General features: G+C 45.3%; 3 protein-coding genes and 4 non-coding genes across 9 annotated transcripts; 6 read left to right on the top strand and 1 right to left on the bottom strand.

The window, feature by feature from the left end:
* Nucleotides 1-4,432: 4,432 nt before the first annotated feature.
* Nucleotides 4,433-6,648, top strand: LOC131205039 (40-kDa huntingtin-associated protein-like). The gene has a single exon (XM_058196853.1). The coding sequence runs from the start codon at nucleotides 4,522-4,524 to the stop codon at nucleotides 5,590-5,592; it is 1,071 nt and encodes a 356-aa protein (XP_058052836.1). The 5' UTR covers nucleotides 4,433-4,521; the 3' UTR covers nucleotides 5,593-6,648.
* Nucleotides 6,649-9,501: 2,853 nt separating this feature from the next.
* Nucleotides 9,502-27,309, top strand: DKC1 (dyskerin pseudouridine synthase 1). Of its 2 annotated transcripts, none has more exons than XM_058196734.1 (15): nucleotides 9,502-9,597; nucleotides 11,626-11,684; nucleotides 13,777-13,863; nucleotides 14,199-14,290; nucleotides 15,401-15,585; nucleotides 15,698-15,762; nucleotides 16,140-16,266; nucleotides 16,628-16,758; nucleotides 18,190-18,333; nucleotides 19,679-19,799; nucleotides 22,374-22,492; nucleotides 23,948-24,054; nucleotides 24,643-24,718; nucleotides 25,088-25,246; nucleotides 26,426-27,309. In XM_058196734.1, the coding sequence occupies exons 1-15, from the start codon at nucleotides 9,582-9,584 to the stop codon at nucleotides 26,495-26,497; spliced, it is 1,560 nt and encodes a 519-aa protein (XP_058052717.1). In that variant the 5' UTR covers nucleotides 9,502-9,581; the 3' UTR covers nucleotides 26,498-27,309. The 2 variants fall into 2 exon arrangements, with proteins under 2 accessions (XP_058052717.1, XP_058052716.1); XM_058196733.1 differs by having other exon boundaries at nucleotides 9,582-9,684.
* Nucleotides 16,454-16,529, top strand: LOC131183943 (small nucleolar RNA SNORD83). The gene has a single exon (XR_009151886.1). It is a non-coding gene; the product is annotated as a small nucleolar RNA SNORD83 (small nucleolar RNA).
* Nucleotides 16,801-16,937, top strand: LOC131183938 (small nucleolar RNA SNORA36 family). Its single transcript, XR_009151881.1, has one exon. It is a non-coding gene; the product is annotated as a small nucleolar RNA SNORA36 family (small nucleolar RNA).
* Nucleotides 21,076-21,325, top strand: LOC131183939 (small nucleolar RNA SNORD17). Its single transcript, XR_009151882.1, has one exon. It is a non-coding gene; the product is annotated as a small nucleolar RNA SNORD17 (small nucleolar RNA).
* LOC131183942 (small nucleolar RNA SNORD83) lies at nucleotides 23,527-23,602 on the top strand. Its single transcript, XR_009151885.1, has one exon. It is a non-coding gene; the product is annotated as a small nucleolar RNA SNORD83 (small nucleolar RNA).
* A 1,012-nt stretch (nucleotides 27,310-28,321) lies between the features above and the next one.
* Nucleotides 28,322-67,780, bottom strand: MPP1 (MAGUK p55 scaffold protein 1). Of its 2 annotated transcripts, XM_058196735.1 has the most exons (13): nucleotides 67,531-67,780; nucleotides 53,369-53,407; nucleotides 47,121-47,264; nucleotides 45,432-45,510; nucleotides 44,594-44,679; nucleotides 43,616-43,684; nucleotides 40,150-40,346; nucleotides 38,128-38,234; nucleotides 35,550-35,630; nucleotides 35,014-35,094; nucleotides 32,219-32,421; nucleotides 30,085-30,159; nucleotides 28,322-29,196 (listed from the first exon to the last, which is right to left on the bottom strand). In XM_058196735.1, exons 1-13 carry the CDS (start codon nucleotides 67,636-67,638, stop codon nucleotides 29,020-29,022), a joined length of 1,446 nt encoding a protein of 481 aa, XP_058052718.1. In that variant the 5' UTR covers nucleotides 67,639-67,780; the 3' UTR covers nucleotides 28,322-29,019. The 2 variants fall into 2 exon arrangements, with proteins under 2 accessions (XP_058052718.1, XP_058052719.1); XM_058196736.1 differs by lacking the exon at nucleotides 53,369-53,407 and having other exon boundaries at nucleotides 67,531-67,776.
* Nucleotides 67,781-69,359: the final 1,579 nt, after the last annotated feature.

Here is a 69,359-nt window from a genome sequence, read left to right as displayed (position 1 = left end):
TCCTTGACAGAGTGAGGGTCATCTATGAGGTCGTATCCGCCCAGCTTGTATTTTGTGTTCTGATTTTTTTTTGCCAATGTGTAAAACAGAGCATTTGTTGGTTGAGATTTGGAATTGCCAATAGTTTCCACCATTCTGACACATAGTCAAGGTATCTTTGTAGGGTAGCAGCATTGTCGGTGGTGTTGAATAGTTTTACATCATCTGCAAAGAGAAAGCAGTTGCTTATAATATGATCCCAAAGGCCATTTATGTAAAATATAAAGAGTGTGGGTCCTAAAATGCTGTCTTGGAGGACACTGCTGTTAACAGGTGCAGGGTTTGATAGGGCGTTCCCTATTTTGACTACTTTGGGCTTGATAGGAACACAGCTATCCGCTTATGCAGGGATCCAGAAATGCCATAAGATTTTAGTTTTAGGAGTAGTTTGTTGTGTACCACTGAATCAAAGGCTTTACAGAAGTCTATGTAAATTGCATCTATTGCTTTGCCCTAGTCAAGTTGTGTAGTGCATATGTTTTTGCAGTGTAAGAGTTACAGATTACAGGACAAATTTTTCCTGACACCAAACTGTTTGTTAGAGGGTAGGTTATTTGTCTTTAAGTGGAGGGTAATGGATTGGTTTATGATCGATTCCATGACTTTACAGGTGACGCAACATAAAGAGATTGGTCTGTAATTTTCAACTAGGCTGGGGTCACCCTTTTTGAAGATAGGGATGACAGTGGCTAGTGACTATAGGTTGGGCAAGGAGCTGATCCTGAAAGATTTTTCATAGATTATGCTTAGAGGTTCTGCTATGGCAGTGGAAAGCTTTTTTAAGAAGTACTACTCAGAGGATCCGGAATAGGTTGAGAGTTGATGTGCCACTGTGCCTTAGTGTAAAAACAATATGCTCAAGTGGAGGCTCTCAGTGGATAACAACCCGTTGTGGGAATGTGGAGAGATGGACAGCCTGGCCTATCTGCTGGTATGTCTGTCAACTACTACCAGAAATGTGTACCGATTATGCCTTTTTTTTTGGCTAACGATAATGGCAGTCTAAAGTTGATCTGGACACGGAAGAAGAAGTGGTGTGCAGATCAGATGTTTTGCTCTTTAACTACTAGCTGTTAGGAAATGTATGAATGTGAGAAAGGACATTTATTGTATGTCTGTGGGTTTGGAGAAAGCATGTGATAAGAGTAAATGGACGTGCTATGCATTAATACAGAATTAATGGCTGGGCTTGTACTGAATGTGGTAAAAGTGGAATATTAAGAAATAAAATATGCCAGCGTAATGGTTGGCAGATAGTTCAACATTTGTCTTAAAATTGAATAGAAGGATATGGTGTCCATTGATTGTTTAACATATTTGTGGATAAAAATTACGAGAAAAGTTTGTGGTGACATTGGAGATACGTTGTTCATTTATATACAGTAAATGTGTGCATACTTTTATACAGATGTGTGTGTACTTTTATACAGACCGTGATGGCGAACCTGTGGTACATGTGCCACAGGTAGCACATGTAGCCGTATCAATAGGCAAGCAAGTTCAGCTCAGGTCCCACCGGAAGTTGGCAAACGGGCCATTTCTGGCATCTGGAGGGCCTCTGGGGGGGGGAGGCCGTTTTTGCCCTCCCCAGACTCCTAGAAAGGCTCTGGAGGCTGGGGAGAGCAAAAAACAGGCCTACCGTGCCATCACATGGCAGGAGCATGGGGAGCGTGGTGTGTGTGTGTGTCATGTACGCATGCACAGGGGCAGGGCACGCAGAATTATGGGTGTGGGCACGCGCAACCCCTCCTCCGCTCCTGGCACATGATGGCAAAAAGGTTAGCCAACACTGGACTAAGACATGATAGCGGTTGAGAATTTGAATTCCCGAGTCGTCCTCTTTGCTTGAGCTGCTCTTGCCTTCTGGCAGCTCTTCTCATGCGTGCATTAGGAACAGGCTCCTTCTGTTCCTCTGCTTCACTATCAGTCTCTGGAGGCTCCAGAGTCCGTACCTCACTTCCTGATGGCCCTGGCCCCACCTCAGCCTCATCGCTGTCCGACTCTGTTGCCAGCTCTGTAGGCTGCTGACGGACCACAACAGTAAACTGACTTCCTGGGATAGGTTTACATACACTTTATTATTAAAAATGAATGGATATTTCAGGGTATCATGTAAACCAGCCCAACTTTGCTAGTCACTGCCAGTCTGGAAGAAAAATGGTGGAAGCCATAAGCTTTTTCAGACCTTCCTTTACCAAGCTGTTTGTCTTGAGAACAAGTTGAACCTTGCAACACAACACATCACATTTGGAGGCAGCTAACATCCTTTATTACGGACCTGGTGAAGACTGGAACACGAACTTTTTGGAGATTTAGAGTATAAACAAAAGTGACAGTGACAAATTAACATTCCTACATGAAAGAGGAAGTCATATAAATTCATCTGAAAAGGATAGGGAAGCTTTAAATATTTCCGTTACAGAAAGGATATTCAATTTCAGTTCCTTTTTTCCCTGCTCAGATAATATCTTTGGACAGACTGGTGAAACAGCAGTCTTGGCAGAGAAAAGTGTTTTTAGTTCTCCCAGATGTTGCCCAGGATCACGTTCCATGTAGAGCTAAAGGCAGCACAGTGACTATGTAATTATGTAGGCTCTTGGCCAAGATTTCTTAGGTTTAAATGTCTTCTCAGCCATCACAACTAACTCTCTGGGTCAGAGGTGCTATTCAGCTGGCTCGCACCGATTCGTGTGAAGCATTGGCGGAAATTTAGCTAAGGTCGCCGAAGGTCGCCTGTAGTGATGGCAGGGTGGCCATGCCCCTGAACCAGTTCCCTTGCCCCACCCACTATGTTCATTCCCGCTATGTTCTTCGCATATACACATCCTATTGCCTTGCAAGTCCAATGGGATGCGCATGCGCGAAGAACTTGGCGGCGATGGCAAAAGCTTTTTCCGTGACCTCTGGTACTTTTCAGTGGCCTGCGGCCAGACGCCACAACCGCAGAGCAGTTCTTAAAGAGAATTCTTTGCCAGCCGCTTTCCAGCGGCAGCAGCTGGCTGGGAGCCGCCAAAAAGTCTGGTCAGCTTGCCTTCCGGACTCTGGACCAGTCACCGCAGTAGGTAAGCAGCCCGAACAAAGAGGCAGTGATGGGGGAGGAAACGGGGCTAGGACCGGGGCGGCTAAAAGAGGGGAAACGGAGGTGACTGGCAAAGGGAGAGCGGGGATAGATAGGTGGAAATTCCAAAAATTGTCCTATCTTTTCCTGTGGATATGGCGTGTGTGTGTGTGTGTGTGTGTCATGTGAGTGGGCGTGATATCAAGTTGGCCATGCCCACTCAGTCACATGTCTGGTGAAATCCTATTTTTTTTAAACTACCGGTTCTGTGGGCATGGCTTGGTGGGCGTGACTCGGTGGGTGTGGCAGGGGAAGGATACTGCAAAATCTCCATTCCTACCCCACTCCTGGGGGAAGGATACTGCAAAATCCCCATTCCCTCCCCACTCCTGGGGGAAGGATACTGCAAAATCTCCATTCCTACCCCACTCCTGGGGGAAGGATATTGCAAAATCTCCATTCCCACACCACTCTCGGACCAGCCAGAGGTGGTATTTGCTGGTTCTCTGAACTGCTCAAAATTTCCGCTACCGGTTCTCCAGAACCTGCTGGATTTCACCCCTGGTATAGGGTCTCCTGTTTGAGGAGAGTGGGGTGTGTGTGGACTAGTCCAGGGGTCTCCAACCTTGGCAACTTTAAGCCTGGCGGACTTCAACTCCCAGAATTCCCCAGCCAGCAAAGCTTTCTGGAGTTGAAGTCCGCCAGGCTTAAAGTTGCCAAGGTTGGAGACCCCTGGACTAGCAGACCTCCAAGGCCCCTTCCAGCTTCATTCTGATTAATCTAATTAGTTTATGCCTCAACTGGCACAGAGGTTCTGTTGCCACACCCACCCAAGTACAGCCGGTCCTCGACGTACAACAGTTCGTTTAGTGACCGTCCGAAGTTTACAACGGCACTGAAAAAAGTGACTTATGACCGTTTTTCACACAGCCGTTGCCGCACCCCCATGGTTATGTGATCAAAACTAAGAAGTTCGGCAACTGACTCATATTTACGACGGTCACAGCATGGGGGGGGAGGTCACGTGATCCCCGTTTGCAGCCTTCCATGGGGAAACCAGAATCACTCAACTGCGGTGCTACTAACTTCAGTGATTCACTTAAGAACCACGGCAAGAAAAGTCGCAAAACGGGGCGAAACTCAACTAACGTCTCAACTGAGCAGCATAAAATTTAAGGATCCATTGCGGTCGTATGTCGAGGACTACCCGCAACAGAGCCGGTATCGCCATCCCACGCGCACGCCCCCCCCAAATTTAAACCAGCCAATCAGCTGCTCGTACGGGCCTCCCTTTAGCCCCACCTCCTCCCTTTCCACATCCGGGCCGTTTCTAAGCAACGGGAAGGCGTCACTTCCGGCGCGACGCAGAGAGAGAGAGAGAGAGAGACTGAGGACAGTGAAAGCCCCCCCAGAAGGAAGGCGCGATGCTCTCCGTCCCGGGCACCGGGGCCGGCTCTTCTTCGGGCTTCGGCCCGGGCGAGGTGTCTTCGGGCTCCGGAGCCGGCGGCGACTTCCTGACGCGCTACCGGCTGGTGTCGTCCAAGCTCCGCAAGCGCTTCCTACGCAAGCCCAACGTGTCGGAGGCCTCGGAGCAGTTCGCGGCGCTGGCGCGGGAGCTGCGCGCCCAGGAGAGCCTCCCTTACGCGGCCTGGTGCCAGCTGGCGGTGGCGCGCTGCGCCCAGAGCTTGGGCCACCCGGCGGGCGAGGCGGCGGCCCTAGCCGAAGCGGCGCGGCTCTGGCTGCGCCACGAGCGGGAGCTCCGCCTGCGTCAAGGCCCCGGCTTGGGCCTCTCCGAGTACCTGCCGGCCGCCCACGGCTGCGTGGCCTTCGCCGCTCGCCTCCACGTCGACTTGGGGCAGCCGGCGCTGGCGGCAGGGCTGTGGCTGGAGCTGGGCAACGAGCTGCGCTCCGCCGGCGAGGCGAGCCAAGCCGTGCCGGCTTTCCTGCGGGCCGCCGACCTGCTGGCCGCGGGCCACCTGCCCTTGGAGGCCTTGCACGGGTTGCGCGACGTGGCCTCCTGCTTGCTGCTCAGCCGCGACTACGACGGCGCCCTGGCAGTGCTCACGCAGGCCCAGCAGCTGGCCCAAGGGGGCGGCGGACCCTCGACCAACGCCCCTGCCTCCTCCTCCTCTTCATCCTCCTCCTCCGGCGGTGCCCCGTCGCTGCCCGGGGCTTTCCTTGACCACCTGCTCCACTGCGAGGTCACCCGAGTGCTGCTCTTGCTCCTGCTGCAGCCTCCGCCTTCCAAGCTGCTGCCCGAACACGCCCAGACCTTGGAGAAGTACTCTTGGGAAGCCCTGGATGCTTCCTCGGGCTACGTTCCTCCGGAGCTTTTCTTGCTGCTCCAGTCAGCCGTCATGGCCTGCCAGGAGAAAGACTTGGAATCGCTGAAGGTTTTGCAGAAGGAACTGTGGCCGCTGCTGACAGCGGAGCAGAACAACCTGCTGCACTTGGTGGTGCAGGAGATGATCACCCCCTCCGGTCAGGGGTTCTGACTGCTTTTGGGGTTCCTCCTGGTAGTTTTCCAATGCTCCATCCATGGATAGGTCTTGTGGAAGAGTCGAAAGAACTTGAGCAAAATGTCCAGCAGTTAGTCTGTGAGCAGGAGGTGAAACTTAACAACTTTTGTTCCTCTGTGCATTAAACATCACTAAGCTTCCCACAGGATGAAGTGAGGACACTTACGGGCCCCAATGTGTTAGATTATATCTTCCTTTTTAAACATATTTTTTTATCTGTACCAGAGGGAGTTTTGTTCTGACATTCCGGGTTCTTTCTACCTTGTCATTCCTTGAACTTAAATTACGAGCTTGGGAGAACTGTGCTTATACTGTTGGCCCATATTCTATTTTGCTGCTTCTTAGAATTCTTCCTTCATCCCACAGGCCACAAGGGAAAACCTATATGAGATTTGCAGTGTTGGCTGAAAACTCATCGGAACAGTTCTCTTGTTTTCATTGAGATGATGGAAAGCTTTAAAAGCCATTTTGATCAGTGTTGCCAAGTGTATTTTGTTCTTCTCAGTGCCATTTCTTCTGATGAAGGCTATATGAAAATCAGCATGGGTGACATGAACAGCAATTTGGGAGAGCTGAGGGAATTTCAAAATATTTCTGTATTTGAACCCAAATGGGATTTCTAAGCTGTGTTCTCAGGGTTCTGTATTGGATTAATTTCTGCCTTGAAATAATCTGAATGTTTACCTTGCCCGAGTCTTCGTTGGTTGTGTAATTGAATTTGGATCTGACATGAATTCTTTGAAAATAAACTGGTTTCTTATTGGGATATGGCTCAGACTGGTAAGACAGTCTGTTATTAACAGCAGCTGCTTGCAATTACTGCAGGTTCAAGCCCCACTAGGCCCAAGGTTGACTCAGCCTTCCATCCTTTATAAGGTAGGTAAAATGAGGACCCAGATTGTTGGGGGCAATAAGTTGACTTTGTATATAATATACAAATGGATGAAGACTATTGCTTGACATAGTGTAAGCCGCCCTGAGTCTTCGGAGAAGGGCGGGATATAAATGCAAATAATAAAAAAAAAAGTCTGACATTTTTTGAAGTAATCTTTTCACTGAAGGTATATTCAATTTTAAATACACATTGTTAATTTTGAACAAGTGCCCCTGTAAGGACTTCCCTCTCCTCCCTCCTCAAGAGGATGTTACTTATTTATTTATGTTATTAGAGTAAAAAGAGATTTGTGCTGCAGCATTAAAAAAAACCTTGCCATATTTGGTTTTTGCAATTCTTTCCCATCATAAAGCATTTCAGTAGCTGCATTCAAATCAACCTGCATCAGCTGGTATGTGCTTGTTTGATTTGGGCTTAATTTATGACATGCAATTGTGACCCTAATGGGTCACAATTTACCTATAATTTACCTATAATTAGGTAAAACACTGGCATACTACATTTTAAGATCAATTTGATCTTGTGTCTGTTGCAGGAGGAACGTTGAAGTGACAACCCCTTGGCTTGGTATGGAGATTTTTAATAATTACAGAAGAATGCAAAGTGGTCTAATAATTAAAAAGCATGTCTTCTACAGTGTTTTGCAAGAAGACAGCCTAAGGGCCAGCTTGGGTTCCTGCTACCAAAAACATCCCAGTCCTAACAAGAAGAGATTGGATTGCCATTTGACAGAAATGGTGTAGGGTCTCCTGCCTGGGTAGAGGGTTGGACTAGTTGATCTGCAAGGTCCCTTCCAAACTCTGTTAACTTGCTTTCACTTTGTGAGCCAAACTGGCTGAATGGATGTAGAGAGCTTTCCCAAATGATGCCAGTGTGCAAAGTGCTGCCTCCTGTACCATCCAGTCTTAAGTACCAGTATAACATATTCTCAAGTGAAGCTGATTCAGCCTCTGGCCTCCCGTGCAAGGTACACATTTTCTGTTTATATGGGCCAAAGGATGGCAGGCGGTCTCTTCCTTACAGAGAATTCACTTAAAATCGCCCCATGAACAATGATAGTATTATCCACTTAGTCAAAAGTCCGACTCTTGGTGATTCTGTGGGCCAGTCTGGTCACACTTTTCTGATATTGCTCTGCTTCTTTTTGAGTTTTCCTATGCTCTGTCTGGTGTCAGCTTTGATGGTGTCCAGTCACTTTGTTCTTTGGTGGCCTGCTTTCCTTTTACTACTAACTTTTCCAAACATAATTGCTTCCTCCGGTGAATTTCCCCGCATGACATGGCCCAAATAAGTGAGAGTTTCATTTTTGCCTTCTAGTAATATGTCTGGTCTATGCGCTCCAATACTTGCTTGTTAGTCAGTTTTGCTATCCCAAGTAGTTCGCAGGAGCTTAAACGAGTTGATTTTCTTCCTTTTTAATTTTTTTTTTTAAAAATTAAATTTCCAACATATAAAACACAAAATACAAAAAACACAACAAAAAGAAAAAAAAGACACAGCAAAAATTTAATACTAATGACAGCTTTTCCATAGAGATTCCATATGTATGTCTCATAACAAACATATTTACAAAGATTCTAATTCTATATATCTCTTATCTTAAATTACATCCTTATTTAAACTATAGTAACATCTATTCACAATTCAGTTTCGTATCCTATACTCTTCCTTTTTTTTTAAGGCTCAACTTTCACAACCATCCATAACCAATAGAGAAAGCACTCTCCCTCCCCCTCCTCGTGCTTTGTGGCTAATGCCTCAATTAGTTTGAAAGGAGAAAAAGTCTCCAGGGACCATCCATCAGAGAATAGAATAGAATAGATTTTTTTATTGGCCAAGTGTGATTGGACACACAAGGAATTTGTCTTGGTGCATATGCTCTTAGTGTACATAAAAGATAACTTCATCAAGAATCATAAGGTACAACACTTAATGATAGTCATAGGGTACAATTTAACACTTAATGATATGACAATGATAAGCAAAGGGTACAAATAAGCAATCAGAGTGCAAATAAGGTCCAGCTAAGGTATTTCTCAACATTCAGATACGCGCATTTTCGGAATTCCCCCCAGCTAGCATCCTCTGGCTTGTGAACATGTGTATAGTTAGTCCTCGACTTACAACCGATCATTTTAGACCAGGGGTCTCCAACCTTGGTAACTTTAAGCCTGGCGGACTTCAAAGCCGGCTTTGCTTTGAAAGCAAAGCTGGCTGGGGAATTCTGGGAGTTGAAGTCCGCCAGGCTTAAAGTTGCCAAGGTTGGAGACCCCTGTTTTAGACCATTCAAAGTTGAAAAGGGCACTGAAATAACCGAGCTAGGACCGTTTCTCACACTTACGACCGACCATGGTCACGTGATCAGAATTCAGGTGCTTGGCAAACGACTCATATTTACGACGGTTGCAGCATTCCTGAACTCGCGTGATCCCATTTTGCGACCTCCTGACAAGCAAAAGTCCAGGGTGGGGGGATCCAGAGTCACTTAACAACCGTGTGGCTAATTTAACAGCTGCTGTTAGCGCTTCGCTTAACGAACGTGGGAAGAGAGGTTATAAAAACGGGGCAAAAACTCAACCTTGAGGTTTGAGGTAACCTCAATCTTAGGTACTTGGTAGACAAATACACTTTCATCGCCTATTTGGAAAGGTGGCTGGAGACTCACTTTACCCAAAAAAAACAAAAAAACCCAACCCTCACAAATTTATGTCGTCTCCCCTTAACATAAATTTTTGGGCTCTGTTGTGGTCGTAAGTCGAGGACTACCTGAAGGTTCAAGTTCGACCCGCAAACAAGAGAAGAGCGGGTCAATCTACCCTTTTCGTTAGTCTATAATTGTCGTTTCCCTCCACCCTCTCTTCCCCCCCACCCCCCCACCCACCCACCCACTTGCTGGCCGTTTAATTCTCTATTCCTCTCAACGATCCTTTCTCAAGCTCCGCCCCTCCGGCGCGCTGCCCGCCGGGATGGGAGGGCGGAAGTGGGCGGAGAGGCCGCTTCCGGTCCCAGCTGGGTGGCGGGATAGCGCGGCAGCGCGCGTGAGTCCGAAGCAGCGCGTGGCGCAGGCAAGATGGCGGACGGGACAGGTGGGTGCCACACGCGGGACGGCTTTTTGCCTCCCCCGCCCCCCACCTCAGGATCTCGGGAGGAGGCGGGTGGAAAGATCCCCGGGGGTGGGTATGTGGCCCTCACGCGGGGCTCCTTATTCTCCCCGTTTCTTGAGAGACTCGTGAAGGGAGGGAAGCACGTGCTCCTGGGGCGCGCGGGGGAAATGCACTCTGTGCACGCACAGGAGCCCTTGAGAGTGATGTGTGTGTTTGTTGGGGGGGGGGCGCTGCTGGGATACCGGGAATTAAGGGAGGCTTTGCAAGAGGGTTGCCCGAAGCTCCCAGGGGCTTTGGGGAATTAGGAGGAGAGCTTCAAGGGTGGGGGTCTCTCTTGTTCTTCGGGGTTTTCCCCTTGCAGCGCCACGAGGGTGGATGGATGGAGGGCCTGGCCTCCACGTTTCCTTAAAGGGGCCTTTTCACTTCACCCAGAAGTACATTTTGTGACTCCCGCAAGCGGAGGCTGGCTTGGAAAGTCCATGCTGGGACGTTTCGTTATTGCTCCTGTTATTATTTTATCCCTCCTTTTATGCATAAATATGTCTGTGTGTGTTTTATCCCTCTATTTGTGTGTGTATTTTTCATTATTTCATTATTGCTCCTATTATTTTATCCCTCCTCTTATGCATAAAAGTGTGTGTGTGTTTTATCCCTCCTTTTATGCATAAATATGTCTGTCTGTGTGTGTTTTATCCCTCTATTTATGTGTGTGTGTTTATTATTATTTTATCCTCCTTTTATGTGAGTGTGTTTATTATTATTTTTCATTATTGCTCCTATTTTATCCCTCCTTTTATGCATAAATATATGTGTGTGTGTTTTAGCTCTCCTTTTATGTGAGTGTGTTTTTCATTATTTTGTTTCATTATTGCTCCTATTTTATCTCTCCTTTTGTGCATAAATATGTGTGTGTGTGTGTGTTTTAGCCCTCCTTTTATGTGTGTGTGTGTTTTTCCTTATTTCGTTTCATTATTGTTCCTATTATTATTTTATCCTTCCTTTTATATGTGTGTGTGTATTTCATTATTTCATTTCATCATTGCTCCTATTATTTTATCCCTCTTTTTAATGTGTGTGTGTAATTTCGTTTCATTATTACTCCTATTATTATTTTAGCCTTCCTTTGTGTGTGTGTGTGTGTATGCGCACGCGTGTGTGTGTGTGTATAAAAAAAATAAACTCATGGCAAACATTCCTAATGCTCTGGCCTCCTCTTTTTTCCCAACAACAGCCCTGTGAGGTGGGGTGGCTTGAAAGAGAATGACTGACCTAAAGTTGGGCTTTGATGGGTGTATTTGATACTAATGCATGTATTACCGAGTTTGGATGAATGCTATGCAATGCTTCCCGGCTCATTAGTACTTTTTTTACTCTGCTTTTGGAGACACTTAACATTGAGTTGCATGGTTGTGTCTAATGTGAGTTGCTTGCAAATGTATTGCAATTTTGTTGGTGTGATCCCAAAGAGTTAGAAGTTGGTGGAAGGGGGAGGAAAAAAAGGTAGACATGTGGTTGGGCCTGGTAGGCCATTTTGGAAGGTACATCTACATTGCAATCCATCAAATGTGTTGATGCTAAAAATTCAACCATGAATATATTTATCCTGTCCTTATATATTTATAAGGAGTTTGAAATGAAGAACCTTCTCTAAAATATAAGTTCTCCAATTTTGTTCATTCTGTTTGATCTCTAAACATCTGGTTACAAGAATAGCTGGAAGTTCTTGTTGAAATAGAAAGGTGTGTTGGATATTGTGGGCTGCCTTGAGATGTTTGTAAAAACAATAATGGTGGGATACAAATAAATAAAAAGTTTTGTACCACCTTCTTTCATCCAGCTTTTGTCAGCTCCTTATTAAAATAATGTGTGTAAACCACATCAGCATTAATCAAACTACTAAAACTTTTGATAGACCATTAAACAGCATTTCCGCATCTGCTTCTATCTTTTAAGTTTGCAACAGATGCTAATTTTTATTGTTTGTTTGTTTTTTTACTTATACCACTTTAGATTCAGTTTCTAAGAAACACAAGAAGAAAAAGAAGTCTTTGCCAGATGAAGATGTTGCCGTGAGTTGGCTAATTATTATAGTTTGCCAATTTATGCAGCAAGTTGTTTTAAGCCCCGATTATACCATGAGGGTTCCCAAAGAAATGTATAATTTAACTTGCCTTTACTGGAACATTGCTACTTTATTAATCCCACAACACAAAGATTAGTACTTCTACAATATCATTATCTACAGATCCCATTATTGTTTTCTTTTGTAGCACTCATAATAGTAACCGTAACAGAGTTGGAAGGGGCCTTGGAGGTCATCTAGTCCAACCCCCTGCTCACACAGGAGACCTCTGCTAGGGATTTGACCCGCTGAACTGCCAACCTTTCTAATCGACAAGCTCAGTCACTGAGTATCCTAGTCAGGCTAGTAATGTGTCCATAATGTGTATATATACATCCTGAGAAAGAATTTGTTACAGGTGGTCCTCAACTTAGGACCACAGCTCTGAGCCCAACGTTTCTGTTACTAGGCAAGGAGATTGTGAAGTGAGTTTTGTCCCATTTCCCACTTCTTCTTTTGACACAATTGTTAAGCGAATCACTGCCGTTCTTAAGTGAATCATGCAATCATTAACCAAATCTGGTTTTCCCCATTGACTTTGCTTGTCAGAAGCCAACTGGGAAGGTTACAAATGGTGGTCACAGGATAACTGTGCCAGCTGCCACGTGCCCCAATTTTGATTATGTGACTTTGGGATGCTGCAACGGTCCTAAAGTAGGGATGCGGCGGCTAAGAAGCTGAGCTTGTCCATTGAAAGGTTGGCAGTTCAGCGGTTTGAATCCCTAGTGCCGCGTAACGGGGTGAGCTCCTGTTATTTGTCCCAGCTTCTGTCAACCTAGCAGTTCGAAAGCATGTAAAAAATGCAAGTAGAAAAATAGGGACCACCTTTGGTGGGAAGGTAACAGTGTTCCGTGCGCCTTTGGCATTGAGTCATGCCGGCCACATGACCACAGAGTTGTCTTTGGACAGCGCTGGCTCTTCGGCTTTGAAACAGATTAGCACCGCCCCCTAGAGTTGGGAACGACTAGCACATATCTGTGAGGGGAACCTTTACCTTTAACGGTCCTTAGTGTGAAAATGGATCATAAGTCTCTTTCAGTGGCCATTAAACAAATGGCTGTAAGTTGAGACTGCCTGTACTATTGTCTATTCTACTAGACCAGGGGTGTGAAATTCAAGGCCCGTGGGCCGGATCTGGTCCACAGGCCTGCCCTGGAAAGAGGAATGGACAGGAAGGGGTCTTCAGTCACAGTAACAGAGTTGGAAGGGACCTTGGAGGTCATTAGGTCCGACGACGTCTCTGTGGTCATGTGGCCGGCATGACTCAATGCCAAAGGCTCACGGAACGCTGTTCCCTTCCCACCAAAGGTGGTCCCTATTTTTCTACTTGCATTTTTTACGTGCTTTCAAATTGCTAGGTTGGCAGAAGCTGGGACAAGTAACGGGAGCTCACCCCGTTACGCAGCACTAGGGATTCGAACCGCTGAACTGCCGACCTTTCCAATTGACAAGCTCAGCGTCGTAGCTACTGAGCGACCTAGCCAGGCTGATGCGTCCCTCAATAAAATCAAGTTTGACACCCCTGTAACTAGGCAGTAGCTTCCAATCTGACTTATATTTTTAAAAGTACCCTCTGAAGGTTAGCGAGAGAAGTTTGATGATCTGAGCGTTAATGTTTTTTTTTTTTCATTTCTAGTTTAAGCTATAATCAAAGTCAACTCCCGAATTCATTGATAAATCTTTGTGGCTTATGTGGTTTAGAAATTGCTTGCCATTCCCTTTTTCTGGGATAGTTTTTGATTTCCCGGTTTAGCCTGCAGTCATGGAATTCCTGCCTTGCCTTCGGCTCTGGTCCCTGCATAGCGCTTTAGCCCCACCAGATGGCGCTACCATCTGCGGACGTAGAATGTGCTACAGCTTCCACATTTCCTCATTGAAAACAAGTCATTAATGAATAATATGATGCAAGCATGTGGTGTCTCTTGTTTTGAAGAGGCAGTTTATCTTAAGGCCAATCTTAGCTGCAAGACAAGTTTTCCACATTCTTATTTACGGTCCCAGTTATTAATCTACTAATTCAATTGTTGTTGTTGTTTTAGGATATACAACATACAGAAGAATTTCTTATCAAGCCTGAATCAAGAGTGGCCCAGCTGGATACATCGCAATGGCCCTTGCTTCTCAAAGTAAGATAGTTATACCAGTGAAATAGGTTAGTTTAATGTCAGTGTGACATATTTTGTGCAGACACAAGATAATTTGCCATTCAAAAAACAAACCTCTCTGCATTTTTTAAGAGTAAATTTTAGGTATTGCTGTTTTTATGGAGCTGACGGTGCATAGCTATGCTCCAAAGAATTTATGTAGAGGGGAGATGGGTTTCAGAGCAAGGCAGTTTGCTGAGGCTTTTTGCCAAGTGAGATCAGACGTATAACATCTAATAAACACTTTCGGGGTAGAGACCAAAATACATATTTCCCTATAAACTAAATATAATTTTGCTTTGTTTTGGGGTTTGTAGAATTTTGACAAGTTAAATGTGAGGACTGCGCACTACACCCCACTTCCTTCTGGCTGCAATCCCTTAAAAAGGGAAATTGCTGAGTATGTAAGGTAAGATTGTGTTACACAATATAAAATAATTCCACCCTGTCACCAAGGTTTCTTTTGCAACTTTTCCAATGGAATTTCAGACTCACAAAAGGCTGTTATCGTCTGCCCTTGTGTTTTCAGTACACCTATTTTTACGCATGAGTTTCTGTTTTGTAACAGTTACCCAATACTGCCATTTCTTTATAACAGTTGACAGTTTGGCAGAAAATAATCTATCCATTATTGTGGCACACAATGTGTAGTAAATCATCTGCTAAGGAATGTTTACTAGTTGGCCAAATCAAAAACAAGATAGAAACAAAAGAGAATCTAGTTTAATATTTTACAGATAAATGTTCATTGCGACCTGAAGTTACAGTGAACCCTGTTAATGTTCTTGAAATCATTTTTTGGGAAGCACAGATGCCGTCAAATCTATCTTGACACCTGGTAATTGCCTAGATTAGTCCCTGCAGTTTTCTTGACACAAGATTCCAGGAGTGGTTTGTCATTGCTTCCTTTCTAGGGCTGAGAGAGCAGGACTGGCCCAAGGGCACCCATCTGGCTCCTTGCCTAAGGTGGGACTAGAATTACAGCCTCCCAGTTGCTAGTCTTATACTTTAAACATTATGTTGAGTTGATTTTTTTTTAGCCTGTAAAGCTTCTCATTTAAGTCACTACCTTAAATCTACTGTATTTTTTGGATTATAAAATGCACCTGTTTCTCCTAAAAAAGAGGGCGAAAATCTGAGTGTGTCGTTATGCTCCAAATGCAGCCCCGCCCAGCTTCTCAAACGGAGGTTTCGGAGGCTGAAAAAAGCATCAGAATAGAAGCCCCCAAATAGAGCTTCAGAAAAAAAGCCCCCAAACAGCTTCAGAGACTTTTTTCTGAAACAGTTTCAGAAGTTTCAGAGGCAGAAAAAAAAGCAAAAACAAAACAAAACACAAACCAAGGCACAGAGCTCACAACCAAGGAATCTGTTGCTAAAATTCACCTCTGGAACAGCTGATTGGGGGTATTCTGGGAGGCCAATCCACCTGCCAATCAGCTTTTTTCTTATTTTCCTCCCCAAAAATTAAGGTGCATCTTATACTCCAAATAATATGGTAATCGCTAGTTTTTTGTCCTAGGACGGGCTTCATCAATCTGGATAAGCCTTCCAACCCTTCTTCCCATGAGGTTGTGGCCTGGATCCGCCGCATTCTCCGTGTTGAGAAAACAGGCCATAGCGGCACATTGGACCCCAAAGTTACCGGGTGCCTGATTGTGTGCATTGAACGAGCGACACGTTTGGTCAAGTCTCAGCAAAGTGCAGGTATATCCATTTGCTTTAGCGTCTCTAGTCAAGAAAGAGAGAGCCTTCAGCCTCGTAATGGAACAGTAAAATTCAAGTGGCCCCTCCTTACTACTCTTCTGTCATCTTCCAGGCAAAGAGTATGTGGGAATCGTTCGGCTGCACAATGCAATTGAGAGTGAAATGCAACTTTCGAGGGTAAGTTTTGGCCAGTCAGGAAGCGAAACTTTCACCCGTCGTTTTTTTATGTCTAGCTATGAATGGGAACGTCAATTGCACCAGCAAACCATGGTTTGAACACAGAATGATTAGAAGGGCTTATAACCAGGCTGAGAATGCGGCTCTACTTTTGATGGGCATTTTGACATCTGCAGGCTTAAATAACCATTCCGTCCAAGTTTGGTCTTCCTTAATTAAATTAATTTAAATTTAAATTTAAATTAATTTAAATTAATTTAATTTAAATTAAATTCGTTAATTTGATGTTTCCCTGAACCAGTGGAGGGTGTAGTGCTTCTGAGCTGCTTGACGTAATACTGTTTTGTTTTTATTTTATTTTATTTTTGTTTCTGTAGGCAATAGAAACTTTGACAGGTGCCCTCTTTCAGAGACCTCCCCTCATCGCTGCAGTGAAGAGGCAGCTGAGAGTCCGAACGATTTATGAAAGCAAAATGGTTGAATATGATCCAGAAAGAAGACTGGGTAACGGCGCCCTTTTTTTTCCCCCACTCAGGAAGGGAGGTGGGATGGGTTTGGCCCTTCTGGGACCCGCCTAAAAATAAAAGCCCCATTCCTGTCCCTTCCTGCAGCTCTTTCCCTGCAGCTTAGCCTTCCATGGCTGCTTTTGCAGCAGTTTTGCTGTCCCTCCCGCCATTAGCATTTTTTCTGAGCCAAATGATGTAGAAATGATGACATAGCCCATCGTGCAAAGATGACCTTTCATCTATCACCCAATTCTGATGGCTTGGATTGAAAAGAATCTGCTCGTATCCCTACTGACAAGGCGATAGTCTTATCTTTGACATCAGTGTTTTGTGTTTTTCTTTCTCTGCCCCTCTTCCAGGTATTTTCTGGGTCAGCTGCGAAGCTGGAACCTACATCCGGACACTTTGCGTGCATCTGGGTTTGTTGCTGGGAGTTGGTGGTCAAATGCAGGAGCTCCGGCGAGTCCGCTCTGGGGTCATGGGGGAGAAGGTAGGTCAAGGATGTAACCTTTTCAAGCAAGTGGCTTTATTTACCCAAAGGGTTGAGTTCAGTTCAGGGTTCTCCCCCCCTGCGCTGGTAATTAAACTTTGGGACAGTAAATAGTTGGGGGAAATGTCAGGGTAGAAAGTTTCGTTTTTCTGCCAGTCCACCTCTCTCAACCCACAATATTATATAGCCGTGATGGCGAACCTGTGGCCCGAAGACCCCTCTGTGGGCACGCCAGCCGCTGCCCCAGCCCAGCCTCCTACTAGCCAGCTGGTCTTAGTGTCTCTGCTGTGCATGCACAGGGGTAGGATGTGTGTGGGGGACATGCATGTGTGAGGGCAGGGCGCATGCGCTGGAGGGTGCAGGTTGGTGCAGGAGGCTTTCCAGGCCCAAAACGGGGCACCTGCACCAACCTGGAAGCCGAAACGGGGTGCTGGGGACACGCACATTGCATTTTGGGTGTTTGGGCACACGTGCGTGCATTTGCGCGCAGACACGCTTTGGGCACTCAGCACCAAAAATGGTTAACCATCACTGTTCTATAGCATCCAAATGAAATGAATTAGATCAGGGGTGTCAAACTCAGTTTCATTGAGGGCCCCATCAGGGCTGTGGGTGTGGCCAAGGCCAACTTGACACCACTCACGGGGCGTGGCCGATTGGGTGGGCGTGGCCAGCTTGACATCACTCCCCAAACTGCTGGCATGTTTCCTCTTCGCATTGAGTAGACCGGGCTGAAGCGAAGTGGGCCAACCCCATATATTTTCCAGGATGGCAAAGACTGGATCCGGCCTGCAGGCCTTGAGTTTGACACTTCTGAATTAGATAGAATTAGAGTCCCAAACAAAAAAAATATGAAAATAGGATTTTTCCTCCCTTACTAGTTATTTTAATGGGACACGGTGGCTCAGGGGCTAGGACGTTGAATTTGTTGATCGAAAGGTAGGCAGCTCAGCGATTCGAATCCCTACTGCTGCCGTGTAACTTGTCCCAGCTTCTGCCGTTACTTGTCCCAGCTTCTGCCAACCTAGCAGTTTCGAAAGCACCTAAAAATGCAAGTAGAAAAAATAGGGACCACCTTTGGTGGGTAGGTAACAGCGTTCCGTGCACCTTTGGCGTTTAGTCATGCCGGCCACATGACCATGGAAACGTCTTCGGACAGCGGTGGCTCTTCGGCTTTGAAACGGAGATGAGCACCGCCCCCTAGAGTCGGTAACGACTAGCACGTATGTGCGAGGGGAACCTTTACCTTTACCTTTAGTTTTTTAAACTTTTATAGTGTTGTGTAGGTATGCGTGGAAAGGATCCATCTTAAAAAGAGAACGGAATTTCAGCTCCCTTTCATGAATAATTCAATTGATTTTAACTTGTATAAAGTTGCTGGAAAGACTTCTATTAACCGAGGACTGGTGGGGGGTGGGGATCTCCTTCTAGGATCACATGGTGACCATGCACGATGTGTTGGATGCTCAGTGGCAGTATGACAACAATAAGGATGAGACTTATCTCCGGAGGGTGATCTTCCCTTTGGAGAAGTTGTTGGTGTCGCACAAACGGCTTGTTATGAAGGACAGCGCGGTAAGTGTCCTCTGGTGGCCCTCTGGTTGGTGGCTTGGGACTCTAATCACTTTGGTCTACCTTTCCAGGGGGGGGTTGCTTAAAAAGGAAGAAGAGAGGCAGAGGCAGTTGATTGTAGGCTGCTTTAACATTATGCGCGAAACGGCACGATGTAAATCCAATGCATAAATAATTAATTTGTGCCTGGGATTGCTTCCAGGCCACAGATGGAATCGCTATTTTTTTTTTTTTTACAGACCGATTTCCACTTGTTGGCTCGCTTAAATCTGAAACAAGTTCAAACTTGTTTATGTAAATTGGCATTTTAGGGAAACTGGAAATTGTTTGTGCTGCAGCAGGCCTTTTTTTTTTTTTTTTTGTTCATTTTCTCCAATATAAGTTTTATTGTCACTTTTGGCACACACTGGCACACTTTAAAAAAATGAAATTCTGAAGCCTGCTCTCAAAAGAAATTTTATATACACACACACACAATATACATATGTAGGTGTATATATGTATACGTGTGTGTGTGTGTATATACATAAATACATACACTGTGGCGACCTCGGCTTCCTGAGTCATTAAAACATATGAGTAGTCCCAAAAACCTCTTATTACAACAGCTAAGAATTACGTTCATTCACAGCTGAGTCCCAATTAGTTTCAAAAAGTCCTTTGGGAGAAGTCCTTCAGGATAATCACCAACCTTTATCTCCCTTGACACGCTGCCAAGGACCTACTTGGCAAAGCCACACTGAGTCCAGAGTCAAACAGATGCCGACTGGGAACAGAATTAACAACGTTGCTTTCCTGCAAAAGGCCCACGAGCCTTTGCTCCTCTTTTAAGCCTTATGGGAGGGGCCAATCATCTCCAGGCCTTACTCCCGAATCGTCCCTTTTGTTTAACAGTTCTTGCCTCCTGGCAGCTCTGCACATGCACGCACTAGGAACAGGCTCCTCCTGTTCCCCTGCCTCTCTGATGTCCGACTCTGGAGGCTCCGGAGTCCGTGCATCGCTTCCAGATGGCCCTGGCTCCATCTCTGCCTCTGATGCAGAACCCTCGTCCAGGTCTTACCAGACTCCAGGACTGGCCCATGTTCCTCCCCAGCCTCCTCACTCTCCGACTCCTCTGCCAGCTCTGCAGGTGGACCACAACATACACATACATATAAAATATAAAATATTCAGGAATGAAAAGTTCTGCCAAATTAATTGAGGCAAGATTGTATGTTTTAGCTTTCCTCTGGGCTACTTGCACGCAACGTTCAAAGCTATGAAAAGCAGCGGCGTTGTACGTTTGCAAGAGCTGTTCTGGCTGAAATATCGAATCCCCTGCTAAGCGAGTCCACTGCTTTTCATTCAGGTGAACGCAATTTGCTACGGTGCAAAGATCATGCTTCCTGGATTACTGCGGTATGACGATGGGATTGAAGTCAACCAGGAAATAGTCGTGATCACCACAAAAGGGGAGGCGATCTGCATAGGTAAGAATGGGAAGTCTGTTGTCTAGCTGCTCTTCTGATCATTCTTCCCAATCATATCTTTCCTTCTAGAAGCCTATAGAGTTTCTTTTTATGTATCCTATAAGAATTGTTCCCAAAGGGACGCGGTGGCTCAGGGACTTAAGGCTCTGAGCTTGTTGATCCAAAGGTCAGCAGTTCAGCGGTTTGAATCCCTAGTGCCGCATAACGGGGTGAGCTCCTGTTACATGTCCCAGCTTCTGCCAACCTAGCAGTTCGAAAGCACGTAAAAAATGCAAGTAGGAAAAATAGGGACTACCTTTGGTGGGAAGGGAACAGCGCTCTGTGCGCCTTTGGCGTTGAGTCATGCCGGCCACATGACTATGGAGACGTCTTCGGACAGCGCTGGCTCTTCGGCTTTGAAACGGAGATGAGCACTGCCCCCTAGAGTCGGGAACAACTAGCACAGGGGTCTCCAACATTGGCAATTTTAGGACTTGTGGACTTCAACTTGGGAGTTGAAATCCACAAGTCCTAAAATTGCCAAGGTTGGAGACCCCTGGACTAGCACCTATGTGCGAGGGGAACCTTTACCTTTAAGACCTGCTAGCAATGCAAATCACAGACAAATTACAGAGAGCTAGCGACAAATAATTGCTCTATTGTGGGGTTTAAATTACTTAATTTCTTTATTAGATGATGCTTTGAAGTTCCCTGGTAGATATGTCATTACATCTAAAAAGTATATTAACTTTAGAGAGCCGGTTTGTTTGGCAGTTAAGGCATGAGGCTAGAAAATGGACACAGGTGTTCTAGTCCTCCTTTAGGCACAAAACCAGTTGGATGTTCTTGAGCCAGTCACACACACTCATCCCTAGGAGAGCGGCAAAGGCAAAAAACTTCAGAAAAACCAGCCCAAGAAAACTGCAGGAACTTGTCCTGGCAACCTCCAAGAATTGGGCATGATAGAAGGTGGGGGGGGGAATTCTTGTGTTTGCCTGCTTTTGGATGCAAAAATGCAACCACGGAAGTCACATAAAATGATGCTGTAAATTTTATTTGCTAGGCATTTGTTCTGGACAAAGCAAATGTGTTTCTGGTGCCCTGGCATGGGAGGGAAATGGCAGGATTTACGGATTGTGAAGAGCTGCTTTTCCAGAAATCAGAAATGAGATTCTGCTCTCTTCTCTTTTTTTTCCCCTTTTGATTCTTGCAAGGCATGTCCCTGTAACTATGGCACAGCTTGGGGCGTCCTTGCTCATCCTTCTCGGCATCCACCTGCATTTCCTCAGGGCTGTATGTGAAGTGATGATGAAGTTTATCCATTCTCTGAGTGCAGCTTGCTCTGCCCTTCCTGTGGCGTCGAGGCTTCAGTTCTGCAGCCTCGACGTTCCGTGGCTTCTAAACACCTTCCAGGCTCCCAGTGTTCTACTGGAAGTTGTGGGGATGTTTGGCCAGCTGCTGACTGGAACTGGGCAGAGGAAGCAGAGCCAGACCCCTTTCTTGTGGGGGCCTGACTCAGCAAAGAAGAATGAAACTTGTCTGATCGCATTTTGCTCTGATGCGCCTTTCTACAATGACAGATCCAAAGTGCAGAAATACAGGTGGGGGGAGATATAAAATCCTCCTCGACTTCTAACCACAATTGAGACCAAAATTTCTGTTGTGAAGGGTTAGTAGGGTGCAGTGATCCCAGAACACTGCAACTGCCAAGCGTCTAAATTTTGGTCATGTGACCATGGGGATGCTGTAAAGGCCATAAGTGTAAAAAGAGGTCATAAGTCATTTTTTCCCCCCAGTGCCTTTGTAACTTAGAACGGTCACTAAATGAACTGTTGTAAGTCGAGGTTTACCTGTACGAGCTTAGGGATTTTTCTCAGGTGGGGAGCGTGATCTTCCTGCTTTGTACTTGTACACTTTGGTGTGTCTCCCAGGTGAAAATTCAGAAGGGAAAAATACCTGCTTTCTAGAGGCGGAATCATTTCAGGATAGGACAACCAGGAAGAAAAGCGTGCAGTAAGATTATCTTGGGGAGGAACGCTCATATTTCTGCTCAGCAAATTCAAGCAGAGAATTAAAAAGTTCAGAGAAGATGATCAAAGGCCTGGGGACTAAAACATATGAAGAACGGCTGCAGGTTTTGGGTTTGACTAATCTAAAGAAAAGAAGAATTAGGGGGTAACATGATAGCAGTATTCCAGTATTTGAGGGGCTGCCACAAAGAAGAGGGGATCAGATTATTCTCCAAAGCACCAGAGGGCAGGGCAAGAAACAATGGATGGAAACTGATCAGAGAGAGAAGCAACCTGGAATTAAGGAGAAACAGTGAGGACAATGAACCAGTGGAACAGCTTGCCTTCAGAAATCATGAGCGCTCCATCACTGGAGGTTTTTAAGAAGAGATTAGACAGTCATTTGTCTTGAGATTGTATAGGTTCTCCTGCTTGAGCAGGGGGCTGGACTAGAAGACCTCCAAGGTCCCTTCCAGTTCTATTCAAACTTTTCCCAAGCTGATTGCATCTGCAGAGCAAACTCAGAGCCTGCCTGAAGACTTCTTGGTAAGGAACGCTCCGCTTCCTTTTCTCTCTTTTCCTTCAGCTATTGCTTTGATGACAACGGCGGTGATCTCTACCTGCGACCACGGCGTTGTAGCCAAGATCAAGCGTGTGATCATGGAAAGAGACACTTACCCTCGCAAGTGGGGGCTCGGCCCCAAAGTAAGTCTTGAGTAGCCCTGAGTTACATGCCTTTCTCTGAAGGACTAGCGGATTCTGGAGACTGTGGGGTCCTTGGTGCTCTGCCTTACTTGCAGAGTTTAATTTCCCTCCCTTACATCATGATGATGTTACTTAGTCAGGTGATGAAATGTCTGCAAATAAGAGCTGAGCTCAGGGAGCACCAGGTCCCCTGTAGTTCAAGCCCGAGTTACAAATATTCTCTTCCGTTGGATTCTAGTGTTCTGTCCCCCTCCTCAGTCCGGGAGACACGAGCGATGACTTAATTAGCCAGCAACTATCAGCTCTGGCAGCAAACTAGAGAGCGTCTGCCAAGTGTCTCTGTTATCTCTCTTGATGCCGATGAGTCAGCCAGGAAACCAGGAACAAACAGGACTTCAGCTCTAGTTCTCTCCCTCTAAGCAGTTGATTTGCTCGCCACGAAGTGATATAGCAGCTCTTGCTGCTTTTATGTCCTGTGGGGTGCGGCTCCATGACTCGGCACTTCCTAGGCCTGCCCCACCCCTGCTTCTGTTGTTCCCGCCTCTCCTGTCTACGAAATCTAGGGTCCAGACAGGCCTGATTGCCATGAGCCGGGTCTGGAGGCGTGGCCGGGGGGTGGGGAGGAAGAGTCAGGGGACGGAGGCCTCGTTATCTCCTCCACCTGGCCTGCCTCAGGCTCCCGGAGCTGAGCCAGGGAAGCCGGTGCTCCCGAGGTAAGTCCTGATGGTCCTTCCCCCTCACTTTCCGAGTCACTTTCTGGCAGGGGGCCCGGCTTGGGGGGGCGCAGACACAACATCTAGAGAGAAACAGTTTTGGTTCTGTGTAGCAATGCTGTCCAGAAATAAGAGAATCATTGGGTCATCCACTTTTCAGGTCTTTAGCGATGTACTTGAGGACGTCGGCATCCTCAGGATTTGGGGTTTTTTTTTCCCCCCTGGACTTTTTAAACACAGGTTTCCTTTGAACTTTCGAATACTTTTATCAGCTTGACTCAATTTGAGGAGCAGCCCTTGACGCTGAGTCTTCCTTGGTGAGCCAAATGATGTTTCAATAGCTCAGTGAGCACTCTGTGCAAAGATGACACTCATCTATCACCCAAAACTGATGGCTCTCCAGCATAGATTTGGGCGTGTGAGTTGAAGATTTCAACTTACATTCTGCGCTTCAGCTCACATCCTGCCCTTTTGGATGTCCGTTTTACCCGTGGAGCTCTCACCGCCTTTAATATGTGGCGGCAAACTAGATGTCAGTTTGGTTTTTATTTTAGGGCATTATTGTTGTTATTATTGATTAAATTGATATTGTTGTTATTGATTAAACATGAAACTCAGTCAACTGAACATTCAAAAAGGCATCACAAATACCAACCGTGATTATAATAATAATTATTATTTGCACAGCGTTATCCGCCAAAGGCAACGTTGAAATTAGAACGGTCTCCTTATTTCTCCTCAGGCTTCTCAGAAGAAGATGATGATCAAGCAAGGGTTATTGGACGCTCACGGCAAACCTAACGAAAAAACCCCACAAGCTTGGAAAAAAGACTACATAGATTATAACAGGTAACGATTGCCACGCTTCCGTTTTAAAATCATAGCCATAGCACGTAGACTTTCATACCGCTTCACGGTGCTTTTACAGCCCTCTCTAAGCGGTTTACAGAACCAGCCAACAATCTGGCTCCTCATTTTACCCACCTCGGAAGGGTGGAAGGCTCAGTCAACCTTGAGCCTGGTGAGATTCGATCTGCCAAATTGCAGGCAGTTGGCAGAAGTAGCCTGCAGTACTGCACTCTAACCACTGCGCCACCCTGGCTCTTGCTGGTTGACGTGCTGGATTCTGGCCTCTTAAAGTCAGCTGCACTAGGAAAGCGAGAGGGAGCTGCAGATGGAGGATGGTCCTTTTTGGTTTGGGTTGGCAGGCAGTTATCCCTTTCTTGCCTGCTTTCCATGGCTCTAGAGGGAGTCAGCCTGCTACACGAATCTGGGAAAGCGGCTTCCTGGCTCCCTGCACGTGGGTGTCTTGTCTATGCCAGCTTTCCAGACATCACATTTCCCCTTCAGGGTGAAAGTGGAGCAGAGCAGGGTAGATCGGCACGTCATCCTTAGCTGAAAGATGAGTGCCAACTAAATTCCTGTTTCTTCGCACAGGGTTTCCGTAAAGAAGGAGGCAGAAGAGGAGATGGAGCCAGAACAGATTCAAGAGCAGCCAGAGAGGATGCCGAAGGTTGGTTTTGGCTTTATTGCAAAGTGTTTCCAATGATTTTAAGCATGAAATCTGCAGGCTTCAAGCATTCGGCAATGCGCTGAGTTTTGAGCAGCGGCTTCTTCGAGTTTGAAGCAAAAGACTCAAAACAAGTTAGGCTCAGATCGGCTTCAAACCAAATGATTTGCATTTGCCAAATGATTTGCTTCGGTCCTTGTTTTTTAAAAAAGAGAGAAGATAACCAGAATTTATAGATCACAGACACGGGCTATTCCGTTTCTGAAAGAGCAGAAGCACGTTTCTGAAAGAGCAGAAGCAGCAACTCGGCTGCAGAATAGGCTGCCCTGGCCAGAAAACTTCTGATGTTCTTGTCTTGGTATCTTTTCTCAGAAGAAAAGAAAAATCGAGAACGATGGAGATCCAGAACCAGTAGCTTCATCTCCCCCAGCATCTCCAGAGGAGCAAGCGGAGATGAAGAAGAAGAAAAAGAAAAAGAAGGAAAAGAGGAAAATGGAGTCTGCGGAGAGCAGTGGAGAGTTAGTTGAAATGGTAAGGCCCCCGTGTAATCTCTTGGGCCATGGGGTTAAAAGAGCAACATCCTTGTTTTCACACGCATAATTCAATTGTTGTGGGTGAATATTTCAGCCATTGAAAATTGAGTAAGTCTGATCACACAATATGTTTAAGCAGGCCAAAGCAAATTATATAGGTCTTAGTCCTCAAATTACTGTAATTGGGTGGGATTCAGCCGGATTGGGTGAACCGGATATTAGTTTTAATCTGGTTCGCTGAACTGGTAGTTGCAAGGACGGGCTGGCCCTCCCCTCCCAGGAATCTCCACGTAGCCTGTTTTGGATGCCAGGTAAGTGCAGGGCCCACACAGAGGCTCTGGGTGGGGGAAAACGGGCCTACTTAAGTTCGAAAACGGGCCTCCAGAGCCTGTGGGAGGCCAACTAGGCCACGCCCCCATGGCCACACCCACCCAACAACCGGACAGAGATCCGGTTGCTAAAATTTTTCAATCCCATCCCTGACCGTAATGAAGGTTGCCTGGCATAGTTGTAACTTGTGGCAGACATAAATCAAGTCGCCTACATTACAACTTCTTTTGCCGTGGTTCTTAGGTGAAGCAATGGATTGCTATGGCCGGGTTTTGCCAAAGTGTTGCGAAATGCAACCATGGGATGATACAACCTGCCTCAAATGCTACTAGGTTCCTAATCATCCAGAGTGTGATCAGGTGACAGGACAGGACAGGAGAGCAACCATCAAAATTTTGAATCCAGGTATCCCCAGGGAGGTCTGTCGGAAGGTCAAATGGTCACTAAGTGAGCGGTCATATTTGTACAGCATTCTCATACCACCTTGGTAATTTTTTGGGTGGTTTAGCCAGATGTGCAAATACTGGAAAGGTCTACGTTGAAAACAAGATAATTCTATAACCCTTTGAAAACATTGGAGAAGTTGTGGGTTTTAGCTGTGATGGCTTTTACAAGAGCAAGGTGTACATGTCCAGAGCATCCGATAATCGCAATAAAAGGGAGGTTGCAACGATTGCATGACATTGTTTTTTTCAATTGCCGTGCCAGATTAAAAGCCTTCAAAATTACTTTAGCTGGCATCCTTGGGAACTAAATCTTCTCGGAAGTAACATTGGAATTTTTGGGTTCCCCAGAAAGGAGTGACAGGAATTCGGGTCCCTTTTGAGCTCTTCTCTTCTTCCCCCAGGTCAGTGATCTGAGCGTGAAAAAGAAAAAGAAGAAGAAGAAACGAGAAGAAATAGAAGAGAGTTCAGAATAAATTCCTCGCTACCATCCAGAGCCAGCAGCCTGGACCAGTTTGGGAAGGCAAAAATACACAAAAGGCCTTCGCAGGGGAAAAAAAATGCAGACTGGATCAGCGTGTAGAGGCTTGTCCTAATTGCTGTGCAAATTATTGGGGCGGGCCAAGTTTGGCACCCCACTCCCCTTTCTGTCCTGTTCTAAGGATAGTTTGAGATAATTGAGGCAGCAGACTCGCTCCCTGGTCATCCAAGAAGGGACTTTCAGAGTGCTATCCAGGAGATGCGATACTCAAATCTTGGCACTGTTAGCAACCCTCTTTTTTTTGTACCTATCGGCCCAAAGAGCTGCTGAATGTTGGTGAAGATTTAAGAGGAGGAAAGCAGTTAAGCCAGATATTGTCAGATGCTTCGTTTTAAAATGTTTTTGTAACTTTTTCTTTTTTCTGTTGTTTTTTTTCACTTGGCTTTGATTCAGAGCAAGTCCAGACATTTCCCACTCAGGGGGGGGCTAAAGCTTTTGTTCCTTCAAAAGGGAACTTGATAACCTGTATCTACGAGGGAAAGGTGCGGGGAGGGGGGGAATCAGCCATCCGTTCTACCACGAGAACAGATTTCAAAGATTTATTTTTTTCCCTTCTTCCGTTTTCACCCTTCCCAACCAAGTCTCCGCAAGAGGGTTGTGAAAAATCGATCTCTGTGCTCACAATTGTAGTAGAGAGTCTACAATTTCAGCAGGACGGTCTGGTCCGGTCGTATCCCGTCCTACCTTTCTAAGGCAGAGTACCGATGCTACTTTTAAAAAGCTTTTCTAATTAAAAAAGTTCAAGTATCTGATTTCAACCGTGTTTTCTTTGGCTGGACTGTGCTACTGCCAAACTCTAAGGAGAAATGGACAGCAGTTGAGAGGAAAAGAGGCCCGACGGAATGGTACCATCGTCGTTCTCAGAATAATATAGCCTTAGTCCTCCAATTACAACCATATTGGGAGCCTGGAATTCCCATTGTAAATTGAGACACCAATTCATTTTTTTTTTACGATGGTGGTTAAAAGAAACCATGGTCACTAAGCAAGACTACATTTCTATGAGTATTTTTTGGGGCAGAAAAGACCACTTTTTAGCAAAAACGGGAGTGTTGTTATGGCACATTACAGGTGTCTAGAAAAGTGAGCAAGGTCTCAAGCATCCAAAATCATGACTGCAGGAAGGCTGTTAAAACTCCCAAAACCAGATCATTGGTACTATTTTGGGGGGAAGGGGGTCTATCATAACTCCAAATAGTTGCCAAGCAACTGGTCATTAAGTAAGGACTGGCTATATCTGATCAGCAAGATCTGTTGCATTCATGTTGCTGAGAAGAGAATTGGTAGTATTGCCATAGTTTTCACGATGTCATGAATTCAGCTTGCTGGAAATTCTGGGAGTTGGAAGTCCACACATTTTAATTTTTTTTCCAAAATTGAGAAACACTTATTTGCTGGTTTAGTTAACTGCAGTGTGCCTTAACCAAGAGGAACTATTCTCCGCTTCTTTGGAAGTCTAATAGCATCAGTCGGACTCCGCAAGCTGCACCATATTTCATCAGATGCATTTCATCGGCTTGCAAAAATTTTCTGCCATTTAATAAAAATTCGGTAGTCCGTTAAGTTTGCTACCGCTTTCAGTTCTCTTCCACCATGATCTAACATGCCTCTCTTACAACATCAAAATCTACCGTCGGTTTTCCAACTTCATTAAAAAAAAAAACCCAAAACGGGAAAAACATGACTCGGCAGTCACATTTTTTGAATCGTATTTTATTGCTGCTTGTTAAGTTTTCCCTGTAATGGATTCAACCAAATGTTTCTATTGCACATTTGTTTTATTTTTGGCATCCTCAAGAGCATGGGATTAACACCTGGTCATCCATGCTCCCTTCTGCTTATCCCTGTTAGTTACAAAGGTAGTTACTTGAGGGCTGTAACCCCGCTGGTGTGCTTGGGTGCAGTGGTAGAACAAACACCTTTGTGACAAGAGGCAAACAAAAAAAACCAACGTTCCTAGTTGAACAGAACGTCCGACATCAATTCAGAGTTCTCTGCCCTCCCCCAAAAGACGAAAGAAGGAGTAAATCATTCATGCAGAGGTTTGAAAGGCGCCTCTTATCACAAGTGGGAAAGAAAAACCAGGAAAATGCGTTGGTGTTAAAACACAGCTCTTGACATTCGCGGCATTATGGCTTTTACCTAGAACGTGTTCTTTAGTATCCCTGTTTAAAACCTTATTGATAGTGTAAGAGGGGTATTCTTGGACCGTCCCCTGCTGCTAACATCTGCAAATAAGTGGAAATACAGAACAACGAAGGAGCAAGCCGCATCCATAGATGCTCTTCTGGGGATGTTTGCAGCTGGAAGGACCGGACTCTCGTCCTGGCAGTAACAGGCGATGGTGCAGCTCCAAGAAGGTTGCGTATTGGGCAGAAGCATAGAGCAGGGAAGAGGCTGATCCTTTTATTGTCCTCGACATGCTGCAGTGAGGCGGGCCTAAGGGGTGCTGCCAGCTCAGTACACCCAAGAAACTGGCACCCACTGTGGGGAACTGCATGCCCGATCAAAAGCTGCCTGCAGTTGTTCGAGGCTCTCTTCCACACCGTTGTTCACCAGTACCAAATCAAAATAATGGGCGTATCTGTTCCGGATGGCCTCTGTATCCTTCTGAAGCTGTTGCAAGGTTTCTATCTGTAGAGAAAGAAAATTACAAAGGTGAGGCCTGCAGATGTTTTGCTTACAAGTACTGTGAAGAACGATGCGGTGGCTCAGTGGCTAAGAAGCTGAGCTTGTCGATCAAAAGGTCGGCAGTTCAGTGATTTGAATCCCTAGCGCCGTAACGAGGTGAGCTCCCATTACTTGTCCCAGCTTCTGCCAACCTAGCAGTTCGAAAACTGGTAAAAAATGCAAGTAGAAAAATGAGGACCACCTTTGGTGGGAAGATATCAGCATTCTGGGCGCCTTTGGCGTTTAGTCATGCTGGTCACATGACCATGGAGATGTCTTCAGATACTGCTGGCTCTTCGGCTTTGAAACGGAGATGAGCACCCCCCCCTGGAGTCGGGAACGACTAGCACATGTGCGAGGGGAACCTTTACCTTTTTACTGTGAAGAAATGATGCTCAGCTAAAAAAATAACATTTGTGAAGACCATCGGCCTTAATGAGCCAACTCTCCTCTTTCTGTCTTCTATCTACGGATGCATTTCAAACTGCCAAGTTTTCAGAACCACTGTATAAATACCTAATTGTCACTCATTCAAGCATTCAGTTGTAAGTCAAGAATTACCTGTAATTGATTTCAAAAAAAATGAAAAAAAAGTTTAGATTTTTGTAATCGCGTGTGCATCTTTTATTCAGCTAAGCCACGGTCGACAAAATCTTCCAAAACTCACAACTAAGAGGTTTTAGGTTATATAACAGGAATTGCTGAAATTTAGGTAGCTATATCTGCTCTGTATGGAGGAAGGGTTGAGTAAAAAGCTATGCTCAAAGAGAGCTAAATGTTAAGGAAGGAGAATTCTTCATTAATCCCAGAAGAGCATTTATAATTTCACGTTAAGGCCCCACCGCTAGATACCTGATCGGCTTGCTTTGGAGGAACAACGAACACAACGAAAGGAGAAAACTCGGCAGTGTGGATGATTTTCAGTGTCTGTCAAAAGGAAGAGAGAAAGAGTAAATTTCTGCCTTAAATCAAAAAGATAACCTATTTCCCCAACTTATTATAGGACTGCCTGTTTGGGTCACTGTAGCACAAATGGACATAGATATCTGAGGTGGGTTTCAGCAGTTTCTGACCGGTTCTGGAGAACCGTTAGCAGAAATTTTGAGTAGTTTGGAGAACCGGTAAATACCACCTCCAGCTGGCCCTGCCCCCATCTATTCTCTGCCTCCCGAGTCCCAGCTGATCGGGAGGAAATGGGGATTTTGCAGTAACTTCAACTGGAGTGGGGAGGGAATGGAGATTTTACAGCATCCTTCCCCTGTCACGCCCACCAAGCCACACCCACACAGAACCGGTAGTAAAAAAAATTTGAAACCCATCACTGATGGATATGGTTAATTTTCATTTTCTTAAAGTGATGGATTCACTAGTGTTGATTCTGACCTCTTAGAAATGTCTATCTGAATAGAGATGACAGAGTTGGGGATAGTATAAAGCAGGGGTGTCGAATTCAAGGCCCAGGGGCCAGATCCGGCCTGCACGATGCTTAGATCTGGAAACAGCGGAGTGGCCCGTGGTCCCTCTGGCAGAGAAAACGGAGCTCAGGAGGGCTGTGCTGGTAGAAGGTTGCAGGAGCTCAGGAGCCAGTGTTGAAATCCAAATTTTTTTTTACTACCGGTTCTGTGGGCGTGGTGTGGCTTGGTGGGCATGGCAGGGGGAAGGATATTGCAAAATCTCCATTCCCACCCCATTCCTGGGGGAAGGATATTGCAAAATCTCCATTCCCACCCCACTCCAGGTGGAGGATACTGCAAAATTCCCACTCCCTCCCCATTCCTGGGGGAAGGATATTGCAAAATCTCCATTCCCACCCCATTCCTGGGGGAAGGATATTGCAAAATCTCCATTCCCACCCCACTCCAGGTGGAGGATACTGCAAAATCCCCATTCCCACCCCACTCCAGGGGAAGGATACTGCAAAATCCCCATTCCCACCCCACTCTGGGGACAGCCAGAAGTGATATTTGCCAGTTCTCTGAACTACTCAAAATTTCCGCTATCGGTTCTCCAGTACCTGCTGGATTTCACCCCTATCGGGAGCCCATTTTCGCTGGTAGAGCACTTGGGCCGCCACAGGTACCCCCGACATGAGTGACGTCAAGCTGGCCACACCCACCCTGGCCTCCAGAGGTCAAAACAACCCTGATGCGGCCCTCAATGAAATCAAGTTTGACACCCCTGGTTTAAACGAAAGTGGGACCTTCCATTGACAGACGCATGCTCGATTTGCTCTACTGCACATCAATTTCCCAAGGTGTTTTGGATCACTTTCCGTGTCATTGCCCAATGAAGGAAGAATAAATGGAAAGATCTTCTATCATACGTCAAAGAAGACTCAACCATCCAGGCCAAAGGTGTCTAAAGTTTCAATCATGGCAACTGGACCAAACTTTATTCATCTGAGACGCTTCATTGCTAGATGAAGTTGCTTGGATGAGCAATGAAACATCTCAGTTTAACAAACGTTTGGCCCTGTTGCCATAATTCAACCTTTAGACACCTACTTCCATCTTTTATTTTGGTTCTGATGTGTCAATATAGTCCACTTGTTTCTGCTCAGTGTTCATGAAATTTACATTTTTGCCCTCTTTCTCGATAGAATAAAATGGAATAGAATAGAATAGAATAGAATAGAATAGAATAGAATAGAATAGAATTTTTTATTGGCCAGGTGTGATTGGACACACAAGGAATTTGTCTTGGTGCATAAGCTCTCAGTGTACATAAAAGAAAAGATGCCTTCGTCAAGGTACAACATTTACAACACAAATTATGCTCAATATATCAATATAAATCATAAGGATTACCAGCAACAAAGTTACAGTCATACAGTCATAAGTGGAAAGAGATTGGTGATGGGAACGATGAGAAGATTAATAGATTAATTAATAGATTAATTAATTAATAGATTAATTAGGGCAGTATGTAGAAGGATGCTGACAAGCTTAACCTGCTGATTATAAACGAATGGCCAGCTCCTCCTTACCTGAGGCTCAATGTCCAAGATTGCAATTTTGCCCTGTTGATGGATCTTGTGCAAAGTTTCAAATTTGGTGCCAAACATATAGCCCTGGTAACTTCCAAATTCCAGGAACTCATTAGCAGAGATATCTTTTGTCATATCTTCTGTGGAGACAAAGTGATAGTTCTTCCCATCCTCTTCATTCTTCTTTTGGGGCCGAGTAGTATCTGCGAAAATCAACAAAGCGTAACAATATTGCATGAGGTGACTCGCCGTAGAACCTGCCTAAATTACGGAGGAATTTGGAGAGTGCAGTTAAGTGAATAGTAGCATCTACATGGAGATGGTGAACCCAAGAAGTGTTTATAAGTCTGGGTCCAAGAGAACTTGGGTGGAAATACAGCTCAACTAATCTTGATGGACATATGTGGAATTTGGTTAATATGGCCAATCCAAAAACCTCGAGATAGCTACCAAACTTTCTCCACTATCCCAACTAAGCTTTTTATTCTTTTCTCCAGGTGAAAAAAAGACACAGACTTCCAGACTTTTAAGTAGAAGTGGAGAAGCAATTGTACAGTCCAGAAGTAGAAGGAAGAGTGAGAAAGAAATTCAAAATAACTCCACCTTGATTATGTTCAGTATCAGACCAGACAAAAAGAAACCTGGGCAGAATAATTGAACCACAGAGTTGGAAGGGACCTTCTTGTCATGCCCCTGTCGGAATCTGAATCTGAAGGGGAAGAGGAAGTGCTGACACACACACAGAGAGAGAGAGGATCTGTTGGATGTGGAAAAAACTGGGGAAGAGCAAAGTCAGGCTGGGCCGAGCAGCGGAGAGGTAGAACAAGGGAGAAGGGGTTCAGATGAAGACCAAGGCCCATCCCCTTTTCATCCTAGTCAGTGCAGGCAGGAAGGGAGAAAAGAGCAACGTGGGTTGCATGGCTTACGTGAGAGGAAAGGGACCCGATCCTCTTTACAAGGCACAGATGCCGCTGGAGTTTAAAAGGAAAGGCAGATGGGAGGGGCTTTTGTCAGGAACAAACGCTGAGTTTATCTGGTATTTCTTTGAATCCTGGCATCCTCCCAACTGGGTTGATTTACTGCCCTGCTACTTTACTTATGGAATTCCTTATTTTGCTTGCCCTGCCGGATTAATTACCTTGTCTTGCCTTTGGAGTTTTTGTTAGAAGTTTTCCGCTTACAATGTTTGGGGACTGAAGTATTGCCAGCCAAAGACTATTACAGGTTGGTGGAAGAGCTTTCTCTCCAGGCCAGAGAGTTGAAAGGGACATTGAGGGCACAGTTGGTGATAATAAAGAGACTCCTATCGGTTCTCTGGCTGTGTTGCCTTTGTGTCACCCCCCCCCCCGGGTCATCACACTTCTCGTCCAACCCCCTGCTGAGGCAGGAGACCCTATGCCATTCGAGACTTTCCAAGATTTTGGCAATGTACCTTAGAATAAAACAGTAATAGTCTTGGAATCCATGGAGGATTCGTTTCTTGGCCAGGACTACCTCAAAAGATTGGCATCATAACATAACATAACATAACAACAGAGTTGGAAGGGACCTTGGAGGCCTTCTACTCCAACCCCCTGCCCAGGCAGGAAACCCTACACCATCTCAGTCAGATGGTTATCTAACATTTTCTTAAAAATTTCCAGTGTTGGAGCATTCACAACTTCTGAAGGCAAGTCGTTCCACTTATTAATTGTTCTAACTGTCAGGAAATTTCTCCTTAGTTCTAAGTTGCTTCTTTCTTTGATCAGTTTCCACCCATTGCTTCTTGTTCTACCAGTCTTGAAAGCCTTCCAAGTTTCCTTTGTCCCAATTTATGCTAAGCAAAATCAAGGTGGAAATATTTTGAGTTTCTTCCCTATGCTCCCTTCTATTGCTGGAATATATATATAATTTCTTCTCCGAGTCCAAGGCATACAGATGTGATGAATAAATAAATAAAGCCCCTCAATTGGTTCTCCCACAAAGCTTCCCCAAGGAGGCCTCTAAATCAGAGGTCTCCAACCTTGGCAACTTTAACTCTGGGAGTTGAAGCCCACAAGTCTTAAAGTTGCCAAGGCTGGAGACCTCTGCTCTAAATTACTTTACAGTATGGCCAAATGAATCTGCGGTGCAAATCAAAGAGTTGTATAGGTATGATGGCTTGAGGAGCTCTTGCGAGCAGAACTCTGCAATTAAACACATTCCAACTTAAAATATGCGTCTTCCTCGAATGGAAAGAGCCAAGAGGCATGTTCTGAGCCAGGCTAATTCCCCGAAGGAGGACGGAGAATTTAGAACAGTAGGGTATTTTTCAAGCATGGCAACTTTTAAGTCTTCAACTCCCAGAATTCTGAGTTGAAGTCCGCACATCTTAACGTTAAGGTAAAGGTTCCCCTTGCATATATGTTTTAGTCATTCCCGACTAGGGAGCGGTGCTCATCTCCGTTTCAAACCCGAAGAGCCAGCGCTGTCCGAAGACGTCTCCATGGTCATGTGGCCGGCATGACTAAACGCCAAAGGCGCAAAGAACGCTGTTCCCTTCCCACCAAAAGTGGTCCTTATTTTCCCACTTGCATTTTTTATGTGCTTTCGAACTGCTAGGTTGGCAGAAGCTGGGACAAGTAACGGGAGCTCACCCCGTTACGCGGCACTAGGGATTTGAACTGCTGAACTGCCGACCTTTCGATTGACAAGCTCAGCTTCTTAGCCACTGAGCCACCACATCCCCATCTTAAAGTTGCTAAGCTTGAAAAACAGTGCTCTACTGTCTCCTCTCAAAAAGACATATTGAGTAGGTTTCATGTGGGCAGACTTACATGGAACAGGATATCCGAACTTATCTGGGTATTTGTTGAGCAGCGTGTTCTTAATGTGGCTTCGTCCAACACCACTTGCCCCTGATCCAAAAGAGAAAAAAAATAAGTCAGGCGTCACAAAGGGAGTTATTTTTATCTGTTTTCCCCATCTCATATTGGCAGGAAGCTGATGTTAGTTTCAAGCAACTTTACTCTCAGTGAAAGCTCTCTTAAGGTCTAAGATATCATCCACCTGGAGTTTAAATATGTGATTCCTACCCTGTTTCCCCCAAAATAAGACATCCCCTGATAATAAGCCCAATCGGGCTTTTGAGCGCATGGCAATAAGGCCAAGCGCTTATTTCAGGGTTCAAAAAAAATAAGACAGGGTCTTATTTTCAGGGAAACACGATATATTTTAATATACCAATTGCTGGAGTGAATAAAAAAGCGTGTGTTTTTTTCTGATACTTAACTTGCTTATTTAAAACATTAGAACTGTAGGGATTCATTGATTTAACGTTTGAAGAAGCAGAGCGAGGTGTGATTTCATTTACCTATAAGCAGTAAAGTTTTCCGCTTAAAAGCCGGCAGCTGGACCACCTCCTCGTAAGATACTACATCAAGCTGGTCAAAAACTAAAAGGAAAACGAGAAAGAAGTTAGACAAACTCCAGAAGGCCGCGAACCCCACAAATATCCTACAGCTGTGTTATAGTGTGATCTCGTTTAATGTTCTGAAGAAATTCGGCGATTGGAAACTTCAATCCGCGTGCAAATTTGTGTGCTTTATCCCAGGGGTCTCCAACCTTGGCAACTTTAAGACTTGTGGATTTCAACTCCCAGAATCCCTCAGCCAGCAAAGCTGGCTGAGGAATTCTGAGAGCTGAAGTCCACAAGTCTTAAAGTTGCCAAGGTTGGAGACCCCTGTTTTATCCGAACCATAAAGTCTGCGGGTTTTTTTGTTTGCTGGAGAAATTGTGGCGGTGTGGGTCGCCGTCTTCTTTCCTGAATCGGATCAGCAAAGCAGGACTTTGCAACACAATGGAACTTCTGGCACAGCTAGCCCGCTAACCTAAGAATGAATGGATTTGCTGCTTTAGGAATGGCCAACAGATTTTGAGTGTTAAAAAAATGGTAACTGCAGTTTCTGCACCGACAGTTGAAAAAGCAACAAAAAACAGGATGCTGGAGACAAGACCAGGATGAACTAATTGGAAAAACAGGCCAACCAGAAGAAATTGTGATGTTCCGGAACATGCTGCGTTATTTCCTTTCAACTGTTTGTTTGCTCCGATTATAGGACTAGATTTGAACATTGTCTTTCACGGGAGAATAGTTTTTTTGATGACGGGGCTGAAGAATGAAAAGTAGATGCAACACTCCTAGGAACATGGCAGGTGAAAGGAAATATTTTTTAATTATTATTTTTGTTGGCTGGGGAATTTGGGGAATTGAAGTCCACCCCTCTTAAGACTTTCCAAGGTCGAGAAACACTGACATCGAGATCTAGTCTACTCTGGAAGAACTCCAATGCGAGTTCTTCAGACCATCTCAAGAGACGTCCTGCCTTCACACAACCCAATATGCAGTCCTGGTGGAGCATGTGGCGTTCTTGAACTTACTCAGTACCATAGTTGGCTAAGGGGCACGTATGAGTGTCCCATTTTTCACTGTATGGCTTTCCAACCTGCTGCCCATAGCAGCTTCATTGCATCGATTCTTTTATGTACACTGAGAGCATATGGACCAAGACAAATTCCTTGTGTGTCCAATCACACTTGGCCAATAAAAAATTCTATTCTATTCTATTCTATTCTATTCTATTCTATTCTATTCTATTCTATTCTATTCTATTCTATTCCACTCTACTCCACTCCACTCCACTCCTTCTATTCTATTCTATTCTATTCTATTCTATTCTATTCTATTCTATTCTATTCTATTCTATTCTATTCTATTCCACTCCACTCCACTCCACTCCTTCTATTCTATTCTATTCTATTCTATTCTATTCTATTCTATTCTACTCTACTCTACTCTACTCTACTCTACTCTACTCTACTCTACTCTACAGAATTCCATTAACTGAGGCTTTTTGGAGCAGGCTGCCCAAGAGTGACAAGATGTGTACATGAAGATGTATACATGTACACAAACCAGGGGAGGGAGCTGCTGGGGGTTCGCACAGGTTTGGGAGAACCTCTAGCTAAGATTCTGTGCAGTTTGGAGAACCCCCAAATCCCACTCCTGGCTGGTCTCGCCCACCCTGCCCCTCCTCTCCCAGGAGTCCCCGCGCAGCCCGTTTTGGATGCAGGTAAGTTGCAGGGTACGCATGGAAGCTCATGGAGGGTGAAAAACAGGCCTACCAGAAGTTCGGGAAGGCTGGAAACCATTTCCAGCCTCCAGAGGGCCTCCGGAGCCTAGGGAGGCCTCAAGGAAAGCCTCCAGAGCCCGGGGAGGGCAAAAACACCCCCTCCCCACCATGGTGCAGGCGGCCAACTAGGCCACGCCCACCATGGCCATGCCCACCCAGCAACCGGGCAGAGAACCCCTTGCTAAAATTTTTGAATCCCACCCCTGACACAAACCAGTGCTTCCAAAAAATGTTTCTGATGCTTTCCAAGTGTATAGTCTCCCCCCCCCACCACATTCCAATCTCACAATGGCCTCTCAAGTAAAACCAGTGTATCACAGCTGCTCTACCCCATCATCCAGCGCAAAGGCTGGCTTCATATATAAAGGGATTAAGTCGTTTGTGGTTAGCTTTGTTGTGCGCATCCCTCTCTTAACATCCTGAACTAGACTAGCAGGTTAAACTAGGCACGTACTATTGGCTTGGCCCCAAAATATTGTGCAAAAACAGCCACAAAGTGCATTAGGAGCCTGGTGTTTATTTATTTATTTATTCATATTTTTATACCGCCCTATCTCCCTAGGGACTCAGGGCGGTATACAGCCATCTAAAAACAACATAAATATACAAAGTAAAACATTAGTCTAAAAAACTTATTAAATAGGCTGAATATTTAAAATAGACATATAAATAATAAAACCCCAATTTAAAACCAAATCTAAAATTTAAACAATTAAAATTTGAGCAGGACCTGTCAGAACACCGAACGTTGTGACTTACTTGAGCTGTGCTTTGCCAAGTACTTGTCTTTGCACTTTTTCTTCTTTCCAAAAGGGGTGCAGCTTTGGCCTTCGGACTGATTCTCTTGGGTTGTGCTGGCCACACGCCTGCAGGAAGATTTCAGTGATAGCGGTCAATCTTCAGAACAAATGGCTACTACTGTTGTGACCCAGTAGGTCCCAGTAGGTAGTAGGAAACTCAGTCAGTGTAAAAACAAACAAACTTTATTCTAACAGCTGAGAATTACTTCATTCTCAGTGTAGTTCAACTAAATTAAAGCATATTCCTCCCAACGCAAATTTCTCAGTCCTATCACAAACCTTGGTCCAATTAGGCAAACTGCCAAAGGCCTTTCTTGGCAAACGTTCAGAAGACACTGATACAAAATAACTGCAAGAAGACGAAGCTATCAACGTTGTTTTCCAGCAAAGCTCTTGGCCCTACTCCCGAGTCGTCCTCTTTGCTTGAGTTGCTCTTGCCTTCTGGCAGCTTTTCTCATGCGTGCATTAGGAACAGGCTCCTCCTGTTCCTCTGCCTCACTACTATCAGTCTCTGGAGGCTCCGGAGCCCACCTCAGCCTCCAACGCAGAGCCCTCATCCGGGCCTTCCCCAGCCTCTAGGACTGGCCCAAGCTCTTCCTCAGCCTCATCACTATCCGACTCCACTGTCAACTCCACAGGCTGCTGGCGGACCACAACAACTATCTCATCCCATTTCTCATTCTCAAAGGGCATGGAAAGAGGGAGAAGGTGGCTTTCTGCTGGTTTTATCAAGGGATTGAACTCTGTGCCATGGCTGCTAGAAGGGCACTGAATAAGGACTAAGTTGAGTATATCAAGTACAAAAGGAGGAACTCCAGAACTGGGGTGGCCCTGGGTATCTTCATCTTCAGCATGTAGCCGGCAGAAACCAATGAAACTTCTCGTGTTCAGCCTCCAAAATGTGATTCTCTCTTAATCATCATCAACATTTTACCACTCCCATAATCCCTTGCGGGGTGGAGTCTGGGCAACTGAACGGAGCTGAATGTTTACTGGCCAGATGCCCTTCCTGTTGTCAGTGCGGAGTTATATTCAGCAGATAAATTCTCATTGTGCCCAGAGAGAGAAATATTTGCCTTTATCTAGGATCGAACTCACAGCCTCCTGATTATGAGGCGAGAGCTCCACCTCTAGGCCACCGCACCGCTCTTGATATTATCATTTAATGTGCCTTCAACTGCAATATTCTTACTTCACATTTTAGAAAGCGTTTTAGAAAAGACCTTCAAGAATTAAACCCAATTACTACTGTGGATGATGGGATGAATGCATCCATAAGAGTGAAGCCAAGCAAGGTTTTTTGGGAGGGAATTGACAGAAAAAGTCAGTTTCAGCCATGTTGGTCAGCCTGGCCTCCACTTCTCTGGAGAGATCAGTTTGCAGAAAGCTTAAAGGTAAAGGTTCCCCTCGCACATATGTGCTAGTCGTTCCCGACTCTAGAGCCAGCGCTGTCCGAAGACATCTCTGTCTTCATGTGGCCGGCATGACTCAATGCCAAAGGCCTACAGAACGCTGTTCCCTTCCCACCAAAGGTGGTCCCTATTTTTCTACTTGCATTTTTTACGTGCTTTCGAACTGCTAGGTTGGCAGAAGCTGGGACAAGTAACCCTGTTAATAGGGACGCACTAGGGATTCGAACCGCTGAACTGCCGACCTTTCGATCAATAAGCTCAGCGTCTTAACCACTAAGCCCTTGCAGAAAGCTTATCAAGCTAATAATTAGAGCTAATAATTGGTAGAGTGGTTAAAAGCACCAGGCTAGAAACCAAGAGACCATGAGTTTTAGTCCCAACTTAGGCACAAAACTAGCTAGTGACCTGGGACCAATCATTCTCTCTCAACCCTAGGAAGCAAGCAATGGAAAACCACTTCTGGAAAGTTGTTTCCAAGACAACTGCATAGACTAGCCCAGGCAGTCGTCAAAAATCGAGACTGATTTGAAGGCATAAATAATAGATAATAACAAGCAAGCAGGGCCTACCATTCTTGGAGCTCCAGAGATGGAATAAGCCCTGCCGAGCCATTGGAAGAACCTTCTATTCGGCCTTGCCACCAATTACTATCATCTTTATTGATAATCTCAATTACATCTCCAGTTTGGAACTTCAGACCAGCTTCTTTGCAAGGGATGAGGTTGTCCTTCTGCGGGTCGTAGTTAAATTGGGCTCTGACAAACATCTGTTGGGAGAGGAGCAATCATGAAAACTCCGTTGGTCCATCAACTTTATTTTTGATCTCGTGAATGGCGTTAAGGTTATACAAATTCCAATTGTGAAGGAAAATATGACAGGGAGAGGTCCTGGTGACAAATACCTAACCCACAGTGTTCCCGTTTGTGAAGGTCTAGAAGATGATGATCCACATTTAGATCGAACTCATCTGGCTGGCTGGCTGGTTGGAGGAATTCTGAAAGTTGACGTCCACACAAATTAAAGCTTCCAAGGTTGAGAAACATGGACTTAGAAGCAATAAGGAGAATCTGATCTACTCCGGAAAAACTCCAATACAAGTTCTTCATAACATCTCAAGAGAAGTCCTTCCTTCCTTCCTTCCTTCCTTCCTTCCTTCCTTCCTTCCTTCCTTCCTTCCTTCCTTCCTTCCTTCCTTCCTTGCCTTGCCTTTCTGCCTTCCTGCCCTTCCTTCCTTCCTTCCTTCCTTTCCTTGCCTGTCTGCCTTCCTTCCTTCCTTCCTCCCTCCCTTCCTTCCTTCCTTCCTTCCCTTGCCTGCCTGCCTGCCTGCCTGCCTGCCTTCGCCTGCCTTCCTGCCTTCCTTCCTTCCTTCCTTCCTTCCTTCCTTCCTTCCTTTTCTTGCCTGTCTGCCTTTCTTCCTTCCTTCCTTCCTTCCTTCCTTTTCTTGCCTGTCTGCCTTTCTTCCTTCCTTCCTCCCTTCCTTCCTTCCTTCCTTTGCCTGTTTGCCTTCCTTCCTTCCTTCCTTCCTTCCTTCCTTCCTTCCTTCCTTCCTTCCTTCCTTCCTTCCTTCCTTCCCCCACCAATATTATTCATCTGAGCCTCTGTATTTCCATACTTCTTTGTCTATCTGTTTGTACCAACTTGTTTCGCAGGACAATTAACCCATTCCAGATAGCCAGGAGGAAATGACCAACACCTCTGACTGTGTTACAGAGGCAGCAATATTTTGTACTCTTAACATCTGCACAACAGGCAATGATGTGTGACAATTTCCTCTTTTCGTTCCCCAATTGGCTTTCTTTCTTTCTTTCTTTCTTTCTTTCTTTCTTTCTTTCTTTCTTTCTTTCTTTCTTTCTTTCTTTCTTTTTCTTTCTTTCTTTCTTTCTTCTTTTTTAATTTGCGTTGCCCTACAGGCTGTAAGCTGAACAATAATATATGTCTTCTTGTCGTTGCTCTCAAAGCCGTCCTTGTCACCTTACCAGTCGAAAAGCAGGTTATAAATACTATAAATAAAAAGATAGAAATAAAACCAGCACCGCAGTCCTTTCTGCAAGAAAGACGACTCCCTGACATGTGCTGCCACTAGATCACACAGCTAGCAAAAGCTTCCCGGGATCAATTTTTTATTGGCTTTGCAGCAGTCAAAAGTTGGAAGAGATCCACTGGGAGGGGAAAAAATAAAAATAAAGGGGGAGAGAAATGGAATCTATAGTTTGGGAGTTCTTGGGAAAGAATGGATGCATTAAACAGCACGGATCAATTCTACAGTGGTTCCCGAGAAGGGCTACAGCGTATTCAGAAGTGGTGGGTTTCAAAATTTTATACTACTGGTTCTGTGGGTGTGGCTTGGTGGGCGTGGCATGGCTTGGTGGGTGTGGCTTGGTGGGCGTGGCAGGGGAAGGATACTGTAAAATCTCCATTCCCTCCCCAATCCACGGGAAGGTTACTGCAAAATCCCCATTTCCTCAGCTGGGACTTGGGAGGCAGAGAATAAATGGGGGCAAGGCCATTCAGAATTTTTACTACCGGTTCTCCAAACTACTCAAAATTTCCGCTACCAGTTCTCCAGAACTGGTCAGAACCTGCTGAAACCCACCTCTGGTGTTCAGCATTGGTATCTGGCTTATTTCCAAGAATAGGAAAGAGAAGCCACTTAAAATAGCTTTTCCCCACAAGAATCTGCAGCCCAACAACGTGATGTAACTTCAGGGGCAGGTGGGACTCCACAGAACAGTTCTCGCTGGGGCTGCCTGGGTTCCAGCGAAGATTTCAAGATACCAGCTCTCTGGTTCTTAAGCGAAACGCCTCTAGAGAATTATTCCCTTCTGCAGAGGTTCTTTGAACTTTAGTCAGCCTTTTATCATGCAGCTTTCTTTTTCTCTCTCTCTCTTTTAAATAATTAATCTGTGTGGATTACTTGCTTCCTGGGCATGCTCCAGGACTCTGAACTTTCCTTGGCTTTGCTTCAAGGAAGGAACAAGCTACCTTCAGAAGGGACAAAAAAGTTACAGTCTGATAATTTTGGGGGGGGGGGTTTGTTTCCCGTAACAACCCCAAGTTCTTTGCGCCTTATACTGCTGGACCCCCATCCTTTAAGATGTAAAGCAGTAATACATACAGTATTGGCCAAAATTGTGGAAAACTTTTGGAAAAAGTGTATTTTTTAAAACGACCTAATGACACCACTTTTTTTTAACAGTATCATAAAATTATATATCGGTGGAAAGATAATTTAATCGAGAATGTAATGCAATAACTTTTATGAGGGATTTGCTGTTTGAATAGCAGTTACAGTATAAAGAAGAAAAGTGAAACATGTAGAAAAAATGAGATATACAAAAATTATCACCATGTCAGTTAATACTTAGTTGGGTAACCTTTAGCATGAATTACGGCCTTACAATGTCTTTCCATAGAGTGAACCAAATCTTTTAATTCTGCAGCAGTTATATTGTGAAACCAAGATTGAAGGATTGCTTCTATTAACTGGGTTTTATTGGTGGGTCGCTTCTGACTTAACAAGTTTCTTTAGTTGGCTCCATAGATTTTCAATTGGGTGAAGGTGTGGGCTATTCCAAGGCCATTCCAGCAGTGGAATAGGATTATCTTGAAATTCCACCCCCCAAAAAGTGGTGTTATTAGCCATCAAACCTCAAAAATACACTTTTCCCAAAAGGTTTCCACAATTTTGGCCACTACTGTTTATGTAGAAAAAAATAATAAAAGGGAGGGGGGGAAATAACAGCAGGGAAGACAGAAGGCATTTCTCAGTCACCTTCACCTGGGTTTTTCAACCTTGGTCAACTTTCAGATCCCAAAATTCCCCAGCCAGCATCCTCTTTTGTGAAGTAACAGGAATAAAATTTGGCTGAGCAGATCAAGCAAAGATGATACATCCGTGTTACATACCCGGTGCGAAATCCATTCCTTTTTTAAAAAAAAAACTGATTTAAAAAAAAAATCAGTTTTTTTAAAAAAAGAATGGATTTTGCAAAGTAAACCAGAGTAAAAACTGCTAATTAAAAATGTTCTACCTACCTGGAGAGGCAGAATACGATTCTGCTGGTTGGGAACAATCTTTAGGGTGATGGTTCCCTTGGTTTCTTTCTAGAGGTTCAAAGGAAAGAGAGAGAAAACATGCTCTAGATCAGGGGTCTCCAACCTTGGTCCCTTTAAGACTTGTGGACTTCAACTCCCAGAGTCCCTCAGCCAGCAAAGCTGGCTGAGGAACTCTGGGAGTTGAAGTCCACAAGTCTTAAAGGGACCAAGGTTGGAAACCCCTACTCTAGATTAGGAAATGGTTTCCAGACCAACCATGGAATGTGTTCAGGTGTTCCTTCTTTAGTTACCCAAGTGCAAATACAGATGAGACCATAAGTCACTTCTGAAATTCCACAGAAGCTATAGGATCCTGATGGCGAACCTATGGCACGTGTGCCAGAGGTGGCATGCAAAGCCCTCTTTCTGGGCGTGCGCCATTGCCAGCTGCTCTTTTTGGTTTCATGTGTGCACATGCATGCCGTTTTCCAGGCCGTTTCCAGGCCTTTTTTGGGCCGCTTTCCAGGCTGAAAAATGGCCCCAAAACAGCCCTAAAAATGGCCTGAAAACAGCCAAAAAACAGGCATGGTTCGCCATCACTGCTATAGGAGAAACCAGGCTGAGCCCAAGGGCGGGGTCAAATGCATCATCAGTTTGGAATCTCTACACCCTCATCTAATAGACCCAAGTCCAGCCTTCTTTGAAATCTATTGACTCATATCTGGCATCAATTCTCTCCTCTGCTTGTGTTTTGCTTGTAACTACTACCACATTGGAGAATCTGCCTTTGGTATTGTATATTTATTTCATGTGTTATTATATATATAAAGAGAGGTCAATGAATCCTGCTGAATCAGTTACCTGTGTGTGCTTTCTGGATCTGATTTCTGCAACAAACTCTGACATAGTCACCCTTGGTTTCTGTTCCCCAAGGAAAGCTTAGATCCAACCTGCCTTCCCTGGACCCCCCAAACCTACCAAGATCTTCTGCAACTGGTCTACAGAATGGTTGGCCACACTCTTCCCATTGATCTCGAGAATCTCATCGCCCACATGAAGGAAACCTGCCAAGGTAGGACACACAGAATGGTCAGATTTGCCAGCATGCCAAAAACAAGAGAGAGCACAATTTATAGCTTGAAAAATGGCTCAACCCCTACTCTACCATTGGGATGGGGTGGACCCGTGCGCTCTCACAGGGAGGGACTCCTCAGGGTGCCGTCAGCCAGGCAGTGCCCAGGGGAAGGGCCTTTTCTGTGGGGGCTCCCACCCTCTGGAACGAACTTCCTCCAGGACTTCGCCAACTTCCTGACCTTCGAACCTTTCGCCGCGAGCTTAAGACACATCTATTTATCTGCGCAGGACTGGACTAGAATTTTAAATTTTAAATTTGGTTTTAACGGGGTTTTATTATCTTATTGTAGTTTTAATATTCGGCCTTATTTAATAAGTTTTTTAAATTGGTGTTTTATTCTGCATTTATATGTACGTTTTATTAGGCTGTAAACCGCCCTGAGTCCTTTGGGAGATAGGACGGTATAAAAATGCGATTAAATAAAATAAATAAATAAATAAATAAATAAATAAAACCCATAAAAATTAACTGTCAAATGTTAAGGACAGGAATGCTGGAAATCAGATTAAAGCCATTTGGACTTTAATCATGTGACCACTGGATATTACAATGATCGTAAGATTGAAAAACGGTCGTAAGTCACTTTTTTCAGCACTGTTGTAACTTTGGATGGTCACCAAGCAAACTGTTGCGTAAGTCAAGGAGGACTGCCTGTATTTTTCCAGTTTAGCTTCTATTTACCTTGCCTGTGAATCATGCCCCCATGAAGGATCCTGGCCACCATGCAGCTTTTCTTCTCGTTGAGCTTCAGAGTGATACCCTGGAAAAGACAGGGAGTTAATCGAAATAGAAATTAGAACAGAACAGAATAGAATAGAATGCAGAATAAAGTAGGAATTGGGAGGGGAGGGGATGGGATGGGATAGAATAGGAATAGGAGTCGAGTAGAATAAAGTAGAGTAGAGTAGAGTAGAGTAGAGAGTAGAGTAGAGTAGAGTAGAGTAGAGTAGAGTAGAGTAGAGTAGAGTAGAGTAGAGTAGAGTAGAGTAGAGTAGAGTAGAGTAGAATTATGGAATGGAATGGAATGGAATGGAATAGAATAGAATAGAACAGAACAGAACAGAACAGAACAGAACAGAACAGAACAGAACAGAACAGAATAGAATAGAATAGAATAGAATAGAATAGAATAACGGAATGGAATGGAATGGAATGGAATGGAATGGAAAGGAAAGGATAGGAAAGGATAGGAATACAAATAGGAATAGAATAGAATAGAATAGAATGTTTTCTTGCAGACCTTTCATTAAATTAGCAATAGCACTTAGACTTATATACCACTTCACAGTGCTTTTATAGCCCTCTCTAAGTGGTTTACAGAGTCAGCCTTTTGCCCCCTCAAAAATCTGGCTCCTCATTTTACCCACCTCGGAAGGATGGAAGACTGAGTCAACCTTGAGCCAGTCAGGATCAAACTCCTGGCAGTGGGCAGAATTAGCCTGCAACACTGCATTCTAACCACTGGGAAGGAAAGAAGGAAGGAAGGAAGGAAGGAAGGAAGGAAGGAAGGAAGGAAGGAAGGAAGGAAGGAAGGAAGGAAGGAAGGAAGGAAGGAAGGAAGGAAGGAAGGACAGACAACAGAACTTAGACTTATATACCGCTTCGCAATGCTTTACAGCCTTCTCTAAACGGTTTACAGAGTCAACATATTGCTCCCGGCAATCAAGATGGCTCCTCATTTTACCCACCTCAGAAGGATGGAAGGCTGAGTCAACTTTGAGCCTGGTGAGATTCGAACTGCCAAATTACAGCAGCCAGCAGGCAACAGAAGTAGCTTGCAGTACTGCACTCTAACCACTGCGCCACTGCAGCTCTTAACTAGGTATGATGTTACCTAGTTTGGGAAATGATTTTTCCCAGCAGCTGGAATGCCTCAAATTAATTCTCTCCCCCAGTGGTGGAATTCAATCTTTTTTTACTACTGGTTCTGTGGGTGTGGCTTGGTGGGCATGGCAGGGGAAGGATACTGCAAAATCTCCATTCCCACCCAACTCCAGGGAAAGGATACTGCAAAATCCCTATTTCCACCCCACTCCAGGGGAAGGATACTGCAAAATCTCCATTCCCTCCCCACTCCAGGGGAAGGATATTGCAAAATCCCCATTCCCTCCCCACTCCAGGGGAAGGATACTGCAAAATCCCCATTCCCTCCCCACTCCAGGGGAAGGATACTGCAAAATCCCCATTCTCTCCCCACTTCTGGGGGAAGGATATTGCAAAATCCCCATTCCCTCCCCACTCTGGGGCTAGCCAGAGGTGGTATTTGCCAGTTCTCCAAACTGCTCAAAATTTCTGCTGCTGGTTCTCCAGAACCTGTCAGAACCTGCTGGATTTCACCCCTGCTCTCCCCCTTTTTTCCCACCAGCTCACCATGGGCTCCTCGTTGGTCTTCTCAAACTGGATTAAACGTATCTTCCGCATCTCCTGGCCGTTGGCATGAGCGAGGCTACCATTTTTGGCTGAGCCGTTGGTGTAAATGTCTTCAGTTATTGCATTCATTGGGTAAGACATGGTCTGTAGGAGCAGAAATAGAGGTTGGGTTTAGAAGAAATCCCGGCTAAAAGTTTCAGGTGAAGAGGCCTCTAAGACAGGACTCTTCTTCCTAATTTCTGTCCTTGGACCCATGTGAAGTCTACGAGCACAGCTGTCGATTCCAGAATGCAGGTCAGTAGTCCTTAACAAATGACCACAATAAGGGGGCAGAATGTCGATTGCTGAGCAAGGCATTTGTTAAGCGAGTCAGGCCCGATTGTATTTTTCTGGCCCGGGTTCTTAAGCGAAACAGTGCAGTTGTTAAATGAATCATGTTGCCATGAGGCAAATTCAGCTTCCCTCACTGACTTTGTGTATCAGAAGCCACCTGGGGAGGTCGCAAACAGTCATTATATGATGCTGCAATTGTTGTACATTTCCTCCCTCCCTCCCTCCCTCCCTTCCTTCCTTCCTTCCTTCCTTCCTTCCTTCCTTCCTTCCTTCCTTCCTTCCTTCCTTTCCTTTCCTTTCCTTTCCTTTCTTTTTTCTTTCTTTCTGCAGAACCAAATAATTAAAACTCAGAATGTTTATTTTTAAATCTTAAAATTCCTTCCTTCCTTCCTTCCTTCCTTCCTTCCTTCCTTCCTTCCTTCCTTCCTTCCTTCCTTTCCTTCCTTCCTTCCTTCTTTCCTTCCTTCCCTCCCTCCCACCTTCTTTTCCTTCCTTCCTTCCTACATACTTACCTACCTTTCTTTCCTTCCTATCTACATACCTACCTACTCAACTTTCTTTCCTCTCTCTCCCTCTCTCTTCTTTCTTTCTTTCTTCTTTCTTCTTTCTTTCTTTCTTTCTTTCTTTCTTTCTTTCTTTCTTTCTTTCTTTCTTTCTTTCTTTCTCTTTCTTTCTTTCTTTCTTTCTTTCTTTCTTTCTTTCTTCTTTCTTCTTTCTTCTCTCTCTCTCTCTCTCTCTCTCTCTCTTTCCTTATATACCAGGATAAGAAAATCATTTCACCAATGGTCTAGGGCAGGGGTGTCCAAACTTGGCAACTTTAAGACTTGTGGACTTCAACTCCCAGAATTCCTCAGCCAGCTTTGCTAGTTTGCTGAATTTTGGGAGTTGAAGTCCACAAGTCTTAAAGTTGTCAAGTTTGGACACCCCTGGTCTAGGGTCTCCTGCTTGTGCAGAGGGTTGGACTAGAAAACCTCCAAAGTCCCTTCCAACTCTGTTATTCTGTTAAATTCTCTTAAATTGAGTCTGGTCCAATTCTCAGAAATGGTTTTATTTACTAAATAATAATAATAATATATATGCCTGATTTTCAACAGCTGGGCAATTTCCAGTCATTTGCTTTACATTCCCTCTTCCTTTCTTGTTTGAAGTTTTCATGCCATCTACCTTTATAATCTTCTTAATGACGATCATGTGGTTTATCAGTACGAAAGGTTCATCTGATACGAGTATTTATTTATTTTTTTAGTTCCCTGGAAGGGCTTGTTTGCTATCGCTATTATTTATTTTATTCAACGAAGCGCAACGATATGTGAAACAAAACAAAGATGATTAAGATAAGTTAGAGCTTAGGTATGTTCCTGATGCTCAAAATAGCACACAATTAGACCTCTGGGGAAACAAAATACGTGGTTTCATCTACTGGCAATCCTTGACTTACAACCATTCATTTAGTGACCATTCAAAGTTACAACAGCACTGAAAAAAATTACTTACGACTGTTTTTCACACTGAGAATTGCTGCAGTGTCTCCAATGGTCATGTGATCAAAATTCAGATGCTTGGCAACTGATTCATATTTTTTAAAAAAAAATATAGATTGTATTGAATTTTAACAAACAATTTTCATTCAACTCGTGTGCAGGACTGTGACTATTTACATATCATCCCATTAGTGTTCTCTTATACCAGGGGTCTGCAAACTTGGCTCTTTTAAGACTTGTGGACTTGAACTCCCAGAGTTCCTCAGCCAGCAAAGCAAACTTGGCTCTTTTAAGACTTGTGGACTTCAACTCCCAGAGTTCCTCAGCCAGCAAAGCAAACTTGGCTCTTTTAAGACTTGTGGACTTGAACTCCCAGAGTTCCTCAGCCAGCAAAGCAAACTTGGCTCTTTTAAGACTTGTGGACTTGAACTCCCAGAGTTCCTCAGCCAGCAAAGCAAACTTGGCTCTTTTAAGACTTGTGGACTTCAACTCCCAGAGTTCCTCAGCCAGCAAAGCAAACTTGGCTCTTTTAAGACTTGTGGACTTCAACTCCCAGAGTTCCTCAGCCAGCAAAGCTGGCTGAGGAACTGTGGAAGTTGAAGTCCATAAGCGAAGCTGGCTGAGGAACTCTGGGATTTGAAGTCCACAAGTCTTAAGAGAGCCAAGTTTGCAGACCCCTGGTATAAGAGAACACTAATGGGATGATATGTAAATAGGTGGTCCCTATTTTTTCTACTTGCATTTTTACCTGCTTTCGAACTGCTAGGTTGGCAGAAGCCGGGACAAGTAATGGGAGCTCATCCCGTTACACGGCAGCACTAGGGATTCGAACCGCTGATTCTATTATCTGTTATTTCCCCTCTTTTCCTATTTTCGATCCAATTATACCATTTCTCCCATATTGCATAAAAATCTGAATCCATCCGTCCTTTCAGTTCAAGTGTCATTTTGTCCATCTCGGCGCAATCCAATATTTTTCTAATGATTAACTCTTCAGAGGGTGTATTTAGAGCTTCTCCAACATTGCGCAAATGCCAACGGCGGCAAGATTGGCAACTGACTCATGTTTATGACGGTTACAGAGTCCCGGGGGTCACATAATCCCCTTTTGCGACCGTCTGACAAGCGAAGGCAAGGGGGAAAAGCCAGATTCATTCAACAACTGTGCGGCTAACGTAAGAATTGCAGGGATTCCGCTTAACAGCCGTGGCAAGAAAAGATGGGAAATGGGGCAAAACTCATTTCACTGTCTCACTTAGCAACAGAAATTGTAACTCGAGGACTACCTTCATGGCTGGGTCACAAAACCTATCACTAAAATAATAATGTCTTTAGACCGGGCTCTCATCAAAAATATCAAAAAAAAAAATATGGTATGTTTAGTTTCATGAAAAGAAGGACTAGGGAGACATGATAGCAGTGTTCCAAAACCTCAGAGGCTGCCCCAAAGAAGAGGGAGTCAAGCTATTCTCCAAAGCACCAGAAGGCAGGACAAGAAACAATGGGTGGAAACTAATCAAGGAGAGAAGCAACCTAGAACTAAGGAGAAATTTCCTGACAGGTAGAACAATTAATCAGCGGAACTACTTGCCTCCAGAAGTTGTGAATGCTCCAACACTGGAAGTTTTTAAAAAGATGTTGGATAACCATTTGTCTGAAGTGGTTTTCTGCCTATAGGGTTTTCTGCCTAAGCAGGGGGTTGGACTAGAAGACCTCCAAGGTCCCTTCCAACTATTCTATTCTATTCTATTCTATTCTATTCTATTCTATTCTATTCTATTCTATTCTATTCTATTCTATTCTAAATATTGCCGAGCCCTGGAGTGTGAAGTCATTTGCAGTCCAACTGGCGATCGTTCTAATCCTGCGATACTCTTGGCTAAAACAGATGCATTGCTTTCATCAAAGAAAGCTCAAATTGTTACTTGGCGTTCGGCGTATCGGCAGACAGAGACGCAATCTATACGATCAACACAGCTGCTAGAGCAGGCCGATTTAATTATGCCTGTCTTGTACTGTAGGCTGTTTTTGTTTTTCAGGCTGAGCATGAAGCATTTAGGGAAGCTGGTATTTTGGTTTCTTCTTTGTAATAACACATTCCGTCTCGGTTGCAAAAGAGAGAGAGGGAGAGAGGGAGGGAGAGAGAGGGGGAAGGAAGGAGAGAGAGGGAGAGGGAGGGAGAGAGAGAGAGGAAGGGAGGGAGAGAGGGGGAGGGAGAGAGAGAGAGGGAGGGAGAGAGGAAGGAAGGAGAGAGAGAGGAGAGGAGGAGGGAGGAGAGGAAGGAGGGAGAGAGAGGAGGGAGAGAGAGAGGAGGGAGGAGAGAGAGGAAGGAAGGAGAGAGAGGAGGGAGGGAGGGAGGGAGAGAGAGAGGAAGGGAGGGAGAGAGAGGGAGGGAGAGAGAGAGAGAGGAAGGGAGGGAGAGAGAGAGAGGAAGGGAGGGAGAGAGAGGGAGGGAGAGAGAGAGAGAGGGAGGGAGAGAGAGAGGGAAGGAAGGAGAGAGAGGGAGAGGGAGGGAGGGAGAGAGAGGGAGAGGGAGGGAGGGAGGGAGAGAGAGAGAGAGGAAGGGAGGGAGAGAGAGGGGGAGAGGAAGGGAGAGAGGGAGGGAGGGAGGGAGAGGGAGAGAGAGAACAGTGAGCAAATTGCAAAGAGAATTTGAGGTCTCACGCCTGCCTTATTCAGTGAACTGCTGAACAGAAAGATACTGCAAATTGTTTGGCAACCATATGCGCCTCGATATCGGAAAGATTTAAAGAGCTGAGGGTTGGTTGCAGAGGGATGAGATCCAGTTTGTGCAGGATCAAACATGGGTTTTTCTAACCCGTTGGGTTCCAATCCCTATGAGTGCGGCTCGCAGAGACCAACGAGGCTTTTCCGACAACAACGGAAAAATTTTCAGCGTCGAGGGGAAAAAAGATCAAGGAGAGATTCGACCTAGGAATTAGGAGAAATTTTCCGACAATGAGAAAAATCAAGCCATGGAACAGAAGTTGCCTTCGGAAGTTGTGGGCGTTTCATCCCTGGAGGCTTTCAAGAAGAGACTGGACTGCCATCTGTCAGAAATGGTGTAGGCATCGCCTGCTTGGGCGGGAGGGTTGAACTAGATCAGGGGTCTCCAAACCTTGGCATCTTTGAACCTGGTGGACTTCAACTCCCAGAATTCTCCAGCCAGCTTTGCTGGGAATTCTGGGAGTTGAAGTCCACCAGGCTCAAAGTTGCCAAGGTTGGAGACCCCTGGACTAGGTGACCTAGAAGGTCCCTTCCAATTTTGTTGAGCTCCCGTAGTCCCAGCTTCTGCCAACCTAGCAGTTCGAAAGCATGTAAAAAATGCAAGTAGAAAAAATAGGGACCACCTTTGGTGGGAAGGTCACAGCGTTCCGTGCTCCTTTGGCGTTGAGTCATGCCGGCCACATAACCACGGAGATGTCTTCGGACAGCACTGGCTCTTCAGCTTTGAAATGGAGATGAGCACCGCCCCCTAGAGTCGGGAATGACTAGCACATATGTGCGAGGGGAACCTTTACCTTTTAATCTAATCTAGGAAGCTTGAGGGCCAGCCAAGATAGCTCTAGGAGATTGGCGTGTCCCCTTAGCACGATCAAAAAAAGACATGATTGATCTGACTGCAGCTGGAATGGTGCAATCCACACTCTGCCTGTTTTTAGGTGCGTGGGACATCAATTGCCTAATCCTGTTTCGGGCCTGGTTGAAACCATCTGGAGATAAGATGGTTGATCTTTCATCCACCTTTCCTTTCCCTAGGACAGGGGTCAGCAACCTGCAGCTCTGGAACCGCAGGTGGCCTTTTCATCCCTCGGCTGCGGCTCCCTGTCGCCGCCACCATTTTGAGAGGAGCTTCCGGTTACGGGGAGGAAAAGCACGGCGCACCAGGAAGAGACTCTATGGCAGGGGCAGGTTTTCTGGTCAGCTCCATAACTGATACGGCTTGCAGGTAGGACAGGTAGAAGAAAAGGGTTGCCATGCTAGATGGAGACTCTATGGTGGGGGAACTGGACTTCTGGTCGGCTCCAGAATTGAACGGGGGGCTTCTGGTTTAGGACCTTTGTGGCTCTTCGAGTGTTTAAGTTTGCCGACCCCTGCCCTAGGACTAGTTGGTTCTTAACACAATAAAACACACACACACACACACACACACACACAATCCAAAAACACCCCCCAAATTCTGATCCTTCCATATATACATTAACTTTTCTGCAGGAAAAGCAGAAAAAGAAACGATACCACCACTTGCTTAAGATGGGGAAATAATAAGATACCGAAGCGACAGTTAGAAGAGATGGTTGGCCAAGCATCAAAGATTCCTTTTCACCCAAGGTCGCCCTTAGCTGATTTCAAAAAACTGAGAATGACTGAGATAGATGAGGTCCGAGCCACAAGAACTGGAGAACGTAGCAGTCATTCAGATGAGAAACTTACTAAGATTCCTGAAATCCAGCACTTCCTAGTGGTGGCAGTCTGAAAAACAAAGCCGGGATTGGAAGATGAGGAAAGAAATCGGCTTTGTGTTGCAATACTTTATTGGCTCAATGTCCGTCTTCCCCTTGTCTTCTCCAGCCAAGACATTGACATCAGCCATGGCCTGGGTTTAAAGGGCCTGTCAAGAAAGCTGATTCAGCTCAACCTCGTCCCTTATCTCCTCTCCTTTCCTTGACAAAGCCGTTGTCAAAGCTGCAGCCCAGATCTCTAAGCTCAGCAAAGATTTCCCAGGAACACAGCACATTCTATCGACGAGCTCAAAGGTTAAATCAGGATGTTCCCATTTTACCCCAACCGGTTATTCCCCAGCCTTTGCTTGAAACAAGAGAAGAAAAACAACCTCCTCGCCCGAGTAAGACGAATCACTGTGGAAGATTGGATCTGGGAGCTCCTTGTATTTGGATATTATAGGCCACCAGAGATACAGGTTAAAAGGTAAAGGTTCCCCTCGCTCATACGTGCTAGTCATTCCCGACTCATCTCTGTTTCAAAGCCGAAGAGCCAGTGCTGTCCGAAGACGTCTCCATGGTCATGTGTCCGGCATGACTCAACGCCAAGGACGCATGGGACGCTGTTACCTTCCCAACAAAGGTGTTCCCTATTTTTCTACTTGCATTTTTTACGTGCTTTTGAACTGCTAGGTTGGCAGAAGCTGGGACAAGTGACGGGAGCTCACCCCGTTACGCGACACCAGGGATTCGAACCGCTGAACTAGATACAGGTTACACTAGGACAAAAGAAACGGTGGATTTTCAGATGGAACTATACAATAACTCCCAGCTCTCCATGCTTAGGCATGTTTTTTAGAACCTGGAAGCTATGGAATTTGGTGGCCTCTAGAAGTCCATATGTCCCCTATTTTTTTTGAGCACAAGGCTAGAAATCCCAGCAATAGCTGGTCCCAGGTATCTTCGCAGTGTCCGTTCACTTGCATCCATCCAGAAGCCACCCATTGTTCTGAATCAGAGGTGGGTTTCAGCAGGTTCTGACCAGTTCTAGAGAACTGGTAGTGGAAATTTTGAGTAGTTTGGAGAACCAGTAGTAAAAATTCTGACTGGCCCCGCCCCATCTATTCTCTGCCTTCCAAGTCCCAGTTGATCGGGAGGAAATGGGGATTTTGCAATATCCTTCCCCTGGACTGGGGAGGGAGTGGAGATTTTACAGTATCCTTCCCCTGCCACGCCCACCAAGCCATGCCCACAGAACCGGTTGTAAGAAATTTTGAAACCCACCACTGTTCTGAGTGTCTCCATAATGCCCTCGTGAGGCCAATGCAGCACGAGGGGGTCTGAGGACTTGTGGAAAGCTAACAGCATTAAGCGGTTTTTCAGATTTAGTAGCTGGCACTAAGTCAGTGCACGCACAAACCCATCAGGGAGATGGCGTGAGAGACCAGGTGGTCAAAGAAATTAACGACGGTGATGATATCAGCAGGTTTTCTGGTGCTGGCCTGAGAATACTGGCCATCAACACGCTTGAGCAAGAAGATGATTAAAGATATCCACTCTAAAACAGACTGCTGGGTTTTTGTGTGCCTTGACGGCAGTGAAAAACCATCAATTACAAGACTAGAAAGGTGTTTTTTTTTTTGTGCAGCCAGTTTTCCATCATGGGAACAGACTGCTAAACTAGATGGATCAGGGATCCAATCCAGGGGTGGGTTCTATTTATCTTTACTACCGGTTCGCAACGGGGCCACGCACACGCTCTTGCTTTGCTCGCTCGCACTTCTGCGCATACGCAGAAGCTTCCCGATGACGTCCGGGTCAGTGGGTGGAGCCTCCCACTGGTTTTACTACCGGTTCTAGTCCAAAACAGGGGCAACCCACCACTGGTCCAATCCAGAAAGGGTCTAGTTATGTTCTTATAGGTTTCCCACTCCAGAATTCTCAATGAACACAACCACAGCCTTCCTGTGGGGAGTTGTGTGGTCCCAGCAGGTCTACATGCTACCAAACCTTTCGCTTCCTGATTTGAAATTCTGAGTTCTCAGCTTCTCGTTCTTGCTTTCGGTATCACAAATGCTTGAAGTTCAGCGTCACAGATTTTTACGGAGTTCATGACCCCCCCCCCCCCCCGCGCAATGGATTTACAATACTAGCAACACAGAACTTAAGAAATGAGTGTGTTCACAGCCTGAGAATCTGACACTTTTAGAGTCTGGGACAGGGGTCTGCAACCTTAAACACTCAAAGAGCCATTTGGACCTGTTTCCTACAGAAAAGAAAACACAGTGAGCCACAAAACCCTTCCCGTGCCTGACTATTTCTTGAGCGGCCACAAAACTAGCATATATAGTTGAATGAAACATTCTGTTTTCTTCCGAAACTTTTCTTTGCTTGGATTTATCCATGGTTGAAAAGCTCAATAAATTGTGAGCCGACGGGTGTCGCACATTGGCGATTGTGACGCATATTTTGAGTGACAGGGAGCTACAGCAGAGGGGTGAAAGAGCCACATGTGGCTCCAGAGCTGCAGGTTACTGACCCCTGGTCTGGGATAACCCTTGCTCAATATTGCAACTGGGGGTGGGGGTTGGGAATCCAATTCAAATTAAATCTCAGTTCTCCAAATCAGCTACAGCAGAAAGAAGATAATGCTGAAATTCATAAGTGAATTCAACTAGCCAATTCATAAGTGAATGCAACTAGCCAATGGATGGCTAGTTGAAAGGTCATAGGATCCCTCAAGAAAGATGGAATTCATGCAAGAGAACAAACCCAAGTTAACAAAACATGTGGTGTCCAAATGAATAAACCATAATATGATAGCTTGGGTTAACCTAAAGGGTTAAAGCAGTGGTGGATTCCCACAATACAGTCAGTGGTGGGATTCAAATAATTTAACAACCAATTCTCTGCCCTAATGACCAGCTGGGTAGGTGTGGCTTGGTGGTCATGTGACCATGTGGGCATAGCCAACTCAACGTCACTCAGATCGATGGGCACTTCGTCTTAACTGTTACAATGTAATAAGGGTTAACCAAGAGGCAGTTTCTGTAGGCAGGGTAATAAAGATTAAGCTAGAAACAACACCAGAATGTTTCCTTCCTGCCTTCCTTACTGGATTAACCCTGTAAAGTGGGGGAAAAAAACAAAATAAGATTTCTTCCAACAACCGGTTCTCCGAACTGCTTAGAAAGTTAACAACCGGTTCTCCCGAACAGGTGTGAACCGGCTGAATCCCACCACTGAATACAGTGACTCCCAATTTACCCTCTTTCAACCAGATCTAGCATGCTGTGTGGACCCAACCTATATGTCTCACTTCCTGGAACACTCTCACAACCCTTATATCTTCCCCTTTAACCAAGAGCATCTTCATTTAGGGGGCTGGAGGCTAAAACATACCAAGAATGATTACAGGAGTTGGGTTAAAGGACTGAGGTGACATGATAGCAGTCTTCCAATATTTGAGAGGCTGCCACAAAGACAAGGTGGTCAAACGATTTTTCAAAGCACCAAAAGGCAAGACAAGAAACAATGGTTGGAAACGAACCAAAGAGAGAAGCAACTTAGAACTATGGAAAAATTCCCTAATGTTGAGAGCAATCAACCAATGGAAGTTGTAGGAGCTTCATCACTGGAAACTTTCAAGAAGAGACTGAACAACCATTTGTCTTAAATGATATAGGCTCTCCTAAGGGGTGAAATCTAAAATTTTCCCCTACCAGTTCTGGGGGTGTGGCTTGGTGGGCGTGGCAGGGGAAGGATACTGCAAAATCTCCATTCCCACCCCATTCCAGGGGAAGGATACTGCAAAATCTCCATTCCCATGCCACTCTGGGGCCCGCCATAGGTGGTATTTGCCAGTTCTCCAAACTACTCAAAATTTCTCCAGAACCTGTCAGAACCTGCTGGATTTTACCCCTGGGTCTCCTGATGGAGCAGGAGGCTGCAGTAGAAGACCTCCAAGGTCCCATCCAAACTCCATTGTTCTATGTTCTATTCTACACAGAATGTCTGGGGGCGGGGGAATGCAATTGATATTGATTTTTTAAAAGAACAACCCAAGGTAACTCTGAATTTGGGATTTCTCCAGAAAGAGAATCCTTGCACCTTGTGGCTCCCCTGTTGTTGTGGCCCACCAGTGGCCAGCGGAGCTGGCAGAAGATTCAGACAGTGAGGAGGTTGGGGAGGAACATGCACCAGTCCTGGAGTGCTGGGGAAGGCTCTGATGAGGACTCTGCATCGGGAGGAAGAGAGGGGGCCAGGGCCATCTCACAGTTATCAGCTGCCTTTGCAGTCAGACATCAGTGAGGCAGACAAACAGCTGGAGCCTGTTCCCAGTGTGTGTGCGCGCAGAGTTGCGAGACGAAGGGAACAGCTAAAGAACAAGGTTCGACTTGGGAGTAAGGCCACAGGTGGACGATGAAGGTCCCCTCCCAGAAGGAATAAAAGAGGAACGAAAGGGGAGTGGAGTTTGCAGGAGACAATTAGTTCATTCCTGCATTCTTGCCAAATATTGCAGCGTCTGAAAGATATCGGCCTGGCCGCTCTCCAAGCCTGATAAAGGTTGGTAATTGTGAACTATCTTGAAAGACTGTGGGGGAGGAAAGACTTTGCTGGAGAGGAATTCACTGTCAATTAAATAAAAGGGGTTTATCGGGACGAGGACTCTGCTTCGTGCTGCTGGGGAAGCCTAGGTGAGAACACCTGCTTAGACATGCCTTCTTGTCCAGGAACTGAATATCACTGTGGCTAACTGCCCTCTTTTATTGCTAAGGTAGGATGCAACATGGCCCTGTATGATGCCAAAGTTCCCCTTGCACACAATGTTCTTCTGGCAGGGGAAAAAAATATCCACAATCAGGCCAAAAATAATACTGAATTTAGGAGTTTCAAGGAAGAAAACAGACTGGGAGATAGATTTGGCCGCCTTCCCAGCTGTGCTGCATTGCAAGTACCTTCATGCCCATGTGGGGAGTGGATTCTGGGGATTGCAATTCCCAGCCCCATGTAAAGCTGCCTTAAAGCTATTAAAAGGAAGAGCTTTGAAAAATAAAAATAATCTTTTTCCCCCCCCATGCAAGCACAAGTACCCATGCAATCCACCTACACACCCCACAAGAGGTGCGGTACACAATGCAAAGCGCTGTGTTAATAGGTTCAAATATTAACAAGACCATTCGTTTCCAAGTCATTAGTTCCTTTTAAAAGCCACCCTCTGCATCTGGAGATCATGCGGAAACAGATTTTACAGCAGCCACCCCCAATCTGGTACTCTTAGTGTAGAGAAGTACAGTTCCCATCATCCCCAGCACCTCTTTCTTCTCCAAAAATGCGCATTGGGAAATTTTTGGTAAAGGTTTTCTGTTGCTTGACAGCTGTTTGGAAATGAACAGAGAGCTCGCTTGACGCACTTATGTCAAAGGAGATTTCGATTTTAAAGGGCATTACATTAATTTTACATGCTGTATAAAAAATGTGTGAGGAGAAAGTATATTCACAGTGGGAAACATCTAAAAAGTAGAACTTGATTCAGGGTGGGGAAAAAAAGTGAGCGGAATTCAGCAGCATACTTTGAAACCTTTTAGCCAAACGTTATGTCAATATTTTACCCTAACATTTGCAGACCTTTAAAGAGATGATAATCAATAACAAACATATACGCACTTCCTTTTAAGTTACTGAAGAGCGTTACACAAAAGGAAAATAAAACGAAGAGTTGTAACATTTGTAACCAGATGACCTTCCTAAGTTTGTTGTAAGTTCAGTTTCAGAGTTCGGGCTTCTCTTTGGTGTATTATATTTTGGCTTTACACTTTTATTTATTTATTTATTTATTTTTATTTTTTTTATTTTTTTTATTTATTTATTTATTTTGTCACAACAATATATATAAGCATCACACAAAAAGATAATATAGTATATAAACATATATATGAGGAAGTATTAGGAGGTATAAGTATATCTTTATTTTATTTTATTTTATTCAATTTTTATACCGCCCTTCTCCCGAAGGACTCAGGGCGGTGTACAGCCAAGTAAAAATCACAGTATAAATATTAAAAGAAATTAAAACAAACATATTATAAGGTGGCCAAATTTAAAACGAATTAAAATATTAAAATATAAATAACCCCAATAAAATTTTAAAATTTTAGGCCAGTCCCGCTTGAATAAATAGGTGCATTTTCAGCTCGCAGCGAAAGGTCCGAAGATCAGGCACTTGACGTAAACCAGGGGGAAGCTCGTTCCAGAGCGTGGGAGCTCCCACAGAGAAGGCCCTGCCCCTGGGGGCCGCCAGCCGACATTGTTTGGCAGACGGCACCCTGAGAAGGCCCTCTCTGTGAGAGCGTACGGGTCGGTGGGAGGCAAACGGTAACAGCAGGCGGTCCCGTAAGTACCCGGGTCCTAAGCCATGGAGCGCTTTAAAGGTGGTAACCAAAATCTTAAAGATTTGAGCTGGTGAGCTGCATTGCTGTTGTTTGGCTTCGTGTTTGTGGTCGTGCTACATCTTCGTAGCCAAAGAACAGCAATGCAGCTCACCAGCTCAAATCCCCCTGCAACTCAGACTAATCTGAGCACAACCAAGCCCCCACCCAAACAGGACACACCCCCAGCCAATCAGAGCACAAAAAACCCCCATCCAATCAGAGCACAGCCAAGCTCCCACCCAATCAGTTCAAACCCCCACTAGCAGCTAAAAAGGAAGAAACAGCTGCAATCACACATTGCTCCCAGAAGCACGAAGCTGAAGCCTGAAGATGGCGAATGAGACTTCGTCGAAACGTTGCCAAGACACTTCCAATTTTATGGAGAAAATATATATATATATATGAAGAAGAAAAAAAGAAAAACAATAGGACAGGAACGGTAGGCACATTTGTGTTCTTATGCACGCCCTTTATGGTCCTCTTAGGAATGGGGTGAAGTCAATAGTAGAAAGTTTTTGGTTAAAGCTTTTGGGATTATGGGAAGAGACCACAGAGTTAGGTAAAGTGTTCCAAGCACTGATGAATCTGTTACAGAAGTCATATTTTCTGCAATCTAGATTAAAGCGGTTAAAGAGGACCCAGATTGTTGGGGGCAATAAATTGACTTTGTGTATAATATACAAATGGATGAAGACTATTGCTTGACATAGTGTAAGCCGCCCTGAGTCTTCGGAGAAGGGCAGGATGTAAATGCAAATTTTAAAAAACCATTAACTTTTATTAGCAATGAATTCTCTTCTCATTCTTCCATTTCTCTAACCTGGTTGTTTGCTCACGCATTTTCCAAAAGGAAATCTATATAAAACAGGAAAATTGTCAACCAACCAATAGACCAGGGAACTTTTTCCAACAGAAAATATTGCATCTCCTTTTTATCACCAACTGCGATTGCCAAAATAGAATTCCAATTCACTTCCCATAGAAGTGAGGCTGGATGTAACTGACAGATATTCCTTGCTTCACTCCAATTTGTGCTGTTTGGAAACCCCCCTCCCCCGCCCCCCTTCATCTCAGCTGCTGTATATCCAGATCTGGGCATCACATTTTAAGAAGGATCCAAACAACCATGCACAGCTGTCAAGAGAATTATTAAGGAGGACTGGAAACGAACTGTAAGAGTAATTTAACGGTGGAAATAATTCATAGAGGAGTGACTCAGTTTGCTGATTATGTTCAAGCAGAGGCTGAATAGCCAGCTTGCCTCTGTTGTCTGCTGTAATCTGTGCTGAATAGAGAATTGATAGATGTCAAGGACCCTCCTGATTCTGACTCCATAATCCAATCAACAGCATTTCAAAACTTGCAAACGCAGCGATACAGGATCACTGCGCTACAATGATATCACGACTGAAAGGTAGCATCCCACCCAGGATCTGACAAGCACTGAATTGAGCAGCAAACTAATCTCAATTTTTTCTTTAGTAGATGCCAAGAAATTCTCCAGACCCTGACAAACCCAGGAAAGCTTCAAAGGAAAACTGCAAACTCAAAGTCCTCCCTACCCTCCACCTTCCAGTTTCCAAGTCATGTGAAGAAAGATCAAAGCTACTGGGTGGCTTCAATTCAAAGAAACAAACATTTGGAGTTGCCCAAAGCCAACGGTAGATATCCCAACAAGTTAATTCTCTACTGCAGATTATTTTAGCTGCATATCTCCACTCTGGACTAAACAGGAGATGCAGTATAATCATTGGGTCCTTGATGCTCTCTGAGCTTGCTGGTTTTCTTGCAGATGTTTCATTACCAAACTAGGTAACATCATCAGTGCAGCACCAAGCACCCTACAGTTTAATCCTGAGCTGGAAATATTCTATCAGTTTCAGGTGTAATCCAAGCAAGACAAAGTGTCTAATTAATTCAAAAGGCAATTAATGCCAGAATTTTATGCCAATTCTGGCTCTGGATGGGGGTAGGACTTTTCCTATAGGGCAACCTCACAATCTGGAAGGTTACCTGGACTCACAGAAGATCAAGAAGAGGCCATGGCCAGGAAGAACTTCACCCTGCTTCAACCTTTCTCGGAATGTCACTTTGCTAAATAAATAATTCCCTCAACACTGTCAAACTATTCACTAAGTCTGCATTACTATTATTATTAGTCTTCTCATAGTTCCCATCACCCATCTCCTTCCACTTATGACTGTATGACTGTAACTTTGTTGCTGTATCCTTAAGATTTATATTGATATTGTTTCCTAGCATGATTGGATTGCTTATTTGTACCCTATGACTATCATTAAGTGTTGTATCTTATTATTCTTGACGAATGTATCTTTTCTTTTTATGTACACTGAGAGCCTATGCACCAAAGACAAATTCCTTGTGTGTCCAATCACACTTGGCCAATAAAGAATTCTAATCTAATCTAATCTAATCTAATCTAATCTAATCTAATCTAATCTAATCTAATCTAATCTAACAGGAAGGGGTGACTCTGGTTACATTTACTGATGTCACCTCTTGAATCGATTACTATAATCCACTCTACAGGGGGATAACAGATAACAGAAGAACAGAGTTGAAAGGGACTTTGGAGGTCTTCTAGTCCAACCCCCTGCCCAAGCAGGAGACCCTAAATGATTTTCGGACAAATCTTTTCTTGAAAACCTCCAGTGATAGAGCACCTACAACTTCTGAAGTCAACTCGTTCCACGGTTAAAATATATTATATCAACAAATATTTCAGATGAGGAGGTCTCTATCTCAGGGGTCTCCAAGCTTGGCAACTTTAAGACTTGTGGACTTCAACTCCCAGAGTCTGGGAGTTGAAGTCCAAAAGTCTTAAAGCTGCCAAGCTTGGAGACCTCTGCTCTATCTAATAATCAAATGGATCCAACATCTAATATATGTAAAAAAGAAGAAAACAATCAGTCAATAGGTTAGTCCGAATATTACACTAGTCTTCAAGTCCCCCTGTTAACTATCTGGTATTGTATTTAACATGTAGAAAGGGGTGTGTGTGTGTGTTGTGTATGTGTTCTTCATCCCTACACAATGTTCTTTACCTAGATCATTTACTCTTAGGAGGAAAAGAATATGCCTATTTCCAAAACAAGCACTGGGCCACAAGCTGCCCATCATCACCATTTTTTTAAAGCTTGTGAAGTCATATCATCTCTTTCCATTTTATTCTTGTTTTCCTTTTTTAAATGCCTTTTTTCTTCCCTCTGTTATTTCTCATAATTACTCCATCTCCACCACCACCCCCCCCCCACCACCATCATTATTATTAAAAAATATGTTTCTCTTTTAGGGGAAACAATAAGGGGAAAGATATCTTTTTTAAAAATGTTTTTTTTTTAAAAAAAGTGCATATCCAGAGATGTGAAAAGAAGGGAGTTACACGTAGAGAAACAGTTTAGCTCAAATTAATCTATTTCCACATTCCATTTCTCGGTGGCTGAATCAGCATCAGCTCAGCCACTTCCAGTTCAAACCAGATGAAACTTTGCAGCAAAACCGAGAATCAGTTTCCTCCTTGGCAGGCACCCGATCTCTCTCTCTCTCTCTCACTCTCTCACACTCACACAGACTCTGCCCAAGCATTGTGGCAATGTGGCCAATCACAAGAATGTTTCGCTTCAATTCTTATCTCTTTCATACCTATAATCATCTTGCTTCTTATGTAATCCAAGGAACAGGGTGGCAGCCAGGAAAAAACAATAAGAATTCTCTCCTCTGCCTAATCTCTCCCTCCTTCCCTCTCTCTCTCTCCTTCCCCGCTTCCTTCTCCCCCCTCCCTCTCTTCTCTTTCTCTCTTTCCCCCTCTTTCTCCCACTCTCTCCTTCCCTCTCTCTCTCTCTTCCTCCTCTCTTCTCTTCCCTTTCTCCTCCCTCCCTCCTCCTCCATTCCGCCTCTCTTCCTCTCTCTTTCTCTCCTCCTTCTCTCTCCTTCCTCTCTCTTTCTAGCTCTTCTTCCTCCCCTCCCCTTCTTCTCTCTTCTCTCTCCCCCTCTTTCCTTCCCTCTCTCTCTTTCTCTCTTCCTCCTCCCTCCCTCTTTCTCTCTCCCTCCCTCTCTCTTTCTCTCTTTCTCTTTCTCCCTCCCGCTCCCACTCTCTCTTCCTCTCTCTTCCTCTTCCTCTCTCTTTCTCTTCCCCCCTCTCCTTCCCTCTCCCTCCTTCCCTCTCTTTCTCTCTCCCTCCTTCTCCCTCTTTCTCTTCCTCTCTCTCTCTCTTTTTGAATTCAGTTCTATCCGATTCTCAGAGACTGCCCTGCGGTTTTGTAGGCCAGGTTTTCCAGAAGTGGTTTGCCATTGCTTCCTTCCTAAAGCTGAAGGAGGAGGCTAGCCCACACCTGACTAGGTGCCCAAGGCAGAACTAGAACTCACGGTCTCCTGGTTTCAACCCTGGTGCCTTAACCATTACAGCCAAACTGGTTCCCCACTCACCCACCTGATCTCTACCCTCCCTTTAAAAGTGTTTCTCCCCTGATCGTTCCAAACCCAAAAGAACAGCAGCATATAAGCCACGTTTGGCGGCTCATCTTCATCTCAGTCAAGGCTAATATTTTGCAGCCTTGGCTACCTTAAGATGTTCAACTCGCCATGCAGGTAGGCCTTGACTTGCAACAGTTCCTTTAGTGGCCGTTCGAAGTTACAACGGCGTTGAAAAAAAAAAGCGACTTGTGACCGTTTTTCACTCTTACGACCACTGCAGCATCCCCCGTGGTCACGTGATCAAAATCCAGATGCCTGTCAACTGACTCATATATATGACGGCTGCAGTGTCCTGGGGTCACGTGATCTCCTTTTGCGACCTTCTGACAAGCACAGTCCACGAAAAACCCAGATTCACTTAACAACCGTGTTACTAGCTTAATGACCGCAGTGATTCACTCCTCCCTAGTATGGCTTCCAAAGCTGACAGGCGTCCCCCCCCCTCCCCCACAGAAGAAAACACATCAACTGTGGCAAAAAAGGTTGTAAAACAGAAGGGGGGAAAAATCACTTATAGCAACGGTCTCCCTTAGCAACAGAATGTCTGGGCTCCATTGTGGCCGTAAGTCGAGGACTACTGTACGACTGGCTCAGGGATTCTGAACTGGGTTGAAGTCCACACATCTTAAAGTTGCCAAGATTGGGAGACACTGATTAGGATCTAAGGAGAATACTCCTCAATGAAGGAACCTGTAGTGCTATCGAAAGCAAAAAATGCAAAAGTCCAGCCATCTAAAATGACATAATTTTACCTCTGGAGTGGAGCGGAGTATAGTAGAGCAACATTTCTACCATTGTTTTAAGCACAGCAAAGGTTAAAGTATAGGAAACAACAGTGTGGAACCCAGATGGGGGTTACTAGTGCGTCATGCATTTCCACTGTGAGATTGCCTATGCTTGGTCAGTCACAGTAACACAGTTGGAGGGGACCGTGGAGGTCATCTAGTCCAACCCACTGCTCACACAGGAGAGGTCTATACTAGGGATTTAAACCCCCGACTTTTCTGATCGACATGCTCAGCGTCTTAGCCGCTGAGCCACCTAGCCAGGTCCACTACAGTAGGCTGGTTTGTTTTTCACATCTCCTGTCCTTCGTGATAATCTTCGCATGGGGTGTCAGACCACAAAAGAAGGCCAAAGGTCAAGAGACCCCTGTTTGTTGGAGGCTCGATGTCGGAGAGACTCAAGGAAGTGAAACATACCATTCTCGTTGTTGTCTACCTGTCTGGCTACAACGTAAGTCTGCATTCTGCTCATAAACACGATATTTCGCAGGGCTCACCTTTCCCACAGGAATGCAAGTCCTTAAAAGGCTATCCAGATTTCAACTGCTACTGATTTCTACTTTTGGGAGAAACGGAGGGGGAGGGACCTTTCCTCTCACCCACTTTCAATTGGACATAGCAAACCAGATCACCTTTCTCCCCCCCCCTAACCTGGAGGTGATCCCAGTAGCTGGCTGGAAAAAACACATGTGGCCAGAGGTTCAATCCGCCTAAGATCTCTTAAACCAATAGGTCACTTCATTTTATTTTGGTGCGTTGCTGCTTTGCTTTGAATAGAATAGAATAGAATAGAATAGAATAGAATAGAATAGAGCAGAGCAGAGCAGAGCAGAGCAGAGCAGAGCAGAGCAGAGCAGAGCAGAGCAGAGCAGAACAGAACAGAACAGAATAGAATAGAATAGAATAGAATAGAATAGAATAGAGCAAAGCAGAGCAGAGCAGAGCAGAGCAGAGCAGAGCAGAACAGAACAGAACAGAACAGAACAGAACAGAACAGAACAGAACAGAATAGAATAGAATAGAATAGAATAGAGCAAAGCAGAGCAGAGCAGAGCAGAACAGAGCAGAGCAGAGCAGAGCAGAATAGAATAGAATAGAATAGAATAGGAATTCTTTATTGGCCAAGTGTGATTGGACACACAAGGAATTTGTCTTTGGTGCATATGCTCTCAGTGTACATAAAAGAAAAGATACGTTCATCAAGAATTCTAAGGTACAACACTTAATGACAGTCATGGGGTACAAATAAGCAATCAGGAAACAATATCAATATAAATCAGCTTTCTGAGTCTGGTCTCATAGAATAAATCACAGGGCTGGATGGGACTTCGTCCAGACAGAACCATTGGGGTGGAAACTGGAAAACGATGCTCATCTCCCCCAAATAACGCCACCTTTTCCCCAGGAAAGTCAATGGATGATTCCGAGTGAACTTTTTATGCTGCAAGCAGCATTTACCCCTTGGAGTTTTCTGCCGGGGATTCTCACCAGACTGCCTAGGCCAGGGGTCTCCAACCTTGGCAACTTTAAGCCTGGTGGACCTCAACGCCCAGAATGCTGGGAGCTGAAGTCTGCCAGGCTTAACGTCATCAAGGTTGGAGACCCCTGGCCTAGATGTAGGACCATGTTGCAGTTGAGAAAGGGAATGTATTCATAGATGGTAAAGTAAACTAATTCTACAGCCTATTTTGGGCTTCACCAAACATCCCATTTGGAAGTGCCAAATTAGAACCGCAGCTCAATCCCAAGACTCCAATACCATACCAAAAAAAATACAAAAAAGAAAACCCCAAAAACTGTCTACTATTGACCTCACCCCATTCCAATTATCCAAGAAAGGCCAGAAAGAGCCTCCAATCCTGCAAACCGTATCCTCCTGCAAAGTTCCCACCATTCACCCCACCCCCTCCCCGCAAAATTCTTCCTCTCCCCCTCCGCCTCCCCCAGCCACAGTAAAGGCAGAGAAGCGGTTGACTCCAAAAGCCAGCTAGTCTCCTGGAGAAGGTTGACCAGGGGAGGGATCGGAGGAATAGGTTCTCCCCAAACCCCCCTCCCCTCCCCACCCCAGCCCACCCCAGCCCAGCCGGGAGCTCCCTCCAGGCATTTCCTCCAGCGGTGGGGGCTTGTTTTCCACTCCCGCGAATCCGTTTCTGACTTCCGCACCACGCGTCATGTTCCATCCAGGCTGTTTTGAAGCGCTTTGCCTTAAGCGGCCGTCCCCAAACGTCCCCTGTAAAAACCCAACAGGCCAACCTGCCCGTTGGCCGACCCAAGAACCCAACCCAACCCAACTCAACTCAACCCAACTCAACTCAACCGGGCCTGGCTTTGGCTTTGGCTTGGGGAGAAACAGTCCCCTTCGTTTCGCTCCCTATCCAAGGCGCGCGCAGGTGCGTTGGGCTGCCCCTCGCCCACCTTGCCCGAGACGCCCCCTCCCCTCTCACCTCGACCCTGGGCTTGCTCTGCAGCAGGTGCTCCAGGTAGAGGTCCGAAAGCGCCGTCCTCATGCTGCTGCTGCTGTTGTCCCCGCTCCGCTCGGATTTCAGGGTCATGGTGCAGCGGGGGTGGGTTGGCGGAAGGCGCACGACTCCGGCTCTGGCTGGCCCCCGGGGCGAGAGGCGATCTTCTCCGGCGCTTCCCTGCGCGCTTCAGCCGGCCGAGGCGAAAAGGACCGAGCAGCCGCCAGGCGTTGGGAAGGGAACCGAGAGGAAGGAGGGGTTGGAGAGCTGGGCCCGCCCGCTCAGCCGCCGGGAGGGGCCAAACGGGAGGGATCCCCCCCCCACGCCTGGCCGCCCGGCTCAGCTGCGGCCGCTCCTTGCGCGATTCAGTTCATCCCGGGCATCCGCGGGGCATCGGGCAGAGGCGCAACCGCGCAAGCATCAGCGGCTGGGCCCGCCCGGTGGGACCCTCTCGCCGCTGTCACTCCTCGTCCCCTTCCCCACCGGGGTGCGTGCAGGCCTTGCTTGCGAAGCAGAGGGAGCTCCCGCGCGAAGTGGGGGTGCCGGGCCACAGGGATAGGCTTCGCCTACCAGCCACCCTGGTTCCACGGGGCTGTGTTTCTTTTTTGTAAAGCGGGGTTTATGGCTTCCACAGTGCCCCCATCTCAGTCAATAAAGCATTGGCTTATTGTCTCAAAAGTGCTTTGTTTTTCAAAAGGCTATTGGACTTTCTGGTTTCTTTCTTTGAAGATGTTTGGCTTCTCATCCAAGAAGCTTCTTCAGCTCTGACTGGATGGTGGGAGAATGGAAGGATTGATGCTCCTTGTAGACAGCTGGTCATTTGCATCCTTTTAGAGGGTCCTTGAAGCCCTTGGAGGTTTATCTGTGTCCTCAGGGTCACCTGAGTGGTGCAAATGGGTGTGAAGCTTTCTTGGAACTGTTGAAAGGACTGTGTTGTAGATTGGAGATTGAAGATGTCGTATCTCCCCCCTCCTCAGTTGAGGGAGGGCTGTTCAATTTTGACATAGACGGCCTCTTCGACTCCTTTTCCAAACCAGTGGTCCTCTCTGCCCGCCTTCCATTCCCCATCCTTCCATTCCCCGCCATCCTGACTGGATGCTTCAGCTCTAAATGAGCTGAAGAAGCTTCTTGGATGAGAAGTGAAACTTCTTCAAAAGAAAAAAAACAAGAAAGTCCAGTGACCTCTTGAAAAAAAAGCCTTTGGGACAACCATGACCTCTGGATGAATGAGAATCTCCACAGACATATAGAACAGAACAGAACAGAACAACAGAACAGAATGCTTTATTGGCCAAGTGTAATTGGACACACAAGGAATTTGTCTTATTGGTATTGGCTTATTGAGTACACGAAGGGTAAGCAAGCTGTGTTTAGTGCAGGGGTCTCCAACCTTAGTAACTTTAAGGCTTGTGGACTTCAACTCTCAAAGTTGAAGTCCACAACCTTAAAGTTACTAAGGTTGGAGACCCCTGGTTTAGTGTATAGTATAGTCCTTAGATACCAGCTGGGGGTCCTACTGCCTGTCATCCTGAGATCCACCTTTGCAAAAATGAGAGATTACCAGGGTTGTTGAGAGTTTGGGTCATGTTTCCTTGGGCTGGCCTCCAAGTAAGCTAAGTCATCTGGAGTTTTGCAATCACTCTGCAGTTACTCCAAGCCTGCGTAACTCCACCGCACCCCTATTGTGCTCATCTAGCAGAGCACCTGGAGCAAAGTCATAACCACAGCACCTGGAGTGAAATAATAACCTAACGATAAAAAGTCAGATCTTTACAATCTTTCAGAATCAGATGTTTTGTATCCGCCTGTCTGGA

This window comes from Ahaetulla prasina, chromosome 11, assembly GCF_028640845.1.
Source record: "Ahaetulla prasina isolate Xishuangbanna chromosome 11, ASM2864084v1, whole genome shotgun sequence".
In the NCBI taxonomy this organism is placed as follows: Eukaryota; Metazoa; Chordata; class Lepidosauria; order Squamata; family Colubridae; genus Ahaetulla; species Ahaetulla prasina.
The sequence above is the reverse complement of the archived record's forward strand: the minus strand, read 5'-3'. Positions and strand labels throughout refer to the sequence as shown.

Excerpts from the sequence above, each read along its gene's own strand:
- LOC131205039 (XM_058196853.1), top strand. The coding sequence starts at position 4,522 with ATGCTCTCCGTCCCGGGCACCGGGGCCGGCTCTTCTTCGGGCTTCGGC.
- DKC1 (XM_058196733.1), top strand. The coding sequence starts at position 9,582 with ATGGCGGACGGGACAGGTGGGTGCCACACGCGGGACGGCTTTTTGCCT. Across the intron at positions 13,864-14,198 it reads AATGGCCCTTGCTTCTCAAA|AATTTTGACAAGTTAAATGT; the intron begins GTAAGATAGTTA and ends TGGGGTTTGTAG. Across the intron at positions 15,586-15,697 it reads CAAGTCTCAGCAAAGTGCAG|GCAAAGAGTATGTGGGAATC; the intron begins GTATATCCATTT and ends GTCATCTTCCAG.
- MPP1 (XM_058196735.1), bottom strand. The coding sequence starts at position 67,638 with ATGACCCTGAAATCCGAGCGGAGCGGGGACAACAGCAGCAGCAGCATG. Across the intron at positions 45,511-47,120 it reads AGACCAACGAGGAGCCCATG|GGTATCACTCTGAAGCTCAA; the intron begins GTGAGCTGGTGG and ends TGTCTTTTCCAG. Across the intron at positions 35,095-35,549 it reads GAAAACTTTACTGCTTATAG|GGGCAAGTGGTGTTGGACGA; the intron begins GTAAATGAAATC and ends CTTTTGGATCAG.